The 72,089-nt window shown below is 44.3% G+C and overlaps 2 protein-coding genes across 3 annotated transcripts in view; both read right to left on the bottom strand.

Annotated features, from left to right (window-relative positions):
* Positions 1–3,387: 3,387 nt before the first annotated feature.
* Positions 3,388–29,265, bottom strand: rnf217 (ring finger protein 217). Its single transcript, XM_080790661.1, has 10 exons — positions 28,665–29,265; positions 25,251–25,458; positions 23,797–24,190; positions 23,560–23,757; positions 14,266–14,490; positions 13,706–13,870; positions 12,276–12,373; positions 10,611–10,714; positions 9,135–9,206; positions 3,388–5,004 (listed from the first exon to the last, which is right to left on the bottom strand). Exons 1-10 carry the CDS (start codon positions 29,224–29,226, stop codon positions 4,922–4,924), a joined length of 2,109 nt encoding a protein of 702 aa, XP_080646787.1. The 5' UTR covers positions 29,227–29,265; the 3' UTR covers positions 3,388–4,921.
* An 8,679-nt stretch (positions 29,266–37,944) lies between these two features.
* nkain2 (sodium/potassium transporting ATPase interacting 2) overlaps positions 37,945–72,089 on the bottom strand; it is a gene marked incomplete at its 3' end in the record, with an annotated part of 138,245 nt that continues 104,100 nt past the window's right edge. The window contains exons 4-7 of one of the 2 annotated variants that reach the window (XM_080790408.1): positions 69,230–69,430; positions 52,514–52,574; positions 41,586–41,667; positions 37,945–38,048 (exon numbers count right to left, since the gene is read on the bottom strand). In XM_080790408.1, the coding sequence (XP_080646534.1) occupies positions 38,039–38,048; positions 41,586–41,667; positions 52,514–52,574; positions 69,230–69,430 (354 nt within the window). Of the gene's footprint in view, positions 38,049–41,581; positions 41,668–52,513; positions 52,575–69,229; positions 69,431–72,089 lie in introns of those variants that run through there. The other variant, XM_080790409.1, reaches the window with a different exon arrangement.

Here is a 72,089-nt window from a genome sequence, read left to right on the forward strand (position 1 = left end):
AATCTCATCAAATGGCCGGGTCCGTGGCTCACATGGCGAATAAATAATGAGCCTTGATATGAAAAGGGTTGAAACCACTGTGTTAACTGACAATGCAACTCAACTTCATACATTCAATTGGGACTGACTGTAAGTGAAAAGGCTACTACACACTTCTTGGCAATAGTTCCAAATCAAACAGGTGCAGGTACAGTATAGTTAGCGGTGTGATGTACATAAGACATTTTATGTATTAGGGGTAACAGGTCCTGCAAAATTGTTCTCTCATGCAGCTCAGTCCAGAATCCTCCAAACATAGCAGATCTAAAAGATTGTGATTTGCCATTTCGGACGCACAGCACTATACTAATCAGGGTTTTGTGACTAATTACCCATGAGCAAATCATACGTTTTTTCCCTGTCATGAGTAACTGCCAATATCGCGTTTTGAGTTCTTAGTCCGTTTCTAAGGTGATGTTTCTGCAACCAAACTGTTTTTGGGAGCTTGTCACTGGCATTTGAGATGTACAGTATAGAAACAAATGGCCGTTTAGATCTGCTATTGGTCAAAGGATTGTTATACATTTTGAAAACTTGTGTGATGGGACATTGATTCTGCACAATGAGTACTTAAAAAAAGAAGAAAAAATCTTTCTGTACTTTTAAGTACATTTTAATGCCAATACTTTTACTCAAGCCAATTTTGACTTCTGGACTTTCACTTGTAACAGAGTATTATATATTTATTTATATTATATTACATTGCAGTATTGCTACTTAAAATGTGAGTACTTCAGTCCACCACTTCCTGGACCACAACAGGATGCAGTCAGTGTGGATATTTAAAGGCACCAGAACATTATCATCATCATCATCATCATCATCATTATTATTGTTATTATTATATGGCAACATCTTCATGGCAACAGCATTGACATGGCTGGAGTTTATCAGCCAGCTGATACTCCCTAGAAATTGTCAAAAAACAAAAAAAACCACTTAACTTACTATTATACCAACCTGGTATAACTTATTGTTGACAAGAGCAGTTTGGATTAGCGTATTGGTGGGCGGGGCCGGGGTCACTAGTTCAAAATATGATTATTACATTTAAACATGTTATAATTTAGCTATTGAAAAATAGCTGATCTACAAGCTCTGGTAGCGCGCCACTCGGTGGCGCTTGTAGGTCTGCTATTTTTTGAAAAAAATCGTAAAAATTTGGCGCAAATCTTTGAATATATATTCTTTCAAAGTGAATGTTTTTAACTCGGGTCTAAATGGGTTAACTGAAATATATCCTTGGGGGAAATGTACAAAACATTCTCAGACGGGGGTTGGCGGCCGAATACACACCGAATGCTTGACATGAGACAGTCTGAGCACCAACTGGTCCAACGTTATGCATTTAGCAGCACGACACACCGGAACAAGGACATACCCGTCTCGCATCCCATGCTAGGAGATGATTAACGGCAGGGGCCGTGACCCGGGGGCAAAGACCACATATTTTAAACTAAATGTATTTATTTAACCGCCTCTTGTTTGACCACGCATGTCAAGCGAGATCGGGTTTGTCGTCTGCCACGATGGCCTATAAGCGACACAAAACGTCCCCTTAGTCCATGCGCCAGGAAGACGAGCCACTGTGACGTTTCAAATTGTCTCGCGAATTGGCACTTTTGTGATACGTTTGTCCACCACGTAATCTCTATTATGACGTCGTCGTACAATGAGTAGCGGAAATGGCCGATCTACAAGCGTGCAGATGGGCCATTATTGCACAAACTAAATGTAGTGATAATGCCTCAACTCCTACAATTATTTCCAAGTGCTTGTCAGGGTGGGGGGGGGGGGGGCAGTTCAAATATTATTATCTATGGGGGGTGAGGGGGGCACGACCTGAAGAGATTGAGAACTACTGGCCTAGAGAACACCATCTCCCTGAGAAGACATTCAGAAGCAGAGTGCAGATTTGAGCTTTTTTCTTTACACCATAAATCAGTGTTCTGCTGCACAGACCTTGCATGTAATTCCAGTTCTCTCCGGTGTGAGAACTATATACCGATTCATATAAGAAGGGAAGGGTACCGTAATACCGGTTCCACATAGGAACTATTTAAAACATGCTGGGTACCGGCGGCTATACCCATACAAATACATAATGAAATGTCGGTTCCTAAACGCGCAGTCACGCACTATTTATTTATGTAATTATTTATTTAACAGCATTACATTCTGTAAAACACAGCCGTAAGGAGATGTATAGAGCAGCTGGCAGCTGCATATCTCTCTCTCTCTCTCAGTTAGCGCGCCGTTGAATGGAGGAGCTGAGTGCGCGTCTCTCTCAGTGCAGAGCGGAACCGTTTAGGAACACCCGAGAAATCCACGAGCAGAACTGGAATCGGACTCATAAAAATCCAAAACACAAACACAAGGACTCCACCCGACAGCGACGAGAGATCCGTTTCTGATGTTGTGTCCCTCCACTCCGTTCCACATGCCGTGTCCCTCCACTCCAAACAATGCTGTGTGACGTCTCAAGATATTCAGAGCCATTCAAACCAACCCAGAATGCTCTCTATATACGTAGCGCTGGCGGTCAAACAGGAAGCCGTCGTATACCGAACAAAGCAAAGAGGACCGGAGGAACTGGCGAGGCACACGGAACGGTGGCTCAGGGGGTAGAGCGGCCGGTAAGAGTGGCTGGATGGGAACCGCAAGGTCCCCGGGGCTCCCCCGGGGCTCCCCCAGAGTTAGTGTCGAAGTGTCCTCGAAGGACTCTGAACCCCAAATTCCTCCCGATGTGCAGGTCGGTTGGCCTTGCGTGGTTTCCATTGGTGTGTGTGTGAATGAATGGGAGAATGTAATGCACAATCTTGCAAAGTGCTTTGGATAAAAGCACTATATAAAAGCACGGTTCATCATTTAACGCTCAAAGTCCTTGGAGCGGGCTTAGTCTTGAGACAGAGACAGAGAGAGAGAGAGAGAGTTCTGGCCGCGGCGTGGAAAAACACAGGCTAGCAGGTCGAAAAAGGTCAGTCTTTTTTTCCCCACGATGTTTTATAGTTTGCCAACGAGAATGAAAGCTCCAGTGGATCAGCAGCACCCGATTCGGAATCAAGCTTTCGGATGTATCTGAAGTCTCACCGTCTCGTCTCCACACGCCATGACAGAGTTCAGTGTTGATTCATTTCTTTCGAGAGCAAACTCTTATTTTGAAAAAAAAAAAAGAAAAAAAAAGACGGTTGTGTAACGTGTCCCGCAATCTTATTTAAATTCACTTTTGTAACCGCGATCAGCGATGCAGAGCAGTGTATGAAGCTCATGGCCTGAAACGTGAGAGGACCACCGCCTTAGTGTACACTGTAGTGTACAGTCACACGTCTGGCTCAGAAACGTTGCGGACATGTCGTCTTTGCCGCCGGGCACGAGTGTCGGTTCTCAGGGCGTGTAGAGTTCATTTTGACTTAAAGTTCGGGAGTAGTTGGCTCACTGAAAGAACTCCTGTGTCGCGTTGATCGCGACGCGGCGTGTGCTCGTAGCAACGCAAATAAGCGACGGTCAGGCTTTTTTTTTTTACGAGCAGCAGGAGAACAGTGGCACGAATCAGGACTGGTAGATGGATAGATGGACAGACGGACATAGAGACAGACGGACTGAGGGAGAGAGGGATGAGAGAGAGTGAGAGAAGAGCGACGTGAGGAACGGCAAAAGGGAAGAAAGAGGGACAGAGAGCAAAGTGTGGCTGTTGCTTGGCGATAACTCATAATGCTCGAGAAAATCCTGTTGCCTGGCAGCCCTCCAGGTGTGTGTGTGCGCGCGTGTGTGTCACTGTGAGTCGGAACACTGCAAAGGTCACTCTATGAACTGGCTGACTATCGGTAACACACGTTCTACTTGAGAGTATATGCTGCAGAAACTCTGCACTAGTGTTGTTTAATTTAATGCATTGACGGCTAAAAATGTACGGGAAAAAAGTGAAGTAGTTCTTCATGTCTTCATCCTTTAACTATTATCACGTTAAACACCATTTCATGGAAACAGGGCTAGCTTGTAATCTATCTAATGATCTAATCCAAGGCCAACGTATCGGACCAACATAATCCAGCTTTTGCTATATAAAGTCTCGTTAAAGTAATGCTTAATACAGCACACACGTCACGTTGTGAACTTGCACATCAGCCGTTTTGAGTGGGTAGAGGGGGCCATCTGAGCACCAGACGGTCCCCAGGTTCAACCCCGCGGTCTGTGCGTCAAAGTGCCCATGAGTAAGCGCTCAAAATAACCCTGTTCCCTTATTCTCTGAAGAGTGACAAGATAGGACCCGCAAACAGGCTGATGCGTGTGCCCTTTAATGATGATGATGTAACTAGCGTGTGTGTCTGAGTGACACACACACAACACACACACACACACACACACACACACACACACACAAGCGCACACTTGCAGAGTCACAGTAATCAGCCTGTGTGTGTGCTCGCGCTTGCGTGAGTCAGCTTCGCTTTGTCATTTCCCTCTCCCCTCGACCCGCCTGCGTTTCGTTTGGCTGCCCACGCTAGGCTAGGTGCTAAACGCTAAACAGCCGCAAGAGAGTTGTCCCCTCGGCTCAGTGTGAGAGGATGATGGGACGGATTTGGGGAGGGTAGGGGAGGGGGAGGGTTGGAGTGTGAAGTTGACAATAACAGAGAAAAGAGAGAGAGAGAGAGAAGAGAGAGAGAGAGAGACAGGAGGAGAAAATCCCTCAGTTTATATAACCGTAAAGGTTATTTAAAAAGCTACAGTCTGTTGCCGTCCGATTGTGTGCGTGTGCGCGCGCGCGTGCGTGCGTGTGTGTGTGTGTGTGTGTGTGTGTGTGTGTGTGTGTGTGTGTGTGTGTGTGTAAACGTACAAAGGTTTTTTTGGCGGGTGCGTGGGAGGCATGGGGGGGGGGTTTGCTTCAGATCCAGCGACCAGAACCCTGAGACTGTTGCTGCTTCCTCCTCCGTTTACACACATAGTACACAGGAAATACTAGCAGTCCTGGAGAGAGAGACAGAGAGAGAGAGAGAGTGTCATCACAGAATCCCATGTTTAAAAAAACAACGAAAAAGTGGGTTAAAAGTATATACACCATGAGGACTAATCTAACAGAATGATTAAAGTACGTTATTCTCGAATTGAGTTCTGTCAGAGTTTATTTTCTATTGTTTATGTAGTGACAGTCTTCCCTCGCCGACTGGCAGACTGGATTAGTACCAGCCAAGGTGCCTGGACCATTGAGCCATGGCCCAGGCCTTCCCTCGCCAAATGTAAAACACAATTTGTGCCCAAGACGTCTCCACACTTTTCTAGTCAGCGTTCTGAATGACTTAAGCAGCTACAAAGATACAAATATGCACAGTGTAGCCGACGTTGAAACCAGCTCAAATGTTCTTGTAGCTTTCGCAGCAGATACAAACGCATCTTTTTGTCATTTTCACGTCGCTGCCAGTGTCGACGCACGGCAGCATGTATCTTGTAGCTTTCGAAAGTAAATACGTGGCACTGGATTCACCACTTTAAGCTGTGAAAGCTGACATGGCGATTGCGTCGTGAGCTCGACATATGTCCTCTTTGATAACCGCATGAACCTGGAATCCCATGTCAAGAAGGTCACCCAGTCCTGTTTCTTTCACCTCCGTAATATCTCTAAAATCAAGCCAGTTCTCACCCCCAAAGATCTAGAAAAAAATCATCCATGCCTTCATCTCCTCCCGCCTCGACTATTGCAATGGACTCTACACTACCCTCAGCTCCTCCTCAATCCATAAACTTCAACTAGTGCAGAATACAGCTGCCAGGATCCTAACAAACACACCCCGCAGATCTCATATTACTCTCGTACTTGCTACACACCATTGGTTGCCCGTCAAATCCAGGATCAATTTCAAAATTCTCTTAATAACATACAAAGCATTACACGGACTGGCTCCAATCTACATCTCTGAATTACTGCATGCTAAACCTAACACACGCTCCGATAAAGGTCTTCTGTCTATCCCTACAACCAGACTCAAAACGAAGGGTGACCGCGCATTTGAAGTGGTCGCCCCCACTCTGTGGAATGCCCTGCCCCTTGAACTGAAGAATGCAGAGTCTGTCGACGGTTTTAAGAGATTGTTAAAAACGTATTTATTTCGCCAGCACTTTATTTTATGATATATATTTTTTGCTTGATTTGTTGCATTTTAATGTTTTACCTTCTACTGTTTGTTTCGTGCCCTTGTTTTAACATGATTATTTTACCTGTTGTACAGCATTTTGTAACCTTGTTTCGAAAGGTGCTCTATAAATAAAATGTACTTACTTACTTACTTACATAGACAGACAGAGACACTCTTTGAGTTTGTCACTGAGGAAGAAGCATTGTATATAAGTGAACTGCGTCGCTCACGCCTATAGATAGAGAACAAAGAGCTCTCGTGTATCTGTCGGGGCCGGTATGAGTGTTTTATGTAAAACCACTGGTGGCGTACCCAAATGTTTTACTTACGGTACAGTAAGTTAAAGTCTAGCAATACTGCAATGTAGAGTACAAGTAAAAGTCCAGAACTCATGTTGTCATCAGAATGTACTTAAAGTTACTAAAAGTGAAAGTACTCATTATGCCCATTTCAAAATTCCAAGTGTATAAAAATATTTTGAAAATAGCCGATCTACAAGCGATTGCATCGCACCGTGACACATTGAGAGCTTGTAGATCGGCTATTTTCAAAAGGACGAAATGTATATAGGGTTGAAGTGGTTAATATACATTTCGTAATAGTAATCAAACTAATTAAACTAGTAACTAAAGATTTAAAATACATAGTAGTGGAGTAAAAGTACAATATTTGCATTTGGAGTAGAAGTGAAAGTGAAAAACAACAGGTACAGAACAAAGAGCTCTCGTGTATCTGGGCGGCCAGAACGAGTGTTTTATGTAAAACACTTCTCACCGTTCTGAGATAGCATGTTGACAGTAAAGCTATCCGGTTACCAGGCAACCCATGCCAGGTTCCAGTCGTATAGCTTCCTTCCTCGTAAAACACCAGAGCCATGGAGTAAGACAGAGTTACGACAACTCCGTTGACCTCATGGGGCTTCAGTCCAATGGCGGTTGTTCTCTACACAATAGACTTCTATTGGCGAATAGGGACAACCGGAAGTTTACGGAATGCATTGGAGTCTTATGGGCTCGTGCGAGTACATGAACCACGTTCTTCTGCCCCCTCAATGTCGCAACTCTGGTCTCTGGTACACACTAGAGACTGACACGGGAGTGGATTTCCACTCCTGTCCTGTCCCACAGAAAAAATCCTGTCCTGTCCCAATCCTGGACCAGGGTAAAAATAAAAATCCTGTCCTGTCCCACTCCTGTAGAATGACTCCTGATCCCATCCCGCTCCCACTCGAGATGACTCCCACTCCCATCCCGCTCCTGTTTTTTTTTTTTTTTTTTAATACTGCATTGTGCCGATTATAGACTACTCCAATAATAAGATGAACCCCATTTTTCAAGACTAATTAGAGAAAAAAGTACATTGAAAGTCAATTAGTCTAGTCCCCGTCCCCGATAACAAAATAAATAGTCTTATATTCAGCACAATATGGTAAGTTACTCATTTAAGGCAATGGATGGCGTTCTTATTTTTTTTAAAGAGTATCGTTTCATGCCATTAAACAATGTGGCACCAGGAACAGTTAACGTGGTAAATGTAATGGTATATTATATATATACCATACGGCATATAATGCCTTAATCCAGTTTAAACAACAATCTTCAAAGGCCCCAACACATAATACCTTATATTATACATACCTTGCTATGGTGGAATGTATGTCAGTTAAAAAACAAAACATTGGTCAGTCACACCACGCCTATGGTAACAGTACCTTAGTTGAATAAACCCAAACATGGTATTTAATGTTTTATTTTATTATTTAAGACATTGTTTCCTTCTCTCAGTCCCTGTCGCAGGGTAAACAAAACGTCATATAGCACATGGCTAATTGTACCGTGCCAGGGAGGAGGAGGAGGAGGCGGAGCGGCTGTAACTTTCTCCAGGCCAATAATGGATTTAATCATTCCAAATAGGTCTCCATTCATTGCTACGGTCGACATGCTCGTCTCACTGTCACTCGCTTTTAGTTTTGACTAACGCAAGCGCAAAGCAAAGCTATTGCTGCGCTGTGCAGAAGAGCCATTGACGTTGAAGTGAATGCGCAAGATTTGCGACATTGAGGGGGGCAGAAAACTGAGCGCTCGAGCACTGTTCATGCAGCCTGGAGTTCAGAGGAGTGGGACTAGCTGGAGTTTGATAGTTGAGATTGTAGAGCTTGTAGATCTGTCTGTTTTTGCAGCTCCGGTGTCAGGGTAACAATAAGAAATTATAGGCAGAGATGAAGTGAAGTTGAACAGCCAAGCAGCAGCAAGCTACGCTACGCTAAGCTAACATCACCACCACCATGGCTGGTGTTGTGTTAGCTTAGCAGCTAAGCCTTAGCTTCTTGCAATGCTATAGCGTTCTCACTGCGGTCTCACGGTGCAGGCACTGTGGGCTGCTGCTTGGAGAGGAGAGGCTACAGGCGGCTCAGCGGCTGCTATGACCAAATTGATTGTGTGCAACATGACAACTGTTTTAAAGTATTGTACAGTGACAACTATTGAAACTTTATTGTAAACAAACACTGCGGTCCACCCAGCTCCACCCCCCTGGCTACAGCAGGCAGCCAGCAGTGAGCCTGAGCACCGCGGCGAGCGTTGTTTCCTTCCTGAAAATGATCATTATGATTCTAGATAGATGGCATTCCCGATCCTGCACGCTCCCGTTGAGTTTCATTCCCGTCCCGTCCCGATCACGGGATTAATAAAAAATTGAATCCCATCCCACAGGATTCCCGCGGGAATCACGTGACCCACGGGAATCCCGACAAAATGTCACTCTCTAGTACACACACTATATTCAACTCTGACAGCGTTGATACAATCAGATGTTTGGATGTATGGGCTGTCGAGTCTAGGACGTTTTTTTTTGCCACTCAATAGGTGTTCCCGCATAACGTCCGGGTACGATGTCACACGCCACAACAGCTGTGTGTGTGTGTGTGTGTGTGTGTGTGTGTGTGTGTGTGTGCACGTGCGTACTTACCTATCACTAATGAGAGAGCTCCCAGCACCACGACCAGCACGATGACCACAGGAGCTATAACCAATTTACTGACTGCGCGCACACACGCACGCGCACACGCACACACACACACACACACACACACACACACACACACACACACACACGCACACGCACACAAACACAAATCAATATCTCCCTGATATAATGGACAACTTCATCAACCCATTAAAGGGTTATTTCCCTTTTTGTGTATGTTATTTCATCATCTACTCAGGCTTATGTGAACACCCCAGACAGTTATTTAGTTGCTCAAATAAATATTTAGATATTTGATATTGATTTGAACTGCCCCGCCCCCTTCCTATACAAACCTTTAGTAACTTCAAACTCCAGATGCCTGTGTTTTTTTACATGTATTTTTAATAATTATTTTGGAAAATTAAAAGCAAGAAGTAGTGAAAATAGATGATCCATGACAAGCGCACAACGCCGTGCGAAGCGAGGCGTTGTGAGCTTGCAGATAAATCAATCAGGTCTAAGAGCCACTGCTGCTAGTGGGGCTAAAATATGATCCAAAACTTCAGAGTGATACCACAGCCAGCCTCAGGTACAGATATCCATCACCAGCGCCGCATACATGAGAGAGTTGTGACACCTCCCTTCACTTCGTGGGGCCAGTCCAATGGCGGCTCTTCTACATAGACTTCTATTGGCGAAGTGCTAGACGAAGTGTGACAAAGACCTGGACCGAAAGTGTGCAGAATGCACTGGACTCAGGCAATAGTTAACAGAGTTATAGTGTCGAAGTGTCCTTGAGCAAGACACTCATCCCATTTTGCTCCTGATGTGCAGGTTGGTGCCTTGCAGTTGCATGGTTTCCGCCGCCATCTGTGTATGAATGTGTGTGTGTGAATCTATGTAAAGCGCCTTGGATAAAGGCGCTATATTATAAATGCACCATTTGAATGATCTTAAATCCATTTCATTCAGATTGTAGTACAACAAACATCACAGAGACTTATGGTAAATGGTAAATAGCGCATTTATATAGCGCCTTTATCCAAGGCGCTTTACATAGATAATGTGTCACCCATTCATACACCGATGGCGGCAGAAACCATGCAAGGCACACATCAGGAGCAATTAGGGGTTCAGTGGGACACTTCCGACACTAACTCTGGGGGAGCCTGGGTTCGAACTGGCAACCTTGCGGTTACCATCCGGCCACTCTACCCCTGAGCCACCGCCGCCCCCTTCTGGTGTCACTGTACAATACTTTACAACAGTTGTCATGTTGCGCACATGCCTACAATTGCTGATATTTGCGCCGCCCTCATTGTATGTATGTATTTCAAACTCCAGCTCGTCACACTCCAGGGCTCGAGTGCTGTTTTCTGCCCCCTCAATGGCGCAACTCTCTTTCAATGGCTCTGCCAATCACATGCATATTGTATACATACGCACATGTGCACGCACGCACACATACACACTCACCACAGACGGAGCCTCTAACCAGCCGTCTCAGGTGAGGTTTATCCGGTAGGTAGCGATACTTGCAGCCAAACACGCTGAGATTGGATGTGTGATCTCCGAAAAACCTGGAGACAGAAGACGGAGAAAACGGAGAGAGAGACAAACTCAGAATTCAGAAGCAAATCGGACCTTTAGGACAGGGGTTCTCAACCCATGGGTCGGACCTTTAGGACAGGGGTTCTCAACCCATGGGTTGACCTTTAGGACAGGGGTTCTCAACCCATGGGTCGGAGCTTTAGGACAAATTAACAGGCAGGGATGGTAAATTATGCCTAATTTCATATTTAGAAAATGTGTCAGATAAAAAAAAAAAAAAAACGGAGATGATTTGAATCGAATAAAGTCATGGACGCGGAACCTTTCTGAGAGCTTCATGGGTCCGGGATAATCAACTTGTGTGTCAGAAAGACCTCACAGAGACACTCAAGTGTTAGCGACTCCCCCCCCCCCCCCGATTCCTTCGGGTTCGAGAAACGGTTCCAAAACACGATGGAACCGGTTGCGGTTCTTCAATCTCCGGAAACCGTGTCTGAAAAAGAAGCGGTTCCGGTTCCCGACCCTATAGCCACGCTGTACCTCAGGTGTCTGTAGCCCCCTGTACTGTACCTCAGGTGTCTGTAGCGCTCTGTACTGTTCCTGAGGTGTCTGTAGCCCTCTGTACTGTTCCTGAGGTGTCTGTAGCCCCCTGTACTGTACCTCAGGTGTCTGTAGCCCTCTGTACTGTACCTCAGGTGTCTGTAGCGCTCTGTACTGTTCCTGAGGTGTCTGTAGCCCTCTGTACTGTTCCTGAGGTGTCTGTAGCCCCCTGTACTGTACCTCAGGTGTCTGTAGCCCTCTGTACTGTACCTCAGGTGTCTGTAGCGCTCTGTACTGTTCCTGAGGTGTCTGTAGCCCTCTGTACTGTTCCTGAGGTGTCTGTAGCCCTCTGTACTGTTCCTGAGGTGTCTGTAGCCCTCTGTACTGTTCCTGAGGTGTCTGTAGCCCTCTGTACTGTTCCTGAGGTGTCTGTAGCCCTCTGTACTGTTCCTGAGGTGTCTGTAGCCCTCTGTACTGTTCCTGAGGTGTCTGTAGCCCTCTGTACTGTTCCTGAGGTGTCTGTAGCCCTCTGTACTGTTCCTGAGGTGTCTGTAGCCCTCTGTACTGTTCCTGAGGTGTCTGTAGCCCTCTGTACTGTTCCTGAGGTGTCTGTAGCCCTCTGTACTGTTCCTCAGGTGTCTGTAGCCCTCTGTACTGTACCTCAGGTGTCTGTAGCCCTCTGTACTGTACCTCAGGTGTCTGTAGCCCTCTGTACTGTTCCTGAGGTGTCTGTAGCCCTCTGTACTGTTCCTGAGGTGTCTGTAGCCCTCTGTACTGTTCCTCAGGTGTCTGTAGCCCTCTGTACTGTTCCTGAGGTGTCTGTAGCCCTCTGTACTGTTCCTGAGGTGTCTGTAGCCCTCTGTACTGTACCTCGGGTGTCTGTAGCGCTCTGTACTGTACCTCAGCTGTCTGTAGCGCTCTGTACTGTACCTCAGGTGTCTGTAGCGCTCTGTACTGTACCTCAGGTGTCTGTAGCCCTCTGTACTGTACCTCAGGTGTCTGTAGCCCTCTGTACTGTACCTCAGGTGTCTGTAGCGCTCTGTACTGTACCTCAGGTGTCTGTAGCGCTCTCCACAGCGGTAGCAGAAGTTGGTGTTACACTGCGTGCACGTCATGTGGTCACAGCCCTCCGTGCGCTGAATGTGGATCTGCACAGAGAGAGAGAGAGAGAGAGAGAGAGAGACCACAAAACATTAGCATGTAACAATATATCGATATATGTATATCGATATAAACTGGTGACAATTTAAATTGATTTAATTGATGTGCCGCGATCCAAACAGTCGAGTTAGACTTGTGTAAAACGATTCCTGTCGTTTCGCTTGCTAGTTGCTACGCAGTATTTGAGACATGGCCATAGCATTTCCCGGGGGTCCTCAGACTAAAACGCTGAGAACCCCTCTGTCCCTCACAAACAACATGCAGTAATCCTCTCTATACTGCCTCCCCCTGGTCAGCCAGGGGCGCCTGATAAGAGGGGAAAGGAACTGGTCAGAATAACGTGTTCCCTCCACGCGTCACGTCCTACCGGGGAAACTCCCCGCTTGAGAGGCAGTCTGCTCACTCCTCATGCATTGAAGGAAGCATGAGCTCAGTTCGGGGCTCTCCCCAGGTTGGCAGAGAGAGAGAGTAGCGATTACAGCTTTAGGCAATTGGCACCGGGTGAAAAAGGGGTCACAAAATCGTGGGATAAAAATGTTGTGAAAAGAAAAGAAGTGTATGTGTATACTGTATCTTTGCGGCTCAGTGCCTCCCTAGACCTTGCACTGTGAAATGATTGAATGTATAGATCATTAGAAAGACAGAAGGGCAGGGTAAACAACTTTTATTGTTGTTTTTCTTCTTTCGAATTATTTGTTCGGACCCCCAACAAAAAAGAAATGCGTTCATCATCATGAGTTGTCACCTGCCGAGTTGGCTTTGTCCGAGGCTTTAAAGGACTACCGGTAGTATGAATAAATACTTTTTGAATGCATCTCTTTGCAGCTCAGTGTGCCCATACCGTAGACTGTAAAAAATATGGACAAAGCGTTCCCCGGGTCTAACATGAACGTAAAATGAAGCCTGAAATCCCTTGCACTGTAAGTCGCCATCATTCTAGATCCGTTTGGGCCCAGACGAGGCGGGACTTCACCCCTTCTTCTAGCGTAGCCACACCCCTCAGAACATACGCAACTTTATGGTCATTTTTTTTAATAAATGGAACCATAATTTTCCAAAAAGAATATTATGACATTAGAAATGAGACTTTAAACTAGTGACTGGAAGCAGAAAGTATTCATGACCATGTTCATTAAGGTAATACAGTCTAGGTGAAATTGGGCCCAAATACATCGATCTCTATGGAGCTATGGGGTTTTTTTGAGCCCAATGACAGCGCCACAACAGGCCATTATATGAACTTTCAGGAAATCCCGATTTCCTCAGTGGCTTCACAAAATATCTGTCTGACTGCCCCCCCTGGCCCATATACACCGTACCTTGCACTGTGGACACTTCTGGGCGTTCCTCTGCCCGTGCTCCACCACGCTGGCCCAGTGTCGGAGCAGCTTGTCTCCCCTCCTGTAGTCGCGGCACTTCAGGCCGTCGTGCCACGGAGCGTGGCACTTGAAGCACCAGACGAACTGGCACGCGCTGCACCGGACCTGCAGCAAGGTCAAAGGTCACAGAGAATGATGACAGGCTTGTTTTACCGCACGGGATCTGTATAGCAAAGGTGCCCGGCCGGCCCCGAAAACGTTGGGTTGGGGGGGCAGAGTTCGAGAAGTCTAGAACCTTGTATTCGGCTTCCTTGGTGCTAGGAGGTGTGTGTATACCTTGTATTTAGTCTCCTTGGTGCCTAGGAGGCATGCGTGTACCTGATATTTAGTCTCCTTGGGGCTAGGAGGTGTGTGTGTGTGTGTGTGTGTGTGTGTACCTTGTATTTAGTCTCCTTGGTGCTAGAGGGTGTGTGTGTACCTTGTATTTAGTCTCCTTGGTGCTAGGGGGTGTGTGTGTACCTTGTATTTAGTCTCCTTGGTGCTAGGGGGTGTGTGTGTACCTTGTATTTAGTCTCCTTGGTGCTGGGGGGCGTGTGGGGGGTCAGAGAGGTGAACAGGCTACAGTGAGGACAGGGCTTGGTGCTGGCGTCCAGGCGGCTCAGCTCCAGGAAGTAGCGGTACTTTCCCACCTCCTCGTTGGCCAGGTGTGAAACCACAAGCCCCTCCTCCAGCAGGCCAAAGCACTCGGGGATTGGACAGGTGATGTAGGCCCTGCCCACTCGGACCTGCGGACACAAAAAAACAAACAAACAAGCAAACAAACGATAAAACATTAGTCAATACAAAATAATGCACTGACTGTATGCACAAAATAGCTATTATTGAGACCGCGAGTCGCTATTCGCTATGAAAACGTGCAATTCCCGTCAGTGTGTCGTTTGGTTGGTTGGTCACACCAACCCGCCCCTGCCGCACCAATTACCCCGGCTGATCTCGTTCTCCGTCCTCCCCTCACTCGTGAACAAGACCCCGAGATACTTAAACTATTAGTTCAGCCGTTGCCCGGCAGCCGTCAGTTCTCGTCAGGCCCAAAAATGAAGGTCCAGCCATACTCATCAAACTCTGTACACTCAAGACACACTGCCCCTCGCTGCCACCCTTAGATCTTCAAACGGAGCTGAGCTGTTCTGACGTTCCATAAGTTGATCTGACCTCATCAAACCCTGTACAGTGTACAGGGTTGTGCGTGCACCCCACAAGGGGCACCACAGTTTGGGCACTGAAGACACGCTCCATAATATGGCCAGTACAGAATTCATTCCACAGGGTTTGACGAAGTCAGGTCAACATTATGGAATGAATTCTCTATTGGCCATATATTATGGTGCGTGTCACCAGGTGTGACTGACGGACGGACTGACTGACTGACAGGTGTGACCTACAGGTTTTTCATAGTAAACTAGCGTGGGTCCCGTGGGGGAGACATCACATTTCCCATTTGGGTCACGGGCTAAAAGGTTTGGGAACCAGTGACGTATGGGGATGCACACGTAGACACAACGACAACGGACCAGTGTTGCTTTCGTCGACTAAGACTTAAGACGAAAAATGTTCGTCGACTACCTTTTTCCACTGGCGAAAACTAAATGGAAACTAAATTAAAACTATCTATGACGACTAAAACTAAGACAAAATGTACTGACAATTTCGTCAACAAATAAAAACTAGACTAAAATGTTAGGAAGGGACTAGTGGGACAAGATATCCAGTATAAGTCATTTTACACTTGGTTGCATGCTGAAAATAGCCGATCTACAAGCTCACAACGCGTGAGCACGGTGTGCCGCGAGCAGGGTGAGACGTCCGCTAAAGTGATGTACGCACATACTGCGCGGCACACACACCGTTGGAACTCAACTCCTGGTGTATTAACTGTGCTTGGCATTCTTCATTCAATCTAAAAAACCCTGCCTGGTATTTCCAGTGACTTAACCCACAGTACGCCCGTTACATCATAGTGTGATTGACCTTATTATACAGACCGTATTATGTACATGGAGCTGGAGGGCCATTCATTCTTTCATTGAAGTCTCTCACTAGGCAGCACACGGAAAGTAATCTGGTAGTATAAGCATGACCGCAGCGCATTGCCCTGGTTCAGCCCAGTGTGGCTGCTGGGAACTTCACTGAAAGACATACTCATGACTACGCCCCAAACACTGTATAGTTAACTCCCAAAGGAATGATGCGCACACACACACACACACACACACACATACACAGGCGATACGCTACACCAAAAAGACACCCATGTACCCCTAGCGACTTCTAGAGACTTTTCGAAGAGCCACTAGCTCCTTCCGTTACTGGAGAGTTGGCAACACTGGTGGGGAGACGGATAGGAGGAGGAGGAAGCGGCAGCGGCTGTAAACGTTCTCCCTCCAGGCCAAATGGCCAATAATAATGCCAAGTAGGTCTCTGCATTGATACACGGTCGACATGTTGTGTTAATCTCGTCTCGCTGTCACTCGCTTAAGTTTTGACTACAGCAAAGCTACCGTTGTAGCCAACTAGCCATTGAAGTACAACAGAGAACTTTGGGACATTGAGGGGGCAGAATACAGCGCCCGAGCGCTGTTCATGCAGCCTGGAGTGTGACAAGCTGTGCGGCGCAAATAACAGCAATTTTGGGCATGTGTGCAACATGACAACTGTTTTAAAGTATTGTACAGTGACAACTACAGTCTCTGTAATGTTTATGTTGTACCATTACTAAAAACGATCTAAAATAAAGGGATTTAAGATCAGAACACGCATTTATTATTACGATACGCTACACCAAAAAGACACCCATCTACCTGTCAAATCGCTTTCCTAAACGTCAACACCACGTCCACAACACCAGAGGGAGCTATCCACTAATCACGTTCAACCAACCCAGATTTGGCTCAAACAAGGGGCTAAATAAAATTTCTCTGCTCTTGTGCCACACAAAAATGTGGAACGCAATACAGACAGTCGTAAAGGAATATGAATCCCTACTCTGCAGTCACGGCACACACACGCACAAATGTGCACGCGCGCGTGCTGTACACAGTACTGTACTACAGTAGTAGTGTGTGCACTACTACAGTGTTAAAGGTGTATTTCACTGACAAACATGTTTGGGGTCATTGTGTCATCTACTCTGGCTTTTGTGAGCACCCCAGACAGATGTTATGTTGCTTGATTCTGTATTTGCATTTTTAGTTATTTAGTATTATTCATTTTAACAGACATGCTCCTTTCCTACAAACCCAGTGACATATCCCGTTAAAGGTATAGTGTAAGTCTTTCTTTTTTTAAAGACAAACCTTTTTTTGAGTGGTGCAGCCACTCCAAAATGGTAAATGGTACATTCATATAGCGCCTTTATCCAAGGCGCTTTACATAGATTGTGCATTACATTCACCCATTCACACACACATTCATACACCGATGGCGGCGGAAACCATGCAGGGCACCACCGACCAGCACATCAGGAGCAATTAGGGGTTCAGTGTCTTGCTCAAGGACACTTCGACAGTCCAACTGGCGACCTTGCGGTTACCATCCAGCCACTCTACCCCTGAGCCACCGCCGCCCCTACTCCACGGAACAGCAATGTCCCCGTGTCCATCCATCCCTATGTATGTCCCTATGTTTAGGGTGCCAATAGGGGCGCTGTTGTGTTAGAAACAGAGTGAGATAGATAGTGTTGCACTGTTGCCAGCTAACTACAATGTGGAGTGTGCATGAGAGAGAGAGAGGGGGAGTGTTGTTTGCTAATTCCCCCACACAGTAACTCTGTCATTTCTCGACCATTTCGGACGCGGGGAGGCTCGCCGCACCCGGGCCGGCACCCTGGGCGCGTACCTGTGGGTCTGTATAGGTTCCGGGGACCCCCCGGGGACCCCCACACGGAGCTGAACCACTCAGTTCACACAGGTGTGATTTTTAGTGGTGCATAACTGCATATATGTCTGTTTGGGGTACGACCCATTGACCGACCCCTGAACACAATGTTGAGCAGCCTAAAGGGCCATTCACAATGAGCAGTATTTTGTTTTTTGTTTGTTTAAAAAGGTTAAAGCTTTATATACTCTGATACTATTCATAGGGTGTTTGTTCAGCAAGAGGGTTCTTTGACCAATATCATCCAATCAGGAGAGAGTAAGAGTACCCGTTCAGCTTTAATTGTGTCAGCTCACCTTTTTGTGTCATCATTTCTATGTCACTGTATCTTCTGACCTTTAATAAAAAGCTGGAGAGATGGGGACACCTCCGTTACTGAACAAACACTCTATATAACAATGAGCACTATAGTGCTAGTTGACATTCATTGTAATAAAAAACACTTGGCCTTCGGGCTGAATGCCAAGAAAACTGAGGTGATCACCTATATTATAACATCCAAACGGAGCATCCACCTCTCACAACAACAGGAGGCACTGCTCTGAAGGAAGTCAGTGACTTCAAGTACCTGGGCTCATACACACACACACACACACACGCAGGCCCGGTTTGGCCGTCGGGAGGACCGGGACAATTCCCGGTGGCCTGCCTTCTAGTGGCCTCACTGGCCTGGCTGTCAATTTTTTTTGCATCAGGTCAGGCCAGCAAAATCTCTCCTAAGCTCAGGACAGGCCAGCCACAGTCAATTTCAATTCAATTCAGGCAGTGTTGCTGCAGCACAACTACATTGTGTGTCTTATGTTAATGTTAAAGGGAAGACGTTAATAATATAAATAACATCAGATGGTACATTTCTCATGTGAAATTGCTGTAAAGGCCCCCAAAATGTCCCCCAAGGGCCCCCAAAATGTTGGCGGTGTGGTCTGCCAGGGCGTATAACTCTTAGAGTATACAGTATATGAATAGAGACGGCATCAGAGTTCTCCTTCCATCCACTTGCATTAAGTTGCTCAAAAGCGCATGAGGCGATTTCACTCCTCCTTCCGCGAAGGAACAGAGTGCATTCTGGGATGGATTTGCCCCAAACAGGCAAACACATGAACGCGCTGCCGTTGAACGTGCACGAACGCGCACGAATGCGCACGAGCGTGCTGCCGTCGTGAACGTGCACAATGATACTAGTCAACGGACCAGCGCGTTCATGTGTTTGGGGCCAGGCTGCCTGTCCATTTCGCCTCAGGGTTTCCTCTGGGTGCCTTCTCTATTCATATATACTCTAAGGTATAACTCCCGGCCTGATTTGGAGTTCCACTCCGGGCCTCCATTTGTGTTGTGTCGAGTGAGATGGACACAGAGCAGAGAACAATGGGGGCTGCAGAGGGTGGTGATACACCCACACATGTAAATGACTGTTACATGGCATAATGAAACCCTACACTCACTGCACTGTGTGTGTGTGTGTGTGTGTGTGTGTGTGTGTGTGTGTGTGTGTGTGTGTGTGTGTGTGTGTGTGTGTGTGTGTGTGTGCGTGTGTGCGGCCACAGACCGGTTTGGCAGGCTACAACTACACACACACGCACACGCAAACAGTGACACACACACACACACACACACACACACACACACACACACACACACACACACACACACACACACACACACACACACACACACACACACACACACACACACACACACACACACACACACACACACACACACACACACACACACACACACACACACACACACACACACACACACACACAGTATGTTGTCACTTATGCACTTTAAGTGTTCTTTTAAAACAACCCAGGTTGACTTTTCTTGCATCAGTAACATGATACACAGTACCTCCCACTATAGAAGTATAGAAACATGCAGGTGTTTAGTGTGTGTGATCATAAAGTACCAACCAGAAGAGATCCATTACATCTAAAAGACAAGTTGTCATTTTATGTCTGGTAACGTGTCTCGCCTGCTCGGGTGTTGCACTCTGGAAATAGCAGATCAACAAGCTCACGACGCCTCACACTGCAACACATTGTGAGCTTGTAGGTCACCTATTTTATTTCTCTCGTGATATTTAGTCCACTTTTGAGATGAATAAAATATGACCAAAAATCGTTCCATTTTCAACAATATTGGAAACAGCAGATCTACAAGCTCAAAACGCGTCACGTCGGATGGGCTATTTCCACTAGTCATGCGTTTCCTTTTGTAGTGTAAAAGATATCCAATGACGTGCGTTATTCGTCATACCGTTTGTTCCCAAAGCCCTAAAGGCCAAACAGTTTATTTATTTCCATTCATATGCCCCAGTGACATAAAGAAAAAATTATATAATTAATCTCAATTAAATCGCTAATAGAAATAAAAATCGATAATCTTCTCATCACTTATTTCAGAGACAATTATTTGGCGCGCACAATTGCATAATGAGCGACAGCCCCCCTCTGCATGGAAACAGATTTTGTTTTTGTGTGAATCAGATTTGAACCAATCTTTTTAAAGGACATGTGTCTCAATATAATAATATGCTCAGGCAATTCCCTGCACCTGGTGGTGTTACACACCTGCCCCGGGGGGGGGGGCGCGCAGTCTGAAGAGAGAGACGACGAGGAGGAGACAAGAGAAAAAACACAAGACAAAGAAGACTATAGACTAGGACGACGACAACTCAGTCGCACTGACAGTCAGTCACAACAAGTGGGGGTAGAGGCTAAACACACACACACACACACACACACGCACTGAACGAGTGAACCTAGGAGTCCTCTACAGTGAAAAGATTGACCATAGAGTTATATATAAACTAGAGGGCGGACCCACGGACCCCCCCCCCCCCCCCTTCCCCCCCTCTCAACAACAGCATGAGCTCATAACATACAGTAGGCAGCTCATGTTTGCTCTAATGTATTATGGCCTGAAGCCAGGCTGACACTCTGCACCTTAATCCCATGTACAAAGCATGGATTTAAGTATTATTATTCTACTATACTAATACTACCATACTAACCTCATGTGCTAGTAGCACTCGAGTCCGGTCTCGACTCGACTCATTTATTCTGACTCTCTAGTCTAGGCCATAATTTGACCCGTCTTGACTCTTATCTCGGACCCAGGGACTCGGGACCCCTCCCCCACCGAGTCCACATGAGTCACAGCAATTAAATAATTGTATTATACCTCGTGTAATGAGTTGCTCATTCAGCTGCCTGGCGCTTATAGACAGCTAACTTGTTAAGTAACGGCGCGCCTTCCTCCTCTCGCAGTGATTTCTGTACCCATCAAGTGAGAAAATAAATCTGGTCTCGGTCTCGACCCCCTCCCTGCACACTCTGTCTTGACTCGGGCCACACCAACGATTGGCCATGCAACTACTTGAAAACTACCTGCAACAGAATGGTGCTTTAACTGGTCAGATCACACACAAGGGCCGAGCTGCAATGGATTTCTGTTTCCACAGCGATGTATTTTGTGAGTGACGAAGCGTAAAGAGAGTGCTTGCGACTTGACGTAGCGACACATGATTGTATAGTCCTCAGTCCAAGTCACGCGCGCGCACGCACGCATGCATGAGTGCACAAGCGCGGATTGCACGCACACACACACGATATAGCATTTTTTGGTAAATTCAATTAATGAATCGGTTTATATAGTCAGGGGATATTAATAAAATCTGAGAATACATTTCTTACCAGGAATGTGTTTATGAAGGTGTCTACTAACATACCCGACATTGGTTTCTATTCAACCACCCTAAGGGATTTTTTCTTTTTTTAATATATGTTTATTGGTAGTAGTTTTCAACAATGTAGTACAGTTTGAACATACCATATTTTTTTTCTCCCTCACCCCATCCCTCCCCCCCACAGTTATCGTCATCATTGACAGCTGCTGAAAGTTGGGGTACCATCAAAAACCAATATAAACGGTAAGCAAAATGTTCTAAATTTCATTATTCTTTAAGTAGCATGTGTCATGTCAAACTAGGGGGTTTCTCATGATTCTGAATCCATTTCCAAGCATTCGTTTTGCACAAAAAAACACTCCTTGGGCTAAAATAAAATCATTTTGGTCACATTGCAGACCTAGAAACCGTTATACGCTCCCTTAATTTCCTCACGACTAAGATTATTGTAACTCTGTCTATTTTCCGGTATGAGCAAAAGAAATATAGCACATCTCCGGATGGTGCAGAACTCTGCGGCACGCCTACTCACCAACACACGGAAAACATGAACCTATCACACCAATCCTGGCTACCCTACACTGGCTCCCTGTGAGCTACAGAATCGACTTCAAGGTTTTATTGATCACTTTCAAACCCTCTTCTTTTGTTTTTCCACTTCTGTTATTATGGGCTGTATTTTGCGTGTCTTAAGTACCAGGTCTTATTCCCTAACTTGAGTAAACTAAAGACCTGGAGGCGTGATCAATGCTCTTTGGCCACTCAGAATAGCCGAATGGCATTGATCACGCCTCCAGGTCTTTAGTTTACTCAAGTTAGGGAATAAGACCTGGTACTTAAGACACGCAAAATACAGCCCTATGAGTGTTCTTCAGTACTGTAGTACCACCTGGTATATGGATGTTTGTCTGCAGCCCTAAAGTCACAACTGCTGCAACAACTGAACATTTGTTCAAAGATTGTTGGACGACCACTTCAGAAACTTTATACATCCACGTATGATGACAGCATCCTAAGGTTAGCAAGGAATGTCACCTCTAATGCTAAGCATGTGTTGCATGGAGAATATAGGTTGCTAACCTTCAGGAAGGAGGTGTCAGACTAAAGAGGTCAGACTGAAGAGGTGACGGTGAAGGCAAAACCCACGCACAGTAGGCTTGTATATACATTTTATTTTGGTAAAGGAAATACTAGTAAACCCACATATAACTTAAAACCCCGCATAATACACAATAAAAGCACAGTAGAACACTTGTTTCCAATGTGTTCCTGTGTCACAAAGACGCACACCTTTTTGGGGGCATGTTGATCCAAAATTAGTTTTGAAATATGACCCGTAATCCCAAACTGCATGTGTGAGTGTGACATCACCGAGGCATGCCTGTTGTATGTGTGTGTGTGTGTGTGTGTGTGTGTGTGTGTGTGTGTGTGTGTGTGTGTGTGTGTGTGTGTGTGTGTGCTGAATGGCTGTTATGCATACAAAGGGATGCACACAGCACACCACGTCCATGACACAGTAGTTAGACTACCGTACAGCTAGTGAGAATGCACAAACATTCCATCCATGTTCATTCTCTGATTAGGACATGAGCTTACAGAGTTGTCAGCTCACACATGTCCAGATGTTGTGGTAAGTTAAGAGTCCGGAGAAGAGTGTGTGGGTGTGTGTGTGTGTGTGTGTGTGTGTGTGTGTGTGTGTGTGTGTGTGTGTGTGTGTGTGTGCGTGTGCGTGTGTGTGTGTTAGTGTATTAGAGATAGCCTGGCCTGGAAACTTTGACCCTAGCCTAGAGAGAGGAAGCCTTGACCAAGGGTCATTAATTAACCAACCATGACGCCTATATATACCAGCTCAAAGATAGGCTACGTATGGAAAGCATATGCATATTTTTTTTTGTATTTGGCAGCCTAGAGGACATACCCACAGCTTTGGCTGGGCTGTTTATGATATGAACTTTATTTTAGAAGGTTTTTCAACCTCTAACAAGCTTGTGCAGGGATGCAGTTACTTACCCATGAGTGCTGAGTGATAGGCCTCTCATAATCCTGGAAGTACCTAATAATAATATGCCACGGTTCTGTGAATGTAACCTCACGGCACCTTTGACCTTTTATTTGCGTCCGTGACTCGTTGTCTAATCTCCCTTTTATGTGGACACGAATGTGCGTGTGTGTGTGTGTGTGTGTGTGTGTGTGTGTGTGTGTGCGCGCGTGCGTGCGACTCTCTCACCTGGGAGCTGACGTAGAGCTTCAGACACTCTCCGCAGACGGCCTTGCGGCAGCAGTGCAGCGGCGATATGGCCTTGTCGTCCAGACACACGCGGCAGCTGCGCACGGCCAAGCCCACGCCCCCCTCCTCCCCCGACAGGGGGTCGACCAGGTCGGCCAGCGTGTACGGCTCGGGCATCGAACCGCCGCCGCCGCCAGTGGTGGTGGTGGTGTACTCCTCCTCCTCCTCCTCCTCCACCTCCTCTCTGCCACGTCCGCCGTCCGCCACGAGGACGGACCGGCGGCCGAGGGGGTCGGCGGCCATTTTGGCGACTTCCGCGTCGTCGACGATGCAGTACACCGTGCAGTAGACGTGTTCCCTCGGCGACCCGTCCGGCGCCGTCGACGACGAGGCCGCCGTCGACGTTCCGTCGTTCCGGAAACACTCGGGCGACGAGTCCACTCGGTGCGACTCCGACGGCGCCGGGGTCAGTCCCGGCCCCGCCTCCTCCTCCTCGGCTGCGGCGGTCACTTCTTCCGGGCGAGACTTCGTCGTCGTCGTCTTCTTCTTCTTCTTCTCGCAGTCGCCGCACTCGTCTCGCTGGCGATCGCCACCGGCGTGGATCCGGACGTCGCTCCTCGCTCGGTTAGGACTGTGACGGTTACAAAAAACAACTCGTTTCACTCGACGGTTCGTCGTCATAGGAATAGTCGCGATCGACGATTGAATTGCCGTTGAACACTGAGCATATATGAATCATTTTCAAATTGCTTTGTCATTATACATTGTAAATGCACAGGGTGGATATATAATATAAGATATAAGATATAATTACTGACATATTTAATAGTTTTATACTTTCAAAAGTTGTAAAAGTAGCAAAGATAGCAGATCTACAAGCTTATACAACGCGTCACAAAGTGATGCGTTGTGCGCTTGTTGTAAGCCCTAACCACACCAAAGGGTTGAGAGACGGTTTTAGCGTTGTCCCGTTGCACGTTGACCCTTTTCGTCCCATGTGATTCAACGCATGGAATTCAATGGACCAAACCACACCAAAAGGCCTGACCCTGCAACTCCTTGCAACCGTTTGGACCCGAGGAGTTGGCTGTAGATCTGCTATTTCTGCAGCGATGACGGACCCGGTTATGCAAAAATGATTGCGATGAATGCTGGCCAACTCACCCCGGTGCTTGCCCGTTTTTGCTCCCGGAATTTTCACCAGCGAGGGGGATAACAGGGGATAACTGTAATATGCTATTGGCTGTTTGTATTCTTTTTGGAAAAATATAAAAAGATACTCCTGTGGAAAGGCTATATTATTTTACTTATATTGACCCTATAAACAATTTAGTATTATTTAGTATTATGTAAGGTTTTGCCCACTCAAATGGTACCTCGTCAGATAATCCCCACATAGCCTACAACAACTTCTGTGAACAGACTTCACTGTAGTAGCTTTTCATAAATTATATTTGTACTGTTCTGCTGTCGTGAAAGTTTATAGTTAGAGAAATTCAAAGTCCCAGCCGTCTGCTGTCCAGCCTCTCCCACCCCTCACTGCAGGGGACAATTCTGGGAGGAAAACAGAAACGGGGCGAGTTGTCTTGTTGTTACCATTGCGATTATCTCGACAAATTGCGGTCATTTCAAAATAATTTGCGAATTGGATTGTGTAACAACTAACTGCGACGCGGCCTGGCCTGGCCTACCCTCGGTCGTTGCTGTTGCCGTCTGCGTTGCTGCCGTTGCGCTGCCGCTGCTGCTGCTGCTGCAGACGGTTGTTGTTGTTGAGGTTGAGAGACGGAGACTTGGCGACGGAGACCAGACTCCTCCTCAGGATCTCCACGGCACTCCTTCTCCTCCGTTCACCTCCTCCTCCTCCTCCTCCTCCTCCATGGTGGTGGTCCGGGGGCGGGGCTGATGGGCAGCCCACATGGACAAAATCAACATATATACAACCATATTTATGACCGAATAGTGCTGCACAACAATTGACCGGGGGGGGGGGTAAAAAAAGACCTGAGATCTATAGATTTTTCGTGAAGAATCGTGCAAGCACTAGATGGCCGTCCAATTCATTTTTTTTAGTCACGCTTGTGTTTTAGCTTTCTTGAAAAAACATATTCTCAGGGGAAAAAATGAGAATCGTGTGAGAATCGTGGTCTCAATTATTTTGAAGGAACATCCGAGATTCACATTTTGAGCAAGAATCGTGCAAGCACTATAATGAGTCAGGCCAAGTCCTAATATCTGATTTGTGAAACAGCATGAAACAATCTTAACCCATACAAGGTCCAGGACAGGAACCCCCCCCTATTGTGTTATACTTTAGCTTTAGCCCCACAGAAAGGCCCTTTCGCCAACCCCGAAGGCGGTGTTGGCGAAAGGGCCTTTCTGTGTGGAGTTTGCATGTTCTCCCCGTGTCCCCTATAGGGTAGGTACCCTCACAAAAACATGCAGTAATCCTGGTCATTAAACTGCCTCCCCCTGGCCAGCCGGGGCGCCTGATGGAGGGGAAAGGAACTGGTTGGAATAACGTGTTCCTTCCACGCGCTATACGTCCAACCAGGGAAACTCCCCCCTGTCAGGTGTAAAAGGAGCAACTTGGACACTCAGGCATGAAGGAAGCATGAGTTCAAGTCCGTTGCTCTCCCCTTGTCCTTGTAAAAATGGGTTACAAAATCGTGGGATAAAAAAATATATACTTTAGCTATTGAAAAAGCGCAAAAATGTGGCACAAAACTTTGAATATATATTCTTTCAGAGCGAACGTTTTTAACTCAAACCTTTGCTTCTGGGGGGGGGGGGGGGGTCCCTGCAGGAACACCATATTTTGAGATGGGGCTCGGTGGGCAATCCATATTGAGCACCACTGATATAGGCCTATAGAAACATAGGTATTTCAGAAAACTGATTTATTTATTTGTTTTGACGTCAGGCCTAAATGGGTTAACTGTGCCACATTAAGAAGCTCTGTGGTTTCAGTGCGACCTCACCACCGATAATTTGTGAAAAAAAATCGATATTATTGTCACAATGCTGTATATTATCTGCATACTTACTGTATTAGCATCGTCACGGTAGCATGGATTAAAGTTCTCAGTCACTACGACATGTTTCATTTAATTTGGAATCTTGGATTCTATACAATGCAGCGTGTCGTCTGTGCAAGCTTCAGCACACTGTAGTACCTGAAGTGGTCACAGAATAGATTTAATCTGGTGTCCGTGACGGGGTCAGATGTAGAGCTCCATAATAAGATCTAGTCCAGTCTTCCCCATATATGAAGATCTCGACACTGACCTCATCAAACCCTGGATAGCTGACAGCTATTGTTGAGCTGGTCGAGTAAGCATTGTGATTTCAGAACATCACTGTGATGTCAGAGCAGGCCAGCTCCATATATGGAGATCTAGGGTTTTGATGAGGTGACAGATTCAACATAATGGAATACCTATCATTACTCATTAGAGCACGCAAGTACTGTGATTGGCTGGGTATGTATGCATGTCACTGTACTCCACCGGCCAATAAGGGACCATTATTCTTGATGATGTAACTAAAGTACATTTTCAAGGTTGGTATAAGGTCAAAAGTAACCACAATATACTGCTAATCAACTTACAAATTACATATACATACATATACATAGTACATGTATAACTAGCTTTCAATGATGACGTAATAAAGATGTGGATTAAAGGACCCAATGCCAGAGTGTAATTGGTTTTCGATGGTGACGTAATGACGATATGTTTTAGTGTCGGGAGGATTAAAGGTAATGCTCCTGTGTATACATATGTATGTAATCTGGCACCACTGCCATATCAGGCACAAGTAGTCATTACGTTACATGCATAAAGTAGGTAGGTAGCAAATAGTTAAACCTAATAATTCAACATTTCAAACGTTCCTTCACAGAGAAACAGAGATTTGACAGTTTGTAGCGGTCGAAAGTACTTGCGCGCTCAACAAGCAAGTATGCACTCGACAGAGTGCAGTTCTAGTTACACATCTGTGACTATTTTGTCACAAATCACTCACTATTTGAGTGATGTGGTTGTTGTGAGTAGGGTCAGTAGGCTATACCAGCGTGGTTCTCAAAGACTAAAAGGGAATTCACTATAATCCGGGGTAGATAATAGACGTTTAGGTCATCAGGCTGAGGCTGTGAGCCACTCTCCTACACTAATACTAGGAACCAAATGGACCCTTATGGGGCTGTAACTCTAAGAGTGCACAAATTGACCTAAATGGACCCATGGTGAGTGAAGGACCACCTAAATGGTAAAAAAAAAGAGAAGGTAAATGGTGCATTTATATAGCGCCTTTATCCAAGGCGCTTTACATAGATTGTGCATTACATTCACCCATTCATACACCGATTGCGGTAGACAGGAGGAGCCGGGATTCGAACCGCCGACCCATGGATCATTCGACGACCTGCTCTACCTCCTGAGCCACAGCCACTCTCATATACTAGTACTGGTGAGAGTGAACATACATACATACAAGCCATAGTTATTTGTGAAACAAGCCATAGTTATTTATTGGGTTATAAACATATAAGGCAACACTAATCACAAATATCACAATATTATCCAAAATCCCAGACAATAACTGCAGCCGCAGAGTGGAATGCCCGGCCTAACCCACCAAAGATGTGGATAATTTACACTGGCTGCCTTCAGAACAGTCCTGAAACTCACTTGGAAAGGTGATGGCATACACTGCCTAACCCCCCCCCCCCTTCTTTGTTTCACCCTCTGTACATACACTATTTAATGTTTTTGAGTAGTGGTCCCTATGTCTGTCTGTATATGTCCCTATATGTTTAGGGTACCAACAGGAGGGCGCTCACTTCAGACAGGTCTGATTTGTATGTGTTCATTGTGTTGGTGTTACTCTTCATGGCTTAAATACATATAGGACCACAAAGTCCTCGGTATTGTGTTGGCCTTTTAGTCCAAAAGGTGTGTGACTGCACCGCACTGCACAGTACAGTACACACCGACCGTGCTGTTTGCATTCATGTCTAAAAAAGTATTCAATCAAATCAATGTCACATGACGATATTATCGACGTATATATATAAACAGTCAGTATATCGTCCTTGCCCCTACCGTGGTCATTGTTGTTGTTGCTGTCTGCTGCTGCGTCTTTCTTCTTCTCCTCCACCACCACCACCACCTCCTCCTCCTGACGTGTTTCGCCGTGTCTACTAATAATGATGGCAGTGGTAGAGTTGCTCCTGGTGACAACGCACCGGCTCAAATGGCAATCTGCGTCGCCGCTGACACACTGCTTTAAGTTTAGATCCATAGCAGTGGTGGTGGTGCTGCTGCTGCTGCTGCTGACATAGTGGTTCGAGTCTCCTCGGAGGACGATCGGCAACCTCCTGATCTCGACTTTGCCGTCGTTGAAGAAGCAGGAAGTCTCGGCGGACAGCTTGTTGTTGTTGTTGTTGAGGCGTGTTGTTGTTGTTGATGATGACAGGCTCGATGCCAGTCTGTTGACCACCGCCGCAGCCGGCCCCGACGGCTCTTGTTCGTCCGCCAGGCTACTGATGAAACCGACGCCGGGCATCTTGCAGTTGTTGTTATCGTAAACACCGCCGCCGCCGCCGCCACCCGCCGGCGGGTCATCATCTTCCATCCCCGGTGATGTGCTGCTTGTCCTCCCCATGGACTGGACTGAGATTTACCGTGTGTGTGTGTGTGTGTGTGTGTGGTGGTGTGGTCTCTAGCCTCCACCAACCAAAACAAACACAACAGCCCAGACAGCACTTACTGCTGCTGCTGTATGGATGGATGCTTCCGGGTGTGTGCGTCATGATGGAGGGCGGGGCGGGAGGAAACGATGTGTGGGTCAACCTGTGGGTCGGGACCAAGTTCGGGACCCCCAGAGGGGTCCCTACTCCCTATACCTAAATCTGGTTTATTAGCCAGGCTACCTTTTTTATTTTATTTTATTAACTAGAATAAGAATAAGAGAACTATAAACATAAGAGACCACATGAAAGGTAATCAAACTATAATAGGAAAACTGGTCAAACATTGGAAAGGAGGAGGCAGAAATTGTCAAAATGGCAGATCTACAAGCTTTTGCAAGCTTGTAGATCTGCTATTTCCACTACATCTATCTTAGCCTATTATAGCCTCGGTCCTCCTAGCCCCTTTCGGCACCTTCGGTTACCTTTTTTTGTACGTCGGTAAATGCCTTCCAGGTTATTCCACTCTCCATAGGAATGAGTGTTGATGAGATGTTTCAAAGTTGCAGTTACCGCGGAAACGTGTGCGAAGCGGCGTTAATCGGCATTGCCGATAAGTATTTCTAATCTAGTACCATGGGCGCACTTTGGGCACGGGCACCAGGGGGCCCTCAAAAATATATAATAAAAAAAAAGAGATATCTATATTTTAGCTCCACAGAACTTTCCCCCCACTAATCCGAATGAATTAGTGTCTACAATTAAATAGTGTTTTATTGCTGGTGAGAAGGCAGCTGAAAAGTGCAATTCTGTGTAAAGCAGCAACAATGCGCTAGATTGGCTGTTGTTCAAGGTGGGTGCATGGGCTGGGCTCACTAGGCCGTGTGGAGAGGTGACTCACGTCACACCATCCAGCATTGCTTTGTTTTCATTCTGCACGCATAGCGTAACGGGTGGCTCGACAAAAAAAAGGTACTGAAATACACTGGCACTGCATGGCGGCTTCTCTCACCCATTTGCTTACTATATGCGAGTCAAATAAAAATAAAATAGAATGTGTTGTTACTTATTACCGCCCCCAAAATGCCCAGAAATTGTCCGAATATTGCGCACGCTTGCCCGCACGCACACAGGTTCGCACATGCATGTGCGGGGGGGGGGGGCCTTCGAGCTTCAGTGCCCAGGGGCCCTCAGAGGGGTTAATCCGGCCCTGGTCCTGGGCTGTTTGTTTCCCTCTCCAGTGAAAGATCTGAGGTGTATGCAGAAGGCGAAGCCAGAAAGCAATGCTTGTCTTTCAGATAACAGCAGAGACGCAGCCCTGCATGGCATGGGGCCAGGAGGTTGGTTACTAAGATTGGGAGTCTAGGCTGGATCTGACCTGCACTGGACAAAATAGGAACCAGGTTTTGCTCTTTTATACAACTTGGACTTGGATCCACTAAGGCAGGGGTCACTTTATGAATATAAAAATATCTATAATATTGAATCAAGCAACTTCAAAACTGTCCCTGGTGTTCATAAGCCCGAGTACACGATGAAGTGATCCAAGAGACTGTTTTGAAAGTGAAATATAGAAAATGAATTAAATCCGCACTTCCATTTAATTCATTTTCTATAATGTTCTTTTGGAATCTGCACCCAGCACTATATAAAACTGTCTGAGTAGAGCGTGCCTTTTCCCCTGAATTGAAGGTGAAATATCCCTTTAATGTTGGGTTTGTCTAGAGATGAAACCAGGTCAGTCATTCTAAAAGCAGGTGTAATCTGTCACTATAGCCTACTGATGATGATGATGATGTAAGAATATCATCTCTCTCTGCTCACTTTACCAGATTATATTTCCCCCGAATACTTCCTGGTGCTGCATTGTTCGTGTGTGTGCGTGCGTGCGTGCGTGCATGTGAGAGAGAGATAGAGAGAGTGCAACAATATACTATACCTGCTCTGAGTGTGTTGTGTGTCAGAGGACATGGTTGTGAGTGTGTTGCCCGTGGCTTATCCACTGATCCTATTTCACTGTAGAACACAACCGGTTCCAAATCCAATTCACTTTTTTTTTCAGTTCACATGAAACACTTTTATGTGTGTATTATGTAGATATACCGTATCATTCTTTCCTCCTTTGCTTTCCCTATATATCTCGATTCCAAGTGCTTGTCAGGTTGGGGGTTCATCATAACAACTGATTATTTTGGGTGGTCCCCAGTTCAAATAATATGATTATATACTATACCTTTTGGGGAGTTCCCCTGCAGTTCAAATATGATTCTTCTGGGGGATTGCGGACTGGAAAGTTTGAGTACCAGCTGCACTCCACATTGGAAAGAGGGCCTTCCATATAGCCTACTGTAGATAATGGTCAGGCACATGCACAGGTTATAAACCAAGAGCACCCTTAAAGTAATAAAACATGTGCATGTGTGTGTGTGTGTGTGTGTGTGTGTGTGTGTGTGTGTACACATAGATGGATAGATTATCCAGCAGGGGAAATCAGTTGCCCAGAGGTGTGTGCGCGCAGGCATGCATGCATGCGTGTGTGCGTACGTGCGTGCGTGTACTGTACATAATAGGCGGATGAAAGAACAGAAGACAGCAGGTGACTGTATTCCCCACCACTGTCTACTTTATTGTATGTACAGTCAGTCACCATGGGAGCACGCCAGAAGCACACAAGAGAAGGTCGCGTCAGCGGTGAACATGAACAGCTCAACCCAGAGCCCTGTATGGACAAAGTTAAACACTTTACCACTTTTGGAACTATAGCCTATGAAAGAAAGTCGTTTTTTTTTTTGCCACTCAGCAGGCATTCCGCACAATGTACGTGCATACCCTATAGTACCCTATAGAATGCCTTTTAAGAAAATAACCGATCTACAAGCTCAAAATGAATCACATGGCGACGTGTTACGAGCTTGTAGATCTGCTATAAAAAATGGCATTTCGTAGGCCTAATAGGTGACATGTAGTCATCATCATTTAATGACAAGTCATTGTTTAAATAGCAGATATAAGCTCCCATGTTGCGACCTTGTATTGTACATTTTAACTATTTGGGGTGGCCCAAAATCAGAAGGCCAGGTTAAATGCGATGAAAGAATGGCATGACATTTGTAACTTTTCCTTCACAATTATTAAAAAGGAGAAAATAAATAATCCATATTGAATGAATTGGTCTTAAGCTGTGAATTAATTCAATGCACTTTTGTGGGGATGCACCGATATGGAAATTCTTGGCCGATACCGATTTCTATTTCTCCCCCTTTTTCGCCAGGGGAAACAAATACATCTCTCCAATAGTACAAGTAATACATGTTCAGAATCTATAGGCTGCAGATAACCAACAGAACAACATATAGCCAACGCAAAATGTATGCTTATCAACAACAGTTTTATTTGGCGATGATATTGGCCGATACCGATATGAGGGCGACATATAGCGGTACATCCAATGACTCGGGTGTCAGAGAGGTTCTGTTCAGTTCACCACATACACTGAAAAAGTAGAATGCACCAGCCACAGTACAATGTCTAGACGACACACACGTCATTTGAAATGACGTGTGACTTGAGAAGTCGACGGTTGGTCGTGTCTGACGGAGAAACGGGTCTATCATGTTGGTTCTCATGAAGGAGCTCTAATAGGCAAGATAAATCCATCACAGAGCACACCAGGGTTAGAATGGAATTCACTTTCAGGTCCGTAAAAAGCAAGCAAAAACCAAAAAGAAAAGGCGAAAAATGTTCAATGGAAATAATTAGCTCATTTCCATTTTAATCTGATAATCATCGCACTGAGAGCAAAATTCTTCACGTATTCGATGCTACTATTTTATCTTCATTTTAATAGTCTGTGTGTGTGTGTGGGGGGGGGGGACGACGACAAAGTGACCAGCATAGTGTTCATTTGTACAATACAAGTCTAATTGTTATTATACACAATTAAATAAATAAATAAACCAAAAAGAAAGAAAGAAAATATCTCTGAACGGAAAGTGAATTCACATCGTTGATAGAACAATATAATTAACCAAATGAATCCCATATAGCATGTCCTATTCTGGGCATTTCATAATAGGTGAACATGTTGATGACAATAGGACGGAAACAGCCCATCTACAAGCTTACAATGTGTTGCAACACGACCCGCTGTGGGCTTGTAGATTGCCTATCTGACGTTTGCAACAAAGTGCACACTGCAGGGTTTGGTTAAAGTAAAGTGTTACAGTGATACAGTGACTGTGTCTTGAGTCATTTTACTTCTTTCCTCTCCACTGGACACATCTGATAGTCTAGAGCTGTGGTTCTCAACCTTTTCTCAACCCCCCCAAATTATCATATTTGAACTGGGGACATGCCCCAAATAATCATATTTGAACTGGGGACATCCCCAAAAATAATTATATTTGAACTGGGGACATCCCCCAAATAATCATATTTGAACTGGGGACATCCCCAAAATAACTATATTTGAACTGGGGACATCCCCCAAATTATCATATTTGAACTGGGGACATCCCCCAAATAATCATATTTGAACTGGGGACATCCCCAAAATAATTATATTTGAACTGGGGACATCCCCAAAATAATCATATTTGAAACAATTTGAACCAGTTTTTATTGTATATAGTCTGTTGATGATTTATTTTCGTTAGGTATTAAATTAAGGTCTTAAAAGTCCTTAAATTGTCACTTCACTGTCACCCCCCCCTCCAAAAAACTAAAACTAAAATCACGTGGGCTCCCGACCCACAGGTTGAGAACCAGCGCTTTAGAAGACAGTAAAATGGATGCAGTCCCACTTGCACAACGACATCATACTGTACATTATAGTCGACTAGAAAAAACAGTAAACACGGCCACGGGATTAAAAAGAAAAAGAAACGTCTAGAAGATTTTCAAAAAGTTACATTTCAGCTTTTTACACCGTAGTCGTTAACCCCCCCCCCCCCACTAATCCCCCCAACCCACCCCGCCCCCACGCCTTCATTTGGCAGACTGTTTCAGACCGTGTTATTTATAGATTAAAAAAAAAGACACCAATAACGCTTCCGAAGAGAACTAGTTGAGCATTTTGACCGACCAAAACAATTCCCGCTTTTCAAGTAGCTATAAATTAGTCAGCTTGAGATTAAATACGCGACAGTTTTGACACTTCATGCAAAACACACAAATGTCAGGTTTTTCTTAATTTTTTTTGCCTCCACAATGAACCGTGAACTCAGCTTCACAGTTTATAGTGACTTTAAACGTAGCCCCCCCCTCTCTCCCCCCCCCCCCCCCCCCCCGACAGAATGTTCATGTTTTCGCTCATAGTTCAACTTCAAAGTCCATTTTATATAGTTATGAACAACTAAAGCGTTTTCTTTTTCTTCTCCCCACCAGACATGTTCCTTGGAGACTTGGGAAAGGCCTCATAATATTATACAACATTTGGTCCACATAGAAAGTAAAACGACCACCTAGAAGAACCAAACACATTTTAAGACACGTCTCCACCACACGCGTCGGCTCGCTTCTTCTCCAACCCAATCGGGGGGAAAAAAACGGAGAAAAACGTACGCGCTCGTCTAAATAAGACAAATCGTCGCCGTTTTCAAACGTTCTCTATATCTAACAAACAGACAACACGGTATAGCGGAGGAGGAGGAGCACTGGTGCCGTATCCCACTTCGGTTTGAGGAATCAGAATCATTATTGCTTTGATTTATAACTCCCGCCGCATGCCGGTGTGTCGGATCTACAAACTGTTGAGTTTGTAAAGTCTGCGGTTTTCGCCCCCGCGATGACATCGTGCGATGGTGTACAAATCAGGCGTCTAAGGTCTCCACACACCGGGCGCCAAATCGGATTTCTAAGCTGCGTTTCTCCATCGGTTTTTCCCGAAAAACGCGGCCGGTGTGCAACCACCTTTAGTCCTTTACGTGAGCGAGGAAGTAGGCTACCGTAGACCTGATAGGGTTTTTTTGTTGCTGCTATGGCATCGCAGCAGGGGGAAAGCAAGTCCTCCACGTGGGCTGCTATAGCCAGGACACTTTGACCTCTCTGCTGTTTGTCCACGGCTTGAATTGAACCATATTATGTTCATATTTTCACACGTGGTGTCTCTGTAAAGTGGACCGACCTCAAATCCCATTTTTGGTCCCGAAATAAGCTTAAAAACAGGATATTTGTCCCGTCAATACAGACTGTTGTTGGCACTTCTACAGTGAAAAGGGGGGGGAAAAGGTTTCGGAAGCGGGGCTAAGGGGAGCGCCGAGTCGTTGAAAGCAGCCGTTCTCTCTGGAAGACCATCCTGGTTGCTCCGCACGGGCGCAAGCACGTCCACGTCCTTGTGTCATGCAGCAAATAAAAATCACAAATTATAGTATAGTGTGTAGGACCCATTCTCTCTGCACTGCTTGTTGGCCGGCTCTCTGACATTGTCCATGTTCCTGGATTGTTTGTTAACCTTAACTTTGTTTGTTATTTTTATTTTGTTGTGGCTTTCTTAAGCGGAACGCCTACTCCAGGTTTTCACGCGATAACCTAACCAATGTGGTGGTGGTAAAAACAGAGAGATGTGCTGGGGGTGAGCGGCGAGTCGCTTATCCTCACCGTGGCTTCAGTGATGTCATGTTGTAGTTTTAGTAAAAACAGAGAGATGTGCTGGGGGTGAGCGGTGAGTCGCTTATCCTCACCCCAGCTTCAGTGATGTCATGTTGTAGTTTTAGTAAAAACAGAGAGATGTGCTGGGGGCGGTGAGTCGCTTATCCTCACCGCGGCTTCAGTGATGTCATGTTGTAGTTTTAGTAAAAACAGAGAGATGTGCTGGGGGTGAGTGGTGAGTCGCTTATCCTCACCGCGTCTTCAGTGATGTCATGTTGTAGTTTTAGTAAAAACAGAGAGATGTGCTGGGGGTGAGCGGTGAGTCGCTTATCCTCACCACGGCTTCAGTGATGTCATGTTGTAGTTTTAGTAAAAACAGAGAGATGTGCTGGGGGTGAGCGGTGAGTCGCTTATCCTCACCGCGGCTTCAGTGACGTCTCATTAGTTTCCCCAACCACCGCGGTGAGTAGGTTATCAACTAAAAACTAGTACGCGTGAGCCTTTGGATGGTAACTGACTCAGTTTGAGTTTTGTTGTGTGAGAGTTTTGGAACTGCTATATGGGCTTTAGTTCTTTTAGTTTGTTGTTTATGTCAGGAAGCGTCGAATGCCGAGGAGAAGAACTTGGGAGGCTTGGACTTCCCCTGAGTTTCCCCTGGGAAATACTCCAATACTTGGAGCATCTCTTTCCACAAAGAAAGGACAGTAGCCTGCAGGAAGTGATGGTCTATAATGCAGTGGATTTCAACCAGTGGTCGGGGGACCACCAGTGGTCGTTGAAGGGATTCCAGGCGGGCCCCCAGCAAAATGAGGGAGAGTTAGTTGGTAACCTTATAGTTACAGATCTTTAACTATTGAGAGCGTAACATGAAACCAAATGGACCCGTGTGGGTCCATTTGGTTTCATTTTACGCTCTCTCAGAGTTAAATTATCGTTTAACATCTGCATTACTTAATTTACAAGAAGTCAATTAGAGAATGTAGAAGAATTCTTATTTTGATCAACCTATGACTGTTTTCTCTCATTTTGGACAAAGTCTTAGCCAACCTTTAGTTTTTGGGTCTGAGAAGCGAAATCTCATCAAATGGTGGTCCGTGGCTCAAATGCCAAATAAATGATGGGACCTTACGTGAAAAAGGTTGAAAACCACTGGTCTATAGTAATATCACTGACGATAGGGGACGATTGTAAACACTGCTTAGCGAAGAAGAGGCCCAATTTGCTTTCCAATATGGCTGCCGTGCATATACTGTAGACGCCATTAGGCATCATTGCACTTATTGTATGCTATCCAACAAAACCGTAATCTACTGGTGGGGGGGGGGGCATACAGTCTTAGGGAAAAACATTCCTCAATCAGTAGTACATTTGATTTTAGGGCTGTGTTGAGGGAGGCCCGCGCCGTCTATCCAGTCAAAGAGGCACAGAGAGTAGAAAAGTCAAAGACAGCGGCGAGACGTTGCGATTCATGTATATGTCGCTGTCCGCTCTGTCTTCGTCAGAGTGACACAGGCGAACGCTGTCGGTTTGCGACTTTCATTTCGGAAGCTGGAAGGAATACGTGTCGCGGCCGTTCCTCCTCGTGGAGGCCACAACATCGGGGATTCGGCAATAAGGCTTCGCTTCCCTTTCAATCCCTGGCCTGGCTGAATCCGCGTCCAAAGCCCGGTGACATTGTTCCGTTTTTATTTTTCACGTCTATAGTGAAAGTCCCAAATGTCACCCTGCCGCCGAAGCCATTGTTTTTGCGTCCCCTTATACAGTATATCCCCGCTTGATGATTGCAGTTAATTGATTTTGGGCACACGTGTGAAACCCGGGAGGAGATAAGTCGGCCTCCTGGCCTGCGTAGATAAACGGTATATCTCTTAACAGAGTCGGTGTCCTTTATTTGACTATAACTATAACAACGGCGTAGTCACCGGGCTCCACCACATGAGGTCAGTGTTTTACCAGGAATAGCCAGGCAGGCAATGCTAGCCATCGACATGAGTGGTGTGTGTGTGTGTGTGTGTGTGTGTGTGTGTGTGTGTGTGTGTGTGTGTGTGTGTGTGTGTGTGTGTGTGGGGAGGGGTGGGATCTGTCAGTCTGTTAGTTTTTCATTTAGAGTAGAATATAACCGGCAGTCCTCCGTGTTGGTTGGTTGGTAACTTGGTTGGTTGGTCGCTGTAAGGCAGCACTCCCACTTACTTCCTTGTTTTACTTTGACCTGAGGAGAGGAGAGGAGAGGAGAGGAGAGGAGAGGAGAGGAGAGGAGAGGAGAGGAGAGGAGAGGAGAGGAGAGGAGAGGAGAGGAGAGGAGAGGAGATCAAACATTTTACAAAGACATGGTTTATTTCCTTGCTAAAATCTGTTAACAATAATTGATTACATCAATGGATTACCAGCTGCAATAAATCTGCGGGGGTCTGCTATAACTGCCTCTGTGCCAGTTTCAGCGCAGTCGTTTGTTTTCCGCCCGGACATATTTGCGATGCACACAGAAACAGCGCATCGCAATTTAGCCAATGAGAGAGCCAACTGGAATAGCACAGCGATGTCAGTTAATGAGAAAACCAGCTGGACTAGAGGACTAGCTTGCACATCGATAGCAGCTGTTAAAAGAACGGACTCTGATGCTGTGTGTGTGGCATAGACTGTAAGAAATATGGACAAAGCGTCCTCCGGGTCTTATATGGACGTAAAATGAAGCCTGTCAGTCCTTGAACTGTAAGTCGCCATCTTTGTAGATCCGTTTGAGCCCAGCTGGCCATTGGCTGGCCCAGACAACGAGGCGGGACTTCCCCCCTTCTTCTTCGTTGGTTTTTATTTTGACTCGAATGGGGGGTGGCTCCCGATCATAGACTGTAACGGTAGCCACGCCCCTCAGAACATACGCGACTTTATGGTCATTTTTTGTAATAAATGGGACCATAGTTTTCGAAAAATAATATTATGACATGATAAATGAGACTTTAAACTAGTGACTGGAAGCAGAAAGTATTCATGACCATGTTTATTAAGGTAATTACAGTCTAGGTGAAGTTGGGCCCAAATACATGGACCTCTATGGAGCTATGGGGTTTTTTGGGCCCAATGACAGCGCCACAACAGGCCATTATATGAACTTTCAGGAAGTCCCGATTTCCTTAGTGGCTTCACAAAATATAGAAATTCACAATCACTCCATATGGTTGGTCCGACAGGAGGAGGCTTTTAAATGGCTGCCACGGCGTGTGTGTGAGCATGAGCCGTGAGCGTGTGTATGTGTGTGTGTGTGTGTGTGTGTGTGTGTGTGTGTGTGTGTGTGTGTGTGTGTGTGTGTGAGTGAGTGACATTTTTCCCATGGGACTATAGCTGATGCAGTTTTATTGGTCCCTCTGGTCTAAACCAATAAACACTGAACCCAATGGACAACAGCTGGGGAACAATGATAGCATATTGATGAGTGTGCACATGCAAGTGTGTATGTGTGTGTGTGTGTGTGTGTGTGTGTGTGTGTGTGTGTGTGTGTGTGTGTGTGTGTGTGTGTGTGTGTGCGTGTGCGTGTGTGTGTGCGTGCGTGTATGAGTGCGTGTGCACGTTTGTCTTTGCATTGTAAATGTCTATTTATGAGTGTGTGCATGTGCATGTGCAAATTGTGCATGTGCATGTGCATGTGCATGTGCATGTGCATGTGCATGCGTACGTGTTGTTTACCAGTGCCCATTATTTTGTTGTCCGTGATTTACAAGGTGTGTTATGTGTTCGTCTGGGGAGATATAAAACTACAGCATGTTCCTTTATTACCTTTCTTCTTTGTTTCAGTATCACGTTCCATCCATCTCACCCCCCCCCCCCCCCCCCACTCTCTCTCTCTCTCTCTCTCTCTCTCTCTCTCTGTGCCCCTAATAAAAGCAGAGTATTGATAAGCTGCCTGCATTCATAGTTTATGTGTAGCCGTATTGGGCAGTTAACAGTGATACGTTGGGTGTTTTCTCAGTTAACAGTGATACGTTGGGTGTTTTCTCAGTTAACAGTGATACATGTTGGGTGGATGCCAGCGCCCATGAGCGTCTGTCTTCTTCAACTAACACAGCGTCGTAATGAGTGATACATACATAGTATATATCACACATATAGCGGCGGTGGCTCAGGGGTAGAGTGGCCAGATGGCAACCGCATGGTTCCCAGTTCGAAGTGTCCTTGAGCAAGACACTGAACCCCTAATTGCTCCTGATGTGCTGGTTGGTGGTGCCTTGCATGGCTTCCACTGCCATCGGTGTGTGAATGGGTGAATGCAATGCACGACCTATGTAAAGCGGCTTGGATACAGGCGCTAAATAAATGCACCATTTACCATAGCAGTGGTAATCAATGGCAATACATTAAATTGACCTACATCTACGGCAATCGTGGTGAAAGAAATTATGTTTTTTCACTGACGATGACAAAACGCCGCCATCACGGCAAACAAAAATTCTTCATAAATCAAAGCATTACACACATAGACTACACTATACAGCGTCACACGAAGGCATCCAGAGTAGCAGATCGGCAAGCATCGAAACACGTCTCGAAGTGACACGTTTCGATGCTTGTAGATCTGCTACTTTTGCTACTTTGACTTTGAATACATGTGCGCTATACTCACTCATGTACACAGGTTGTAGCTGCAGATAGAGAGGCGCTATACTCACATGTATTGTACATAGGTTGTAGCTGCAGATAGAGAGGTACTACTCACATGTACATAGGTTGTAGCTGCCGATAGAGAGGTACTATACTCACATGTACATAGGTTGTAGCTGCAGATAGAGAGGTACTATACTCACATGTACATAGGTTGTAGCTGCAGATAGAGAGGTACTACTCACATGTACATAGGTTGTAGCTGCAGATAGAGAGGTGCTATACTCACATGTACATAGGTTGTAGCTGCAGATAGAGGTGCTATACTCACATGTATTGTACATAGGTTGTAGCTGCAGATAGAGAGGTACTACTCACATGTACATAGGTTGTAGCTGCCGATAGAGAGGTACTATACTCACATGTACATAGGTTGTAGCTGCAGATAGAGAGGTACTATACTCACATGTACATAGGTTGTAGCTGCAGATAGAGAGGTACTACTCACATGTACATAGGTTGTAGCTGCAGATAGAGAGGTGCTATACTCACATGTACATAGGTTGTAGCTGCAGATAGAGGTGCTATACTCACATGTACACAGGTTGTAGCTGCAGATAGAGAGGTACTATACTCACATGTACACAGGTTGTAGCTGCAGATAGAGAGGTGCTATACTCACATGTACACAGGTTGTAGCTGCAGATAGAGAGGTACTATACTCACATGTACATAGGTTGTAGCTGCAGATAGAGAGGTACTACTCACATGTACACAGGTTGTAGCTGCAGATAGAGAGGTACTACTCACATGTACATAGGTTGTAGCTGCAGATAGAGAGGTGCTATACTCACATGTACATAGGTTGTAGCTGCAGATAGAGAGGTGCTATACTCACATGTACACAGGCTGTAGCTGCCGATATAGAGGTGCTATACTGACATGTACATAGGTTGTAGCTGCAGATAGAGAGGTACTATACTCACATGTACATAGGTTGTAGCTGCAGATAGAGGTGCTATACTCACATGTACATAGGTTGTAGCTGCAGATAGAGAGGTACTACTCACATGTACATAGGTTGTAGCTGCAGATAGAGAGGTGCTATACTCACATGTACATAGGTTGTAGCTGCATGTATAGAGGTATTACTCACATGTACATAGGTTGTAGCTGCAGGTGGGAGGTCTTCTGAGGCCCCTGGTACCCGTAGGAGTCGAACCCGCCTATAAAGTCAACTGCACACCAAAAAGACACGTTACAATGTATCTCTCCACACACCTAATGCATATACTGTAGAACTAGTACACACACACACACACACACACACACACACACACACACACACACACACACACGAATGGGGATGGAAATACACTTTGAATGTTTGGGTTTATTTATAACAGACTTACTGCTAGTGGCGGAACCTTCCACCATAAGGAATGTAATTATACCTTCCGCTCCTGACGGATTGATCCGTCAGATAAGCTTTATTATTGATATCAAACTGGATCGCTGAGTGATTTCTACTTTTTCATTATTATTTTGGCTTGGCCTTTTGCTTCTTTAGCGATCCTAGACCGGGTTTGCGCAACCTCGCCCCCCGCCCGCCCGTATCCCATTATACAGGCTGACTAAAAGCTGAATGAACTCGAAATCTATACGGAGCTCTCCGTGGTTTGGAAAAAAACGCACGATGTTCGGAGGTCTTTGCTGATTATCCGGTGGTCTAGATGGAAACATTGGCGCTTTCTAGAGCAAGGATGGCTATAGTTTAGCTCGCTATAGCATTGACGCAATTTATTTAGCAATAATATGGACGCACACAACAGGATATCCGTCCTGTGTGTTCATCCTCTAAATCGCCCCCACAAGCCCTCGGCGGTCTGAGGTTGGCTTTACGTCAAGCAGGTGGCAGTAAACCTAACACTTACGATGCTAAAAACGTGTATGGACGTCTTCTCTAATCAAACTGGGATGTGCCTTAATTGGACGTGCACAACATACACGTCTTTTGGTCCTTGTTAATGATATAAAACAGGATCGCTGCAATCCATAATCTTTGCCAGCTACCCGTTGCTAAAGAGCGCCGCAGGCCCGCCCCCTTTCAGAAAAGTGAGTGGCCCAGGAAGTGGAAGCCCCATGCATTCTCCCATCGGCACTTTTAATATAATTTCTTTAAAGACGGTTACGCCGCGGACAAAGCCAATTCGGATCGTGACGAATCATGACAATGAACACAATCTTTTGGGCCGATCAAATCATTAGAAAGAAGAAAAGAAAGTCAGGAGACAACACTATTTGTTTTGTTTTTCGTCTTATAAATTATTTGATCGGCCCAAAAGATTGTGTTCATTGTCATGATTCGTCACGATCCGAATTGGCTTTGTCCGCGGCGTAACCGTCTTTAAATAAATTATATTAAAAGTGCCGATGGGAGAATGCATGGGGCTTCCACTTCCTGGGCCACTCGCTTTTCTGAAAGGGGGCGGGCCTGCGGCGCTCTATAGGCGACCCAGCTTGTTCGGAGCTCCCGGACATGATTTTGCGGATGCGCGCCGCCTGCCGTTCACTTCCGTTCAGACAAATGTTGCTGTTATCTCTGAATCTACGGCGCTCTCCGTGGTTTGGATCAGAGCGCTGATGTTCTGTCCTCATTTCTGACTTAACCAAGCACCTCGTTTCTCCCACTACTGCTGTGCACAGTGTAGCAGTCAGCCTGAATGATGTTCATAATAATATGTGCAGTAAAGAAACAACGTTTGAATATAGAATGTGATGAAACAAACTGTTTGCTTCATGAAATCCTTGGATGAAGACTCTCACGTTTGTTATGGTCGCGGCGTTTTGTATTTTCTTCAGTCATCCTTTTGAGTTTCCGTTCCACTTTGTCATGGAACTAAATAATTTGAGGTTTGTTTTTAAATATTGGTGGCACGCACGCACACACACACACACGCACACATTTATATTGCCATATACTTGTGAGGACGACATCATTTTAAGATCTTCAGATTTTATTGCCATTTTTTGACTATAGAGCCTAAAGCAGAAAAATAGCAGATGTACAAGCTGTGCACGCACGCACGCACGCACGCAACAGACCATTGAGTGCTAATACCACAACACCAGTTCAGCTCTTTAACGGTCAGTTGCCCAACTATTTTAGGTGCAATCGTATATAAGGCCTCAGGCCCTCGGCCGCTGCACTCTCTGCCCTTAAATCATTCTGACCGGGAACCCGTTTTGGTGTTAGCATCATGTTATGCTTTAGCTATTGAAAAATAGCAGATCTACAAGCTCATAGCGCGCCACCGAGTGGCGCGCTATGAGCTTGTAGCCCTGCTATTTTTGAAAAATCGAAGAACGACTGACATTTTTTAGAATCTGATCTCAGGTCAGAATTGGTTAATCAGACCAGTGTGTGTCCAGTGGAAAACCTCGTATGAATCTGATCTCAGGTCAGAATGGGTTAAATCCAATCTACTCCGCCATCATTCTTCCCTAAACCGTTTTTCCTCCGGACCGGGCACCAAGTTAATTCGATGAATAAGCTTCTCCCCTCGCCAAAAAAAACAATCGGTTACCGCTCATTTAAGTCTCGATGGCCGCCCGCAGGCAACCTCTCCATTGGATTGTACCACTCTCTGTGCGCGCGTGCGTGTGCGTGTGTGTGTGCGCGTGTGTGTGTGTGTGTGTGTGTGTGTGCGTGCGTGTGTGTGTGCGCGCTGCTGACCTCGCAGTGTGACAGTTACAGACGTGCACACGTGACCACTTAAGCCATGGGTGAGCAACATCTTTCTTTTTTTCTCTTTCTTTTTTTTTCCGGAACTTGAAACACAAAGTGCTGAATTATCTTTCAAAAAAAACAAAACGGCTGGATTTGTCACTCTGGTGTAATCTTAGGTCAACATGAAACAATCCACCCTCAATGTAGCATCGACTTTTAAAATCGGCCCCACTGATTTATATCTTCATCTTGACGGATGTCTTGCACCACGTCACCACGTGTGGATTTCGTCGACTAAAACTATGACAAAGAAAATGTTTGTCGACTATACCTTTTTTTTCACGGGCTAAAACGAAATGAAAACTAAAACTAAAGGTCCTGTGTATACCTGTTGCTTTGAAGAGACACATACCCCTTTGGCTAGGACACTCGTAAAGTAACCTGGGAATAAACAGTTCTTCTCAAGACCTCTAATGACATTGTTTTCATGACAAGATACAGTGAGATGCTCATACGACGCACTGACTGACTGACTGTAATGGTTTATTTGTAATTACAGTACCTTCGTTAACCATTGTCACGTACAGTACTATTGATGCTTCTTGTCTTGTTTACTTTTGACTTGACTTTTGCTGTATACACACAGCAGTATACATTTTCATTTTCATACTTTTACCCCCCACTCCTGTGTCGCCTCTGGGAGACTGATTTCCCACCTCGGGATAATGTAAAGGTATATCCATCCATCTATCGTCCACGGGCGAGGTGTTGGATGGTGGCCAGATCCTTATAATTTCCTTGACGTGAAAAGGTTTTGAGAGCCACTCGTATAGCAACGCACCTTTTTACGAAAACTGCGAGGATCTAGAAGAGCTTTAGAACCGACTATACGGGCTAAAGAAGCGGGTGCACACAGAATAATTGGCTCTTAGATATATGCTGTACTGTATAGGGAGATTACAGGAGGAGTGTGTGTGTGTGTGTGTGTGTGTGTGTGTGTGTGTGTGTGTGTGTGTGTGTGTGTGTGTGTGTGTGTGTGTGTGTGTGTGCGTGTGCGTGCGTGTGTGCGTGTGTGTGCGCGTGCGTGCGTGCGTGCACTGTACAAGCAATTAAAAACGTGCGATAAAAAAAACAATATAACATGTATTCACTCATTCTTGAGATGAGGGACAAAAGTGGAAAAAACATGTCCCACACATAAGAGCCTTATTTTATGTAAAAAATAAATTAATTCATAAAAATAAAAGCACTTGCAAAGTTAAGTGTAATACAGTTGTGTATTATTATGCCCTTAATTTCATTATAATTGTTTTCATATTCCATCTGAATTAGTTAAAAGCAGGCCCTGTACCCAAAAAGGCCTGTATTTAGCCTGTCCCCAGCAAGTGGCCACAATTTCAAACTGCCAAAAAAGTGTCTAATACTGTCACAATCACATAAATATACATACTAAATTAAAGTAGATTGTCAACAACATAGCAAATAATATACACAGTTAATTTTAATTCATATTTTCTATTAAATATCTCATATCAAATGTTCGTCCCACGTCTCCGTCAACTCCGTCAGGTTTTTTTAAAAGTCTTAAATTAATCAGAAAATATTGTCGACAGATTTAGCCTGAAGACTCCTTTTCCAAGTCCCATTTATATTTGTTGCAACAGTGGAGTACCTGGTCTGACAAGCATTCAATTGTTTGATATTTTAAACAAACAATGTTGATAACAATGTGGTCACAGCTTTTACATGTCAACTCCGTCAGGACATTATTATGATCTTTGTTAAGAATTCAAAAATAATGTTTATTATTTTAGTTTAGGGGTTAGGTTTAGCTAACAAAATTAAGCAAAAACAAAATGGCTACATTGTACTAAAGAGGGTTAAGATGAAAACAAATGCCATTTTGTCAACTCCGTCAGACGTCAACTCCGTCAGATTTTGTGTCTGACGGAGTTGACGTGTATCTGACGGAGTTGACAAAAGTGTTCCTAAAACAATAAAATTATTGTTTTTGAATAATGGGCAGTATTCTAATTTGGCACACAGTTAGAGCATGCCTTAAGGAACATTTTTGGCTATGGGGCCATCACAGATTTGTCTCGTGGTGACCATGGCAGCCATATTACAAAAGAGCCGCCACCTGATGTTATTTTACAATAACTCAAGTTCTACACCACCTAGGATCTTGATTCTGGTGACTAAGACCTCATTTTCAAGGATGAGGGATACAGTGGTACAATTTAGACTTTCCCTGTGACCATGGCAGCCATTTTTCAAAATGGCCGCCACCTGCTGTTATTTTACAATAACTCAAGTTCTACACCACCTAGGATCTTGATTCTGGTGACTAATCATACATTTTCAAGGATGTGGGGTACATTGGTAATATTTAGATTTGTCCTGTGACCATAGCAGCCATTTTTTTTCAAAATGGCCGCCACCTGCTGTTATTTTACAATAACTCAAGTTTTAGACCACCTAGGATCTTGATTTTGGCGACTAATCATACATTTTAAAAGATGAGAAATACAGTGGTACTATTTAGATTTGTCCTGTGACCATGGCAGCCATTGTTTTTCAAAATGACCACCAACCTGCTGTTATTTTACCAATAACTCAAGTTTTAGACCACCAAGGATCTTGATTCTGGCGACTAATCATTACATTTTCAAGGATGATCTTTCTCTGGGAGAGGTAAGGGCTTATTTCAGGTGCAGGTTGAGTTTCTACTGACAGGACATTAAAAGGAGGTGGGCTTTCTGGCCTTTGACTTGCCCCTTTCAGGTACAGATGCACAGTTTGACTTCACTGGCCACTGCAGGGAACTGTGGGGGAGAAACTTTGGTCTCTTGACACCCCGATTAGGTTCAGGGTTTTTTTTGGTGGAGACTTGCCTTTCATGACATCTTTGCTGCAGCAGTTGATCTCCTTATTGCCAGTGGTGGCACACTCTGGGTCTCTGGGGCATTGTATCTTGGTGGCCTCCTGCCAGTGTTTCTCCATCCTTCTCCTGAGCTCTGTGTTCTGGGGCTCTGTTATAGTCAACTTACATTGTCTTGGCTGGAGATTGCTTTCCTGCAGGGTCCAGCCCAGTCTTGTGCAGATGGCTGCTGGCCCACCTGGAGGCCCCAACCTCACTTGTTCGGTTGGTGTGATTAGGTGGGGTGGTCTTCCCCAATCAGGATGAGGGGCCCTTTCAAACGGCAGTCTGGCCAAGTGTCTGTATTTAGTTGTGAGTTTAGATACAGGATACGATTGCTCACCCAGCCCCAGGTGACATGAGGTGAAGGCTCCTTTGATTTGGTAACATTGCTTTGGTTGACATGCTGGGGACACAGAGAAAGACACTGATGCCTTCAGTGTCTGCACATCCTGCCTGATGGTCCTGAAGCCAAATCTTCTGTCTTCAGTCTTTCGCTCACTGTTCACTGCTCACTGTTCACCTCACCGAATTTAGCCCAAGGAGTTTGACCCCTAGTTTGGCCATAGACCCCCTAGTTTGGCCATAGCCACTTGCCCAAATGTGCCGACATGTGCTGACCTCATCACATCTGTGATGATGGCTATGGCCGTTTTTAGCCAACGTAGTGTTTTTTGTGCAAAACTAATGCTTGGAATGGATCCAGAATCATGAAAAGCCCCTAGTTTGACATGCCACATGCTACTTAAAGCATAATGAAATTTAAAACATTTAGCCTTATATTGTTTGTTGATGGTACCCAACTTTCAGCAGCTGTCAAACATGCCCCTAGGGTGGTCAAATAGAAACCAATGTGGGATATGTTAGTAGACACCTTTACAAACATTGGTGAAGAAAATTCTTGGTAAGAAATGTATTCACAGATTTTATATTATTCTGATAATATTCCCTGAGTAAATTGGTAAAATAATAGCAGGTCCACCATTTTTTTAAATGTCTACCATCCATGGTCACAGGATAAATCTAAATAGTACAACTGTATTCCTCACCCTTGAAAATGTATGATTAGTCACCAGAATCAAGATCCTAGGTGGTGTAGAACTTGAGTTATTGGGAAATAACAGAAAGTTGGCGGCCATTTTGAAAAATGTCTACCATGGTCACAGGACAAATCTAAATAGTACCAATGTATCCCACATCCTTGAAAATGTATGATTAGTCACCAGAATCAAGATCCTAGGTGGTGTAGAACTTGAGTTATTGGGAAATAACAGAAAGTTGGCGGCCATTTTGAAAAATGGCTGCCATGTTCACAGGGCAAATCTAAATAGTACCACTGTATTCCTCATCCTTGAAAATGTGGGATTAGTCACCAGAATCAAGATCCTAGGTGGTCTAGAACCTAAATCAGTTAAACTTGTCAACTCCGTCAGATGTTCGTCAACTCCGTCAGACGTTCGTCCCGTGATGTTTTTGTTAATTTCCAAAGAAATAGAAAATTTGCTGTCAAATATTTTGTGCTTATGTATTGAAACACCAACTGAAATGATACGTAATGATGATTTTTTTTTTTTTTTTACATGGTTTTCATGTTATAATATTGAAAATAAAGGTTGAAATGACGGTTTTGAGAAATTGGATATTTCATAATAGTGTGATATTGGAACAAAATAATATTAAAAGATTTGTATTACTTAACTTGATTACTGAAAGCCATTATAAGATAACTGAGGACTTTATATTATTGTTGAAATGATAAAATTCAATTAAAAGGGATTTTAGTGTGTCTGACGGAGTTGACATGAATCAGGTATTAAGTGCATAAATGTCCCATTTTAGAAAGAAATGTTATGCGAAAAACCTGTTCCTTCTCAAGATTGGTAGTTGAGACCTGTGTCTACAAATACATCTATTTGATTTGAATGTATCTTAAAAAAAAAAAAAATCCAGTTTGAAAAAAGTTTTGTCCCTTATCTCAAGAATGGGTGGTTTAATGTTTACAATGTTACAATGTTACTGGCTCCGTTAAAACATTATGCGGGCGCATATACAGTATGTGCGAGAGATGATTTTGACCACGGGTGTGCAGCGTGACCTATATAAATATCCCTGTGGTAATATTTTTGAGTGGTGCAACAACTCCAAGGAAACAGCAATGTCTGTGTCCGCCTACGTATGTGTTGGTTCACCTATGTATGTATTAATGAGTATATGACTGAGTACCAGTAGGGGCGCTGTTTGCCAGAAACAGAGAGAGAGAGAAATAGTATTAGTGCTGCACTGTTGCCTGCTAATGAGAGAGTAGAGGGGGGAGTTGCACCACTCAGTTCACACGTGATTTTTCTTTTAATTTTGGCATTTAATGGACGGTCCAACCCTCTTTTATTTCCATGTGACAATGATAAATAATAAGCATATAGCTTGCATATTTGCAATGGCATAGGCGTTAGCCGGGGCTTTAATCATTCACTCATTTAAATAAGTGCTTGCCTTTTAACAGTCATTCAGATAAATTGCAGATCATTCTGGTCATCTGGATCAGAGAGGCTGCAAGCGAGCTCATTTCCGGGAGTTGGGACTGCTTAACCCATTCTGACCTGAGATCAGATTCATACGAGGTTTCCACTGGACACACACTGGTCTGATTAACCCATTCTGACCTGAGATCAGATTCTAAAAATGTCAGTCGTTCTTCGATTTTTCAAAAATAGCAGACCTACAAGCTCGTAGCGCGCCACTCGGTGGCGCGCTATGAGCTTGTAGATCTGCTATTTTTCAATAGCTAAAGCATAACATGATGCTGACACCAAAATGGGTTCCCGTTCAGAATGGGTTAAATCTTTCCATGCACATCCCACCCAGCACACACACCATGAGCCTTTCACCTATAGGCCTATATGTTTATGCATTCATTCATTCGTCACTCACTCCATAAACATTGATCATGACTGCCTTGCCAGGCTATCTCTCATTAACGTGCACTGGCATCACTCACTCACAGCAGTCTATACCTAAACCTATACATGACATCTTTAACGTGCACTGCAGCGCACGAATGGGTAATATTAATACACGGTATAGCCTACAAAGGTATTCCATTCATGGCGATGTAACTGTGATGTGTGTGTGTGTGTGTGTGTGTGTGTGTGTGTGTCTGTGTGTGATTCATGTAGCCTAAGCCTATACTTGACAAAGGTTGTAGACTCACGGAATAAACCTACTGCCGTTTCTTTCCAGTGTGCCAAAATGCACACTTGCATATATATAGGTGCGTGTGTGCGTGCGCGGACATGAGAGGCACGCGAGGCGAGACGGGGAACCTCTTTTATTATTGGATTTCAACACGTTTGTTTTGGTCGGATTCCGGTTGTTCACGTCGTGACATCGGGGCGCTTCGAGAATATTAAGGGTGTGATATTTAAATGATAAATAAATGTTTGAACCATGACATTTTTCTTTCAACGCTGTGACCGAATTTACGCTATTTACGATCATTTCATAAAATGCCGTGCCAACGTGAGCGCACGCCAAAACCCACGCTCGAACTTAAGGCAGAATACACACTCCATTGATAAATGAGGGCCTATACTACATGTCAAGGACCCCCATCTGAAAATATGTTGTTCCAGGGACTCCCCAGAAGCAAAGATATGAGTTAACCCATTCTGACCTGAGATCAGATTCATACGAGGTTTCCACTGGGACACACACTGGTCTGATTAACCCATTCTGACCTGAGATCAGATTCTAAAAATGTCAGTCGCTCTTCGATTTTTCAAAAATAGCAGACCTACAAGCTCGTAGCGCGCCACTCGGTGGCGCGCTATGAGCTTGTAGATCTGCTATTTTTCAATAGCTAAAGCATAACATGATGAAGAATATATATTCAAAGATTTGCACATATTTTCATATTTTTTCTATAATAGCAGATATGCAAGCGCTATTTTTCAATAGCTAAAGCATAAAATAATGGTATAGTTTAAAGCTAAGGTGACACAGATGCGTTCCAGGTATCCATTTACGCCTGACATCGAAATTAAAAAAAAGTCTTCTAAATCATGACAGTTTTCTGAAATACCTATGTTTCTATATCAGTGGTGCTCAATATTTCATGTCAAAATATGTTGTTTCAGGGACCTCCCCAGAAGTAAGGTTTTGACTTAAAAACGTTCACTATATAACGTAATGTAAAAACGTAACAATATACTGTTTATTAAAAGATTTCAGGCACATTTTCACGATTTTTCAAAAATAGCAGATCTACAAGCTCGTAGCACTATGAGCTTGGAGAGGGCAATATTGGAGAGGGCAATATTGGAGAGAGCTTGGAGAGGGCAATATCTCACAACGGGTAAGGGCTATAGTAATGATTAAAACACCAAATGTGTTCCCGTTCAGAATGGGTTAAATGGGTTAATATGGCTTCTGTTCATCTTTCCTTTGAAGAACCGTTCCTTTGAAACATGGTTGCCTTGAGAAAGTTTGAAAACCAATTCACGTACAACACGGTGACAATAACTTTCAACCAAAAACAAAACTATAGGAGATGAATGCGGTTGAGTTCTTTTCATCGTCTTTCAGGAGGTAGAAATGGCAAGCATTGAGTAAACCTTTTCTGAAGTTAAAAAGAAAAGCAAATACAAATGTTTAAAGGGATCGTGACATATATTTTTAATGCTTTTCTGAATATGCTCAATTGCACCCAAAAAACCTGAACTTTTAACTTTTGCTGTGGTTTGGGGAGGCCACAGATCCAATATATGACATAACAATTTTCCAGCAGTCACTGTTGAGGGATTTTGCCTATACAATAACAACGCTTCGCCCCTCCAGGCTTGAGAAAGCCCGGAGGGGCGAAACGCTGTTAATGTAGGTTGAAATAAAAAGGAGCAGAATTATATCGTGTGGGGACATTCCACTTTTTTGGGTCTAGCACCGTATAAAAACCGGGATGTATACATATCTTTTACATTGAGTATAATTGAGGTCATAAAACCTAAAATGAAAATGAAATTTTAAAATTTAAATAAATTAAAATGAATGTTATGAAACCTTTATGTCCAGCTAACTGAAACACAGCAAAATTATATATATATATATATATATTTTAGGGGCTGAATAGAATATATTTTATAGACAGTTTGTTTGACCTGGCCGGGATCTAATTATTAAAACATTGTAACGTAATCTAATGCAGAGGTTCTGGAGACTCTCCGCTTATTAAAGCCTAAATGCTTTTAGGAGATTACATCAGATTCTACGGCCGATTCCGACAATTTCACAGAAACAGGATGTGCAGTATGATTATGAGTAATACACGGAAATAAACGCAGGAGAAATATGCGCGTGTGTGTGTGTGCGTGCGCGCACACGTGTGCGTCTGCATGTGTGCATGTGCGTGTGTGTGTGTGTGTGTGCGTGCGTGTTTACTCACAGCTGTCCTCTTCTTCTGAAATGAGCTTGACCACATAGCAGGCATAGACAAATCCCACCAACTAGAGAGAGAGAGAGAGAGAGAGAGAGAGAGAGAGAGAGAGAGAGAGAGAGAGACAAAGACAGAGAGAGAGATGGGGGGGAGGGGGGGGTGAGAGTGTGTTAAACAGAACAGTTGATTCGATTGCGTTGCTATCAAATTGATTGGAGACAGATGTGAAACGAACAACACAGAAACACAGACGCAGACACAGTAACACAGACGCAGACAGAGAAACACAGACGCAGACACAGTAACACAGACGCAGACACAGTAACACAGACGCAGACACAGTAACACAGACGCAGACACAGTAACACAGACGCAGACACAGTAACACAGACGCAGACACAGTAACACAGACGCAGACACAGAAACACAGACGCAGACACAGTAACACAGACGCAGACACAGAAACACAGACGCAGACACATGAGTAACACAGACGCAGACAGAGAAACACAGACGCACAATTTTGAGGTATTTTTAGTTCACTCGAGTATTTCCCAATTTACACTCCACTACATCTCGGATTCAAATATTGTACTTTTACTCCACTACATGTATTTGACTTGATTATTATTACAAAACAAAACATACACAATGACTTTACATTGCCCCCCCCCCCCCCCCCGGCAGCACCATCTGGTGGCTGCATTGTGTACTGGAGAACCGCCAAACATTCGTCTCTACGGAGAACCGTCTTATTTTGAAAGGCGTTTCACTCGGAAACGGAGAATCAGGACGTGAATAATATAGCTATGTAACAGGTCCCGCGAAACACCCAAAACACCCAAAACATACATTTTGTAACCGGCGTTTAGAGACATGAGCCGCAAATCAAGCTTGATATAGAACAAAGTGGAGATCCTGTTATCCATGCCTTTATGACATCCCTCCTCGACTACTGTAATGCCCTGTATATTGGAGTCAACCAGGCCTCCATCTCTCACTTACAGTTAGTCCAGAATGCCGCCGCACGGTTGCTTACAGGTAAGCGTGATTATTAGTCCTGTACTAGCCTCCCTCCATTGGCTTCCTGTGCGATACAGGATTGATTTCAAAGTCTTGCTTTTTGTTTTTAAATGTTTAAATGGTTTGGCACCCATTTATCTCTCTGAACTACTCAAACCGTATGTTCCCACAAGGACCCTTAGGTCCTCTGACCAGCTTCTCCTGGTGGTGCCTAAATCAAGGCTGAAGCTCAGAGGGAACCGGGCTTTTGCAGTGGCAGCTCCCAAGCTCTGGAATGAGCTGCCTCTGCACATAAGACAAGCCCCCACTCTTCAGGTGTTTAAATCACGCCTCAAGACATATTTTTATTCTTTGGCTTTTCCAAGCATAGTATGAGCTTTTGATGTCGAAAGTGACACTGTGTACTGTATGTTGGTTTGTTTTTAAATGAAGTTGTGATTTTTATTATTTTATTGTAAAGCACTTTGGTACAACTTGTTGTTATTTAAATGTGCTATAGAAATAAAGATGGTATGGTATGGTATGGTATGGTATGTGTTATCCCGGTCGATCCCATAGGAGCACCTTTTTACTATTTTTTATATTTTTATACCTGCACACCTCCTGAGCACCCTTGCCTTTGCAAATCAAGCTTCTTTTGATGTAAAACGCAGAAGAAGAATCAGAGATGTTCATCGCACCAGAGCCGGAGTGTTACAGGCGCGTACAGAACAGAGTTGTGAAGCATAATCAATTTATATTAACCCATTCTGAACGGGAACCCATTTTGGTGTTAGCATCATGTTATGCTTTATAGCTATTGAAAAATAGCAGATCTACAAGCTCATAGCGCGCCACCGAGTGGCGCGCTACGATCTTGTAGGTCTGCTATTTTTGAAAGATCGAAGAACGACTGACATTTTTTAGAATCTGATCTCAGGTCAGAATGGGTTAATCAGACCAGTGTGTGTCCAGTGAAAACCTCGTATGAATCTGATCTCAGGTCAGAATGGGTTAAGCGCCAAAAGACGATCTCGGCGACGAGGGCGTTTGGAGTTGGACCAGAAGGTGTCAAAAGACGAACTATAGGCGAGGAATGAGTAAGTACATTTTGAGGCCGGTACCTTTAGTACTTTATTTACTCAAGTACATTTTTTACTCTGGAGTTTTACTTGTAACATAGCATTTCAGATTTTCTATATTGCAGTATTGATACTTTTACATAAGTAAACAAAATTCAATATGTACTTGTGCTCAGCCAATCAAATCATCGCTATGGGGTGATCAGCCAATCAGTAGCCGATGTTTGTGTTCAGACAAACACACAGAGTTCTCATCTGCAGAAGGAGTGCTCATCTGCTAACTAATACAACAATCAGACTAGTCATACAATCTCTAGTTCTGTCAAATCTGGACTACTGTCCTGTTATCTGGTCTAGCGCATCAAAGCAAGAACTTAGTAAACTTCCCACTCCCCACCCCCAATACAAACTGACTGCAAAAATAACCTTACAAATAGAGAAAATACATCATAAATGAATACTCAAACCAGATATAATCATTAAGGAAAGTTTATGGATGCACTATTGTGTACTATGTAAACTCTTCATTTCCATTTTCCAGCCATTCAGTTGCAAAAAAAAATAATAATAATGAAAATAATTTGGAGACACCCCAAAATAATTTGGCGACCCCCTGAGGGGTCGCGACCCACGTATTGAGAACCCCTGGTGTAGACTGTAGGCTAAACTCAACTAAACTAAACACAAAGCTGGGCATATAGGAGGGGCCTATAGCGCCCCTCAAAAATGTGAGTACCTTTTCCACCAGCGATACAGAGACATACAGTACAGTACAGACATAACTATAGAGACATGTGTATGCATAGACAATAGATATACATACAACTATCGACACAGTTGAACATACACAGAAACAGGTGTTGGTACAACTAGAGCAGCACAGCACTGTGGGATATCGCTCACAGTTAGAGCAGGAGAGACGAGAGACAACACGGACACACACACACACACACACACGCGCGCGCGCACGCACGCACAAACACACACGCAAAAACACCTTCTATCTATCTTCAAAGGCAAGCTGCAAGGTTATCTGAAACCTTGAGAGAGATAACCCGCATTCTGGTTTCTTCTCGTAAATGTCTGCAAAAAAAAGGGCCTGGTTTGTATTTTTGTCGCACGTCGCCGACCCACGGCCGATCTGATCGCCCCGCTGTTAAACCAGGCCTTCCAACGTAGAGGTCGGAACCCTGCACGTCTATATATAGTTGGTATAAGACACCCGATTTAACTTTGTGTTTCTCCTGATGCGTACCTCTGCGCTGAGCTCTGTACCTGGACTATATGTGTGTACCGGATAGGTTGGATAGGCTGCTGTGGCTGGGATGGCGATGGATCTGTGATTTCAATATAAGTAGCACGCCAAGTAGGAAAATAATGCATTTGACAGCACTATTATTAGATCTTACATTATGGTACCGGAATTCAAGATGAGTTGAGCGTTGTTATGTTGTGAATGTGAGCTTTTTTGGCGCTGCGTGATCTTTGACTCATTGTAATCAGGCCCGCCCCCCTCTCCTCCTCCCACAGTCTCCAAAGACGAAATGCTAATTCAATGTGGAACTGAAGAGGGGGAGGGCTTATATAGTACACAAAGTACAGGGAGATACCTGTGACATCACGAGTAGCAGCAATTCAGTTGGCCCGCTGCGAGTCCGATTCACATCAAAACCCAGATATGAAGAGAAAGACTGATTGTTCATAATGGGGTATTTGTTGGAGGGAAAAGTCGAAATTCATGGTGTAGTCCGTTTAATCTTTTTTTAGTCCTCCAGAATGACTCCAGGCATAACGCACGAGACCAATGCTATGAATATACATGGCGGTATCGGTCACACACACACACACACACACACACACACACACACACACACACACACACACACACACACACACACAGAGAACATAAACAATGTTTTATGGCTGATGAGGGTACGTTTTATACCCTGCGTCTGGTCAGGATTAATTATATGTTTGATATTTATGTTTCATAATATCACAATCTAATGAAAAATACTATGTTAACCACATGAGCCACAGCTTGCAGCTCTGCTATTGTTGCTACTGAATGAATAGGTTAAGAAAAAAATATATATTTCAAACAAAATAGCATCGTAAATAATGAACAAAAGGAACAGATTAAGATCTTTTTTTTGTAAGTCCACCCTTATTGTCCTTCCTCACACACAAAGATATACAAACTACCAATCATTTCAAGATGTTGCGCATTATGTGAGCAGCAGTATGAATCTGAACCACAGAGATGTATTCATTTACATCTTGGCGCTGACACCAGCCACCGTTTTTTCCTCGCGAAACATTAATGCGGTTTTCTCCGCGCCAAAAGGCACATATAATCGCTATGTTTTATCTCTCCTTCTGTGTGCGATTCCAAATAAGCCTATATATCGGCTTCTTCCCTTTCTTGCACATAGAACTTGTTTTATTTTGATACAAGTATATTGCTTCTACGTTTTAATACAATGTGCTATACTAAACTAAAACTTGTATAAGCACATTGACTGACGTATCCATTGTATATGTGATGGCCACGTTTACCCCTGTAATGCAGTGTAGTGTAGTGTAAATTAGCTTATAATGCATTATAGACCCGACCTCTGTGTGTGTGTATGTGTGTGCACGTGTGCGTGTGTCTGTGTGTGTGTGTGTGTGTGTGTGTGTGTGTGCGCGAGCGCGCGAGCGTGTGCGTGTGCACGAGGCCTTAAAACAATATTAGTCTCTCTGAATAGAAGCTGTTACTGCTCAACTCAGGCGTTAACTGCAGAGGAAACATGACATTGACCTAGTTGGTATTCTACAGACTGCATGGGCACACGCACGCACACGCAGACACACACACACACACACACACACACACACACGCACACGCACACAGGGAGCTGCTAACCGTGAGAGTTAAGATTCAGAGTAGATCTCAAGGTCTCGACCTCATTTAGACTAAATAACGTTCAGCTCCCTCTGCGATGAGCTTTCCTCCTCTCCCATCGTCTCATCATCTTCTTCCTCTCTCCATCTGACACCCCCCCCCCCCCCCCCCCATCACCTCTCTCTCCCTCCCTCCCTCTACCCTCTCTCTCCTTCCCTCCCTCCCTCCCTCTCCCCTCTCCTCCTAAAAACGTCCTCAGATCTGTAGATCGGCAATTCTCCTGCCACAGAGCCCTGGGTGACCAGGGTTCAAGTGGATGTGCGCGCGCGGGGGAAAGTCCTCACGGTTTGTTTTGGAGGGACGTGACGTGACGTGAAGGCGAACTATTAGCCTGCGGCGTTCGGCCCTGCCGGGACAGAACGTCGATATAGGGTCAGCGGTTGTTATTGCGTGCCGCGCCCACGTGCCGCTAACGATGTGGTCGCGCGTTGCAGTTCATCACGCCTCGGGGAAAAGGACCCCCTCGTCAAGCCCGCCTCGTTGGCCACGTGTAAACAGCGAGAGGTCGGAATGCTTGAGGGTCTAGAGACCAAAAAAAATCAAAGAAATTAGGACAGTGGTGGAAAAAACATCACATTTCAATCTATCCATACTTCAAGTAAGAGTATAGATACATTAGGCTCTTATAGTATAAGATCACTATTCTCCCTTCTTGCTCCCAAACACTCGGAACGCCAGACTCACTCCCAATCTTCCGCCGTAGTCTGAAAAATCACCTGGCCTAGCCTTGACGACCTTGCAGGTTTATGCAAACCTAAAATATGTCATTTAGATAGCATGTTATGCAGACAAATTCTATAGCATTCTAGTTTCAATGTACGGATATTTTACTGTTACACCGATGATACAGTAGTAGGTTCTTAGTTTACTTATGATACTAGATGACTAGATTTATATGCATTTGATGTGTTACCTCGTGTTGTTCTTGCTTACTGTAAAAGGCTCATTCATATACTCCAGTTTTAGGTGATAAGCAACTCACCTTTAAGGTGATAACCTTACAGTTATATCAGCTAAACGATGATAACAAAAAATCACACCCGTGTGAAGTGAGGGGCGCTTTACCAACCCTTATCATCGCGATATCATAACATAACATGCATAATTATGCCGATTTGCTCATAGTGACAGACAAAACAAACATGAAACTCTGTTCATTGTCAATGGCGTTTCTAATGTTTGTCTAGACAAGACAAACATTAAAGGGGGTGTCAGTGATTTCAGTCAAAAACCCTTAGGTTTCGTTTTTGCCTTGGGACACAAGCTTTCATCCAATCAGGATAGAGAACAAAAACGAAACCTACGGTTTTTTGACCCCCAGGGGTTAACTGGGGACAGGGAGGAACTCCTTATATGGTCAGCACACTCTATAGTAGAGAGGATTATCACAACAAAACAAAAAAATAAGTGATATTTGAATTAAGTGAAATCACTGACTCTACCTTTAAACCTAGCGCCTCAGAGAGATGTGTCACGGTGAGTGCAACGCAAAGTTGTACTTTTCTAACTTTAGAAAACGCCACTGCGGTGAGTTGCCACGGGAGTATGAAGGAGTTCTAGTTGAATCTAGTTGCTCTGAATTAAGAGCGTCTGCTAAATGCCTGAATTGCAATTGTAAAGTGCATGTTTAGAGTACAGGCTGCATCTTGTTGCAACACTGACACCGAAACGTGTCAACGCTTATAGAAGGCAGGAATAAACACACAAAAGAAAAAACGAAACACAAGATGTTCCTTGACTCCTTTCAAAGTACACTTTTTCTCACTGTTCAGAGTATTCTGGCATGCATTCGGACGTCTCGGTTCTCTCTCACTGTTCAGAGTGTATACTGGCAGCATTCGGATGTCTCGGTTCCAGAGAAAAGCCTTTTAGTTGTCAGCTGAATTGGCAGCACACACATTCCTTTATCTACAGTATATACGTCTGTGTTTTATCTCCCGAGGAGCTATCTGTCGTTTTTTGTTCATTAGGTTCTATACCTCAGGCAGGGCTCTCCTTGAGTGAGTCCCAAGATCAGTACTCGTATGTTATTTCATATTTTCTTTTTACTTTAAGTAAAGTTCTGTATTCACATTTCACTGGAATAAAAGTACAAACGTGTTGGCATAAAATTGTACACTCGTTATGCAGAAAGTCCAATTTCATGTTTCAAAATAGCAGATGTACACAGCATTGTGAGCATCTAAATAATAATAATAAAAGTAAATAATAAATAGTAGCCTAAAGCTGTCATATAATTGTAGTGGAGTAAGAGCACAATATTTGCCTCAGAGATGTAGTGGAGTAGAGGTAAACATATTGAAACTTGGAAATACTCCAGTAAAGTAAAACTACCTCAAAGTTTGAGTAAGTATTTGAGTAAATGCACGTATGTAACTTTAAAAGTTTGGTCAGGATTTGTTGCTGTCCAAGCTCCTAGACTCTGGAATGTCCAACATGCAGGCTATCTCACACAGCTGACTCGTTATTGTCTCTTTAATCACTTCCAAAAACAAGAAATGATGAAACTATATAGGTGTGTTTCCATTAAGCCGGTTTTTTGCGCATTAAGGCTCTTAACTGTATGGAAACATTTAAAAAATGCGAATAAGTGCAGCATACGAAGAAATGGCATATAGGAGGTCCGACAGACTAGACAAATATATCCGGAAATGGGGAGGATACATAATGCATATTGCTGTCAGAGATCCCATTGTGGTTTGAGCGCAACGTCCATTTCTCTCTTGTTTTCCTTGAATACAGTGTACATTTATATTACCCAGGTGCAATGGAATTTCTTTTTCCTTTTTTTATTATTATTATTCTTTTATTATAATTGTATTGTATGGTATTGTATTGTCTGTATTGTTTTATCTTTTCTGTAAAGATTTCGTTGTGTAATGTATTTATTATTTTCTTGTCTAGTTTTGTTTAATTTGTTGTCTTAATTGTTTGTGTGACTAAACTGAAAAAGCAATGAAAATTTGAATCATGAAAAGAAAATGCAAATACGTTTTTGCGTGTGCAGGGGGTAGATTTTGGCCTATATTGAACAAGGGAAATGCGCAAATAGGGTATGGAAACAGTTGTGGAAAAGGCTTTTAATTAGAAAGCATTGAACTCGCATTATATTGCTTTTGAACAGCAAACCGCGGGAAGCGAACACAGCTCGTAAATTGCAATAACAACAATTAGAATAAATTAAAATGACGAATTATTGAGTGTGTGGTACTGTAACATTTGTGAAAACAGGGCCGCCACGAGGAGGCTCAGCACCGCTAGCCAAGATTAACGTTAGACAGCTATGTGTGGTTTTGCAGCTTGCTGAATATCCAAATTCCGTCTTTTAAAGTGAACACGTATGCTGGCAATGGCAACTGGGGTTTATGCTAACAGCTAGCGGTAGATATAGAGTTAAATGGGGTTGTTCTAGATAAAAACAGTATTTCTTCAAAGCGTTTGTTTACAATGTGCATCACATTCACTCATTCGCACACATTCACTCATCGATGGACGGTGACAAAATTGTCAGAATATTTAGTTTTAGTCATCATCATAGCTTAGTTTGTATTTTGTTTTTATTCCGCGTTTTTTGTCAGTAAAGAAATGTAGTCTACGAAATCAACACTGGTGCCCCGATATGACAAATGCTGAAGCAGGAAATAGAGCGGCGGCAGCTGGGCGTCAAACGAGGTATTTTGTTGTGATTAAAGAAGGAATGCACCGAAGCGCGAGGCTCGCTCTGAGCACGGCGGCAAATAAACAACAACGTTGCGTCGTTGCACAATTTGTTTACAGTTCTCACATTGAGACATTTCACAGGATAATGTCAGAATATGACTCATTCCACTGTGCTGTTCAAAAGGGTTCAATCATTTAATGTCTGTGTTTAGCGGGGTTATTCAATACCACAAAGCTTTTCTGAGTGAAGCACTAATGATCAACATGGTCTATATCTCTCTGTGTGTGTGTGTGTGTGTGTGTGTGTGTGTGTGTGTGCGTGCGTGCAACGCACAACATCTGCCATAAAGTCTATTAAAAGTGTATGCAGATCGTTGGTATTTAAACGGCACACAAATGTGTTCCATGAGAATCATTACTATTTATTATGTTATTACTGTTGTCAAGTCAGGGCATAAGCGGTCTATGCGGGCCACAACCAACACTGGGGCAGGAGGGGCGCGCACACACACACACACACACACACACACACACACACACACACACTCCGTGAGAAAGCTAGGCCTTTCTGCCTTGCCGTGACGTACTCTGCAGTCCTATTCAGTCATCTCCGGTGATGACGGCAGATCAGCTTTATTCCTTTATACCAATGAAGACGTCTGCTCTTACACACACACACACACACACACACACACACACACACACACACACACACACACGGAACACCTGCCTGGAACTATAGAGCGTCGCAGTCCCACCCCCTTTCAGAACGACGAGTGGCCCAGGAAATTAATCCCCGGTGCATTTCGCCCATAGGCTTTTCTTAGAGTATTTATTTAAAGACGGTTACGCCGCGGACAAAGCCAACTCGGATCGTGACAAATCATGACAATGAACACAATATTTTGGGCCGATCAAATCATTAGAAAGAAGAAAATAAAGCCTGGAGACAACACTATTTTTTCTTTTTTTTTTTCTTATAAATTATTTGATCGGCCCATAGTGTTCATTTTCATGATTTGTCACGATCCGAGTTGGCTTTGTCCGCGGCGTAACCGTCTATAGTACTGTATCAAAATAAAATCCTCCTCCTTATATAATAATAATAATATCTGATCGGCATGTTTTAGGGTGGAAAACAATCACGGCACTCCATCTTTAACCCATTTATGCCTGACCTCAAAAAAAAATCCTCCAGTTTTATGAAATAAATATTTTCACGATTTTCCAAAAATAGCAGACCTACAAGCTCGTAGCGCGCCACTCGGTGGCGCGCTATGAGCTTGTAGATCTGCTATTTTTCAATAGCTAAATTATAACATAATGTTTAAAACACCTACTGCAGTTGTCCTCACACACATTCAAAGCATGTGAGAGTTCAGAGTTCAGCACCATGGACAGCGGCGCTTTGGAACTACTGCAATCTACCACTGGCTACAATGTCCCGATCAGGTTCAATACCTGGAATGTTCTAGTGTTAGTCCAGTTTCAGTCGACTAAATCTACAGTTGATTTAGTCGACTAACATGTGTTTTGACAGGCCTTGATGTCGTTGCAATGGCAGATTTTACACTTTGGTTGCATGCTGAAAATAGCTACAGATCTACAATCTCACAACGCATCGCAGGCAACCCAGCATAAAACTGGATCTCTTGTCCCACTAGTCCCTCCCTAACATTTTAGTCTAGTTTTTATTCGTTGACGAAATTGTCGATATTTAGTCTTAGTTTTAGTCATCATAGTCATATTTAGTTTTAGTCAGTGAAAAAAGGTAGTCGACGAACATTGTTCGTCTTAGTTTTAGTCGACGAAAACAACACTGGCTACAATGACCCGATCAGGTTCAAGTACACGTTCAAGTTCAAGTACTACTACGACTGTTGTAAGAACAATCACACCCGTGTGAAGTGAGGGGCGCTCTTATCATCACACATCATCTCATTCCGGCCAATCACAATTCTCCTCCTTGTCTTTTGTCTTCAATGTCTGCATGTGTTTGCACAAACACTCAAAGCTGGCCATTCAACTGTCAATGTCATTCAATGTCCATGTTAGGACAATGTTTGTGTTCACACAAACCCTCGAAGCTGGACAAACGAAGGGCCAGTGCCCCTCAAAAAAGGGAAAGTATTTTATGAGACCAACATATTCGCACCGGCAATGGCCTTCATCAGGGCTAAAAGTACTGTTGTGTTCATATTGGAAGATTAACCCATTATGGGCGGGAACCCCTTTTGGTGTTAGCACTATGTTATGCTTTAGCTATTTAAAAATAGCAGATCTACAAGCTCATAGCGCGCCACCGAGTGGCGCGCTATGAGCTTGTCGGTCTGCTATTTTTGAAAAATCGAAGAACGACTGACGTAGGAGACATTTTTAGAATCTGATCTCAGGTCAGAATGGAAAACTGTCAGGATGTAGAAAACATTTTTTGAATCTGATCTCAGGTCAGAATTGGCTACATGGCTGACAATGCTGCGCCGGCTCCCACTCACTGTTGACACGTGATTCACCATGACGGGGCAGCAGGAACTATTCTGCTTTTGACAGCTGTCCAAAATACATTTGGAGACAATGGAGGGCGATTCACTTGTAAATGTGCATTTTGTAAAACTGTCAAAGCAACTACTCATACGAGACAGCATAATGATTTTTTTTCTCTCAAGACTGCATTAGCCTATACTTAATTTCTCTACACAATTAAAATATTAAAAGAAATGATTTTGCAGCGTTTACTGCAAAATCCGAAATAAATAATGATGCGCTTGATCAGAGTGTAATGGCAATTTTAGAATGCCAAATAGACTGCCCAAATATATGCATTATTGTGTGTTTCTCTGCCTTCCATTCAGTCTCATCATTGTTCACCAATATGCTCATTCTGGCTCAGCTGCAGCTGTCAATCTACCAGCTGACCTGACTCCTCCACGCTGTCAGCGGATGTATAGCCTACTATTCGTCTGTCGCCCTTATGTTTAGCGCAGATCCTTATATGGACATTCATTATAACTTCTCTGTTAAGACAAGACTATAAAGGACTGTCTGAGAATGGGGTTGAGGAGGCTTGCGCCCGGAGGGGCTGCTGGAACAGGCACGGAGGAGGCCTGTTCCTCACTCTCTGTATGTTGTTACTCTGCTGAATCTTCTGAATACATTCTCAACACTTCACCCTGAAGAACTTCTTCATCTTTGGAAGATTATGTAACCTACAACAAGAGTATAGCCTATACTAAAAAGCAGATCCAATTCATCGCCAAACCGTAATAAATATATTGCTCATTTTATATTCAATGAAATATATATATTTCATCCATTCATGAGTTGTGCCTGACTGAAGTGCATGTGAAGTGATGATGTCAAATGCACCAAATTCCACAACATGAGGCACACACAACAAGACATACATGACAGGAGGACATACGCTACGCATACAGTCATCCACACAGGAACAGCAGTCAGCCGCTACGCTGAACGTAGCCTCGTGTGCTCCGACGCCGTTATAGCAATTAAAGCAAACCAGCCAGCCAACTAGATGACTGACTGACTGACTGACTGACTGACTGACTGACGGACGGACGGACGGACAGGTGCATGTACACTCATGGAACATGGCAGTATATTTCAACACGCCAATTACACCCAGACAGACACAGTGCCTCCCCCCGCTGCGCACACGTATACGTGTACGTACGTGCGTGCGCGAGCGTGTGTGTGTCTGTTTTTTTTGTGTTCGTGTCGGAATCCTCGGTGTTCATTTCACCGTATAAGAGTGTAACGCGTGAGGTTCCGTCCCGGTTCATGTTTACCAAGGATCTGTAACTGTGTGGCGGTGCCTTCTTGGACCTCAGCCATACAGCCTCTAAGTATAGTTCTATTGATTGAGGGGAGAGAGAGAGAGAGAGAGAGAGAGAGAGAGAGAGAGAGAGAGAGAGAGAGAGAGAGAGAGAGAGAGAGAGAGAGAGAGAGAGAGACACACACACACATGGGGAGAGAAATGGGGAGCAACCAGATGGGCGGCTATATGGACAGACAGCCTTGAGAGACCTGTGCTAATTTAACAAGAAGCTGCTTCTAATTCTATTAACGAGCTGGTCTGCTAGTGCAGTCTAGTCTGAGGGGATTTCCACACTCATGTCGCCATCCAACCGCCTAGTGTAAAATGACTGATACTGGATCTCTTGTCCACTAGTCCCCTTCCTAACATTTTTGTCTAGTTTTTATTTGCTGACGATATTGTCAGTGCAGTCTTTAGTCTTTATTCGTCATAGCTTAATCATAGCTTAGTTTTCAGTTAGTTTCCATTTGGTTTTCGTCAGTGGAAAAAGGTAGTCGACGAACATTCTTTCATCTTAGTTTTAGTCGACCAAATCAACACTGGCTCAAAGCCCACAAAGAGGAAGTCGTAACAATATTACATGACAATATTTTCCTCTGAGATGTAGTGGAGTAGAAGTAAAGGTATTGGGAAATGGACATGACGTAAAAGTACCTCAAAATGGTATACTTAAGTACTGTGCAGTACTCGAGTACACATACTATAGTTACTTCACACAGTGTAAATGACACCCCTGGCTATAACTGTGGGCCAATCACATCTCTTGACATAGCAGGGTGAGAGCCATTGGGACACACATGAATATACCAACACATACACAACAGTGACAGGTTAAAGGTCTCTCTCTCTCTCTCTCCTTTTACTTGAGTGTAATGATTCATGCCCCAACCCTAATACATGGTATCCTGGGGGAAAACTCTTGCATGCTTGTTAGAGTATGTTTACACCACGCACGCACGCAACACACACACGCACGCACCAGAGCTACAGAAGTGCTAGGCAGATAGGATGACAGACTTGGGGGGGGGGGGGGGGGGGAGGAGAGAGAGAGTCAATAAGACGTATAGTAAAAACTAAAAGAGGGGGAGAAAGATTGCACGGTATTGACGTTTTGGCCGATCTCCCAAGCTTGCAGATTGGCTATTTTTGGAGAAGAGATTTTCTTTAGAGGGACGGGGACGGGGACAGGAGGAGGGGGCCTAGTATAGAGCCCTGAGGGACTTATAGGGTTCATTGGGCCTCATAAAGTATAGGGATTCTCTGTTTCTTTGATGGTTCACTCAAGTAGGCGTGGTTATATCCATAACCCTAACCAGAACGGTAACCACAACCTCACAAACGCTATCCCTAAGTCGACTAAATGTCAAAAACCTTAACCTTTTGATTCCGTCGACTACTAAAACTTTGACGATAAATGTTCGTCGACTACCTTTTTACCCGGACGAAAGCTAAACGGAAACTAAATGGAAACTATAAGGCTATGATGATGACTAAAACGAAGACTAGATATATTATTGACAATTTGGTCAACAAATAAAAACTAGACTAAAATGTTAGGAAGGGACTAGTGCACTGGACAAGATATCCAGTATACCGTAATTTCCGGACTATAAGGCGCACCTGAATATAAGCCGCACCAGCCACATTTAGGGGAAATCCCAAATATGTACGTATACAAGCCGCACCGGACTATAAGCCGCAGGTGTTTTAATGTTTAATTACCAACATTTTACCACACCAATGAAAGAGGCTGTCTCTCATACTAACACTGACTGAACACCAATGGAAGAGGCTGTCTCTCACACTAACACAGACTGAACACCAATGGAAGAGGCTGTCTCTCATACTAACACTGACTGAACACCAATGAAAGAGGCTGTCTCTCATACTAACACTGACTGAACACCAATGGAAGAGGCTGTCTCTCATACTAACACTGACTGAACACCAATGAAAGAGGCTGTCTCTCATACTAACACAGACTGAACACCAATGAAAGAGGCTGTCTCTCACACTAACACCGACTGAACACCAATGAGAGAGGCTGTCTCTTGAACACTGCCAGAACACTGCTATATAGTGTGTCGTCCATTATGTGCTTGAGGTTTGCCGTTTGTGGGTGACCAATGCTGATCATGCATTTTGTAAGTACGTCATTATCTTCTTGCCAACAAGATGACCGACATACTGTAGGCTTGCATGCCGCTTAGTTACAACCCAGGATGGTTCAGCATGGTCAGAGACACCGCTGGACAGACAGAGAGAGAGAGAGAGAGAGAGAGAGAGAGAGAGAGAGAGAGAGAGAGAGAGAGAGACAGACACAGAGAAGAGAGAGAGAGAGAGAGAGAGAGAGAGAGAGAGAGTAGCTGTGAGTAATGTTAATGCAGCAGCAGTCATTAGGCTAATGGACACAAAATGCACCTCTCTCTCTCTCTCTCTCTCTCCCTCTCTCTCTGCAGTACAGTACTCTACACTAGTGGTCCTTGAGGGGGTCCCCAGCTGAATTAGCATTATTAGTTAGAAACCAAATGGACCCTTGGCGATCTCTAGTGCGTGCGTGCGTGTGTGCGTGCGTGTGTGTGTGCGTGCGTGCGTCCATATTCTGACTCTTTCGTAAAGTCTCGATACTCGATCACACTACAACAGCATCACACAAGAGCATCAAAAGTATAGCAGAATGAATGATTTTCTTCAATTTAAACAAAAGACAAAACTCATGGAATAGTTTTTTTTTCCGGAGACGAGGCAGAGCGGTTAAATGGCAGCGCTGCAACTTCAGTCGACGTTGTTAAAAAGATAAAAGAGAAAAAAAAGACAGCAACCCAAGCCAGAACTCTTGGCGTGTGTACTATAGTCACGGACTGAAGAACTGAATTTAAATTGCTCTGCGTCTCAGCGAGATTTGTTAAAGCTTGTCCGTACGGGCCTTCATATATACTGTATGGTCAGTACACTCGACTATACTGCGTCTTTACAGATCCATCAGACGGCAGGCCTTTGATTCAGAACGCTGCCACTACTGCAGTCCTAAATAACGAGGAGAACGTAGCACGCTGCAGTTCTTACATCTTTACACCGACTCCCTTTTCTGTCAGACCATTGATCTCCAAAACACAAGTACTGTTGCATCTGTAGAAAGAAAAGTGGAGATCCAAAATGGCAGACCTCAAAGCACGCACGTGTGCACACATAGACACCAAAGGGGGCTTGACCCCCTGCAGCAAGCCAAATTACGACTAATACTCCCGGGGCGCACACATGCACACGCACGCACATACACACAGACAGACACACACCACGTGCATAACATGACCTATAGGAATGGCTATGTGCATTAACCACCCACACAAAAATAACACAAAAATAAATTTCATTTCATTTTCAACCACTTTTTTTTCAAACACTCTTTGAGACGCATTGCATAGGTAATAGACAAGCTATGTTTGACGCGCAACATGCTTCAATGAAAGATATTAGTGGCAGTCGCGACTGCAGAACTTGAATCCATGCGTACTTTAGTCCATTTTGGGGACGGGAAGGATGTTCTACTTCAGCTATTGAAAAATAGCAGATCTACAAGCTCATCATAGCGTCCGGGGAAAAACTGAGAAATATTTTGCTAGCTTATACCTTGCTCTCGATTTCATTTATACGATACGTGAATCCAAAAAGCGTTCCTATTTTGAACGAGAGGCGGATGAGGAGCAGAAATGAAGCGCTTAGTATATCCACCAGACTAAAACCGCCCTGGATTAGGAGAGACGAGGCGTTCTTTCTGCCGCGCTGAACAGCTAAGTGAACGGGAAAGCTAATATGACCGACCGTAGAGCGCAGCGTACGGTGGCCGAGAGTTCCGACTGGAAAAAAAAAACGAAAAAAGGAAAAGATTCAGAATATTCTTCTCTCGCCTGGTATCATTGAGGATGCGCTATAGGACGACGTGCACACAGATTGGATTCCATATGACGCGTGGACACGTCGGATGGACGGAAACGGGTCAAAGATGAACACGTGGTCAGTGGCGCGCACAGACATTTAGAGGTCAAGAATTGATCAATGTCACCATGGTCCTTATTCTTTTCCCTTTTTTAAGAGCACATTGCCAAAAGGGCATGAGGGGGTGCTCCATCACCCCCTATACTGTCTATCTGTGCACGCCACTGCGTGGTGTGTGTGTGTGTGTGTGTGTGTGTACTCACGGCCAGCAGTATCTGGAGGGAGGAGTGAGCCACCTCGATGAACTGGTAGTCCATGAGACACCCCGCTATGGAAATGTACCGGTGGTCCTCGGGGGCCCAGGAGGGAGGAGGGGTGATGGGGGTGACCCGGCAGCCCGGCCCGTTCTCCATCCACCAGGACCGGTGCATGGACAGGTTGAAGGTCAGGACCAGGTCCGAGTCCTGACGGGGGAGAGACACGCACACGCACACACACAGTTGAGTTGAGTTAGTTAACAAATGAGCTAAATATTATGACAAATATTATAGAAACTAATAACAGTAATATAGCAGATCGAAAAAGCTCACGACACACGTTGTGATCTTGCATAATAGTCTCCAATCTCTAAACCTATAATAACTTGACAATGTCAAATCTATTTTTTTCAACCGTAAAACAAAATCCTTTTCCTGCGAGGACCAGGAAAGTGGTCCTCACACAACGTCTATTTCTCAAATTCTATACTGTACGTGTCGCGGGGGACATCAAGGTCCGACTACTCACAAGCAGATGGATACACGCACGCACGCACACACACCCATACAATTAATTAAATCACTTATGTATATATTGAATATATAAGAACAATAAACAAGCCACAATCAGAGCATCAATTAATTATGCTATTGTACATGGATCCTCAGAATTATCTCATCAATCTTTGATGAGATACAGTAGATTTTCTTTTTTTAATTAAATGTCTGAAAATTCACATTAGTATATGAATCTAGCTCTGGTCCATAGCCTTATACTGCTTCGACGATTCTGCCCTGCAGTATACTGTATAAGGCTATATGGGACTTTCGGTTTTAAATCTCGCATCGAAATCAGACCAGCCTCTCCTCTTTGGCGTAAATAGAAATAACGTTTTTTGCTACTCACCAAAACAAAGGCGGGTCGTGTCATTAGAAAGCCTACTTTCCTTAGTGGACGCACTCTGAGCCCCCCACCACACGTATAAACGGAACTTTTTGGCCAAAAGGGGATCTTGTTTCCACTGGGGAAAAAAAATACTTTTAGTTAATCCACTGCGCCTTCTACCGATATTGCCCAGAGAATATTTTTCCTCCGGTGAAAAAAAATCCCTTTCAGGCCAACAAGTACAGTTTATACGTGCGGTGGGGGGCTCAGAGTGCGTCCACTAAGGAAAGTAGGCTTTCTAATGACACGACCCGCCTTTGTTTTGGTGAGTAGCAAAAACGTTCTTTTTAATTACGCTAAAGGAGAGGAGAGGCTGGTCTGATTTTGATTTGAGATTTTAAACCGAAAGTCCCATAGCCTTATACTGCAGGGCAGAAGCAGTAGAAGGCTATGGACCAGAGCTAGTATGAATCCAACATATTAATAGAAGTGATAATGCCTAAACAAATGAACCAAAAAAGATAAACAAATATAAAATACAAAACAATGGTACAGAACAATGGTACAGTGCTGCCGAACAATGGTACAGTGCTGCCAAACAAGTCTATGAAGCAATCTGTGAAATCTATGAAAAAAACGCATGATTGGCAAGTTCAGCTCAATTGTACATGTACAGTGTAGTGGAAGGGGGGTCCCTGCTTCATATCTCTCTCGGCTCAGGTGTCCCTGGCCTGAACAGGACACACTGAAGACCCCTGGGCTGTATACCGTATAGTCTGTGAAAACGGGCTTTGAGAAGAAGTGGTTCAAAGTGCTTTTTTAAAGTGCTTATATCCCGAGGCAGGTGGTTCCAGCATTCTCTCTGCTATAGTGTGATGGCGGCGGGTCATTATACCCAGGGTGAAATAAACCGTGGTTGGAAAAAGTACTCCGGTAAAAGTATCGATAAAAGTATACGGAATTCAAAATGCACTTGAGTGAAAGTCCAAAAGTACTGGCGTCAAAATGTACTTAAAGTACTTACTTACTACTTAGAGTACTCATTGTGCATATAACGCAACATTTCAAGTTATCAAATGTATAAAAATCATTATCTGCTATTTTCAAATGGCCGAAGTGTGAGGGTTGTATACAGTATATAGCGCTGAAGTGGTTGATGTATGTTTTGATTTGCAATAATAATCAAAATAAGTACAGTAACTATAGTAACTGACCCCTTTATACATTATGGAAAATTAAATTAGTGGGGACTTAAACAGTTTTTCATCTGGTCTTCCATGTGTGAGTATGAGGCCTTAACCCATTTAGGGATGAGAGCAGATTCTACAAATGTCTTCTAAATCCATGTTTCTACTGTGTGTCAGTGCATGCTCAACCCTTTTCATGTCAAGGACCCCCACGTCCCCAGAATTATCTGTATTTGGCCGCCGACCCCCATCTGAAAATATGTCGTTCCAAGAGACCCCCCCCAGAAGCAAAGATTTGAGTTAAAAACGTTCAAACGTCCAAATTTGTGACAATTTCCTGATTTTTCAAAAATAGCTAAAGCTTAAAGGACCACTTCACCACTTTTCAACATCTCTTCATATAACTGGTCCTCACTATAATATCCATGATAAAACACCACCATTTTTTCCTACTCAGTCTGTGTCTCATAGGAGGGCTTTGGGCAGTTGGGACACCCGTTCACCAGTGACATCATCATCATTAGGCATATTTCTTTTTAAACAAGATTTGTTTTAAAATATATTTAGATTTGTATTAATCGTGAGAACGATGACTTCAACTTTCGCATTGCAACTTTTCAGGAAAAGAAAGCATTGCCGTTTCTATTAGCTTGGATTCACCATCGATGATGTCACTGGTGGACGGGTTTCTGAACTGCCCACACAGCCTTCCTATGAGACACAGGCTGAGGAAGAAAATGTGGTATTTTATCATGAACATTAGTTATAGGACCAATTATAGGAAAGAGAAGTT

The sequence above is a fragment of the Protomyctophum bolini genome (genome assembly GCF_963924005.1).
Source record: "Protomyctophum bolini genome assembly, chromosome: 19".
NCBI lineage: Eukaryota > Metazoa > Chordata > Actinopteri > Myctophiformes > Myctophidae > Protomyctophum > Protomyctophum bolini.

Bases quoted from the DNA above. Each gene is read 5' to 3' on its own strand.
- rnf217 (XM_080790661.1), bottom strand. From the start codon at position 29,226: ATGGGGAGGACAAGCAGCACATCACCGGGGATGGAAGATGATGACCCG. The intron at 13,871-14,265 runs GTACACACACAC...ACCTTGCTGCAG, and splicing joins CCAAGGAGACTAAATACAAG to GTCCGGTGCAGCGCGTGCCA. The intron at 10,715-12,275 runs GTACAGTACAGA...TTCTGTCTCCAG, and splicing joins GAGCGCTACAGACACCTGAG to GTTTTTCGGAGATCACACAT.